Here is a 72,089-nt window from a genome sequence, read left to right as displayed (position 1 = left end):
TAAAAATATCCATATAATTTTCCAACCCAAATCTACCTTCCTTCAAATTTTTGTAGACTTATGATTCGATCCTGATATTCGAATAATATACCAAACTTTGTCCTTTAATAAACCTTTGTAAAAAATCCAAATCAAAATTATAAAACCCACTAAAATAATTTTCGTGGACTAAATTACTAATTTATAAATCCGAAATTTAACTTTTGAAAATTTACATTTTTAGTCTCTATACTTTTACAACTTTATATTTTATTCCCCAAACTTTTAAAATTTACATTCCAATCACTAGTCCAAAATTTGGGATATTATCATTCTTCCCCTTTTTGAAAATTCATCCTCAAATTTTCAGTGTTTACCAGGTCCAAACAAGTAAGGAAATTGCTTTCTCATATCCTCTTCACGTTCCCAAGTAGTTTCTTTTACTTTATGATTATGCCAAAGGACTTTAATTAGGGGAATCATCTTGTTCCTTAGTTCCTTAACTCTATGTTCCAAAATATTCACTAGTTCTTCTTCATATGTTAGATCCGATTGAATTTTAATTTCCTCCGATGTAATGACGTGTGAAAGATCCGTCGATACCTCTGAAGCATCGACAAATGAAAAACATAATGAATCTTATCTATTTCCGAAGACAAAACTAACTGATAAGCTACTAGACCCACTTTTTTACAATCTCGAATGGTCCAATAAATCTTAGACTTAATTTTCCCTTTCTGCCAAATTGTAGAATCTTCTTCCAAAACTTTATCGCCTACTTGATACTCGATTTCCTTTCTCTTCAAGTCTGCATAGGATTTTTGTTGCTCCAATTCTATCTTGAGGTTATCTTGAATAATATTCACTTTTTCTTCTGTTTTTTAATCAAATTTGGACCAATTATGTCTCTAGCCTTTAGCTCAAACCAGTTTAATGGTATTCTACATTTTCTTCCATATAATACTTCATAGGGCGCCATCTTAATACTCTCTTGATAGCTGTTATTATAAGAAAATTTAGATAAAGACAAATATTTCTCCCAAGATCCCTTGAACTCAATCACACACACCCTTAGCATATCTTCCAGAACCTGAATCGTCCATTCAGACTGACCATTTGTGTAAGGATGAAAACTATGCTAAAATTTAGTCGAGTACCTCCGATACAATCAAAACGGGTACTCCATGTAATCAAACTATCTCTCTAATGTATAGCTCAACAAACTTCTCTATCGAATAGTCAGTCCAAACAGGGATGAAATATGCTATGCTGGTCAATCTATCGAATATCACCAAAATTGAATCCTTTTTACTCAGTGTTAATGGTAGTCCTATTATGAAATCCATCATAACTCTTTTCCATTTCCACTGAGGAATTAAAATAGGCTACAGTAACCCCGATGGCACCTGATGTTCAACTTTTACTTATTAGCGTGTCAAACAATTTTCCATAAACTGTAATAGTTCTTTTCATACCAGGCCACCAATAACGAATTTTTAAGTCCTAATTCCCGCTTGGATGCATAGTTAATGGACTAAAATGTGCCTCGGAAAGAAGCACTTTCTTCAACTCATCATCATTTGGTATATAGATCCTACCTCTATAGTGTAAACACCCATCAGACTTTATTTCAAAGTCCTTGGTTTCCTCTTTTTTTTGTTTGCTCCAATCTCGATAAAAATTTCCAATATTTTCTTTGCAACTCTCTTATTTGCTCTAGTAAAGTATGCTTTAATCTTAATTCAACAACTATGGCACCATCTTCCTTTTAAGATAATTGGGCATTTAATGCACACAAAGCTAAAAAAATCTTCCAACTAAGTGCATCGGCAACCACATTTTCCTTTCCTGAATGGTAATATATGATCACCTAATAATCCTTGAGTAGTTTAATACATCTTCTCTGCCTCAAATTCAACTCCTTTTGAGTCAGTAAGTACTTTAAACTTTATGATCGGTGTACATATAATATTGTTATCCATATAAATAGTGGTGCCAAATTTTTAACGCAAATACCACCGCTACTAACTCAAGATCATATATCGGGTAATTACTCTCATGCGGCTTGAGTTGCCTAGAGGAATAAGCTACCACTTTTCCATCTTGCATTAGAACGCATCCTAAACCATTATGAGACGCGTCACTATACACTACATAGTCTTTGCCCTATTCTGGTTGAACAAGTACTGGAGCCTTTGTCAAAACCTTATTTAAAGTTTCAAAACTCTTCTGGCACTTTTCAGTCCCAATAAAAGGTATATCTTTCCTTAATAACTTCCTCAACGGATAGGTGATCATTGAAAAATCAATTAAGAATCTTAAATAATATCCAGCCAATCCCAAGAAATTTCGGACCTCGGATACATTATATTCCACTATAGCTTTAATCTTTTGAGGATCCACTCGAATCCCTTCTGCAGTCACTACATATCAAAGGAATGCGAACTATGACAGTCAAAGTTCACACTTTGATAACTTACCGTATAACTTTTTATCTCGAAGTGTCTGAAGAACAGTGCGTAGATGGGCATCATGCTCTTCCTTAGTCTTTGAATAAAATAGAATATCATCTATAAATACCACAACGAACTGATCTAAATATGGTTAGAATTCTCGGTTCATAAGATCTATGAATGTGGCTATAGCATTTGTTAACCCAAAAGGCATTACCACAAACTCGTAATGTCCGTACCCTAGTCCAAAATGTTATCTTTGAAATGTCCTCTTCTTTAATCTTCAGTTGATGGTACCCTGATTGAAGATCAATCTTCGAAAATATTGGCATGCATTTTAACTGATCAAACAAATCATCAATCCACGAAAAAGGATACTTGTTCTTCACTGTCACCTTGTTTCACTGTCGATAATTTATGCATAATCACATAGATTTATCCTTCTTCATTACAAATAATATTGGTGTTCTCCAGGGTAACACACTCGGTCTGATAAATCCTTTGTCCAATAAATCTTGTAATAATGCCTTAAATCCCTTGAGTTCTATTAGTGCCATCCTATATGGAGCCATCGATATCGGCGTAGTACCAGAGAATAATTCATATGGAAAAATATTGGGGTACTCTATAACAATAAGGATATCCTCCAACCTTGCTTCAGAAGTTTGAGTTTCTAACACGTTGGCTAAGAACACCTGACACCCTTGTAGTAGTAACTTCGTAATAGAGATAGTTGATACCATGTTAGATAAATGATTTATCATTTCCCCAACTACTATCACCTCTGAGCCTCCGGAGTCTTTTAATATAACTTGCTTTAAATGACAATATACTATGGCATGATAAGTGGATAACCAGTCAATGCTCAAAAATAATTTCAAACTCTTCGAAAGGTAGCTCCAATAAGTTCTCGAAAATTCAATTCCTTGAATTTCTATTAGACAACTTTTGCACCATCTAGTAACCCTCGCACTCTGACCCAGTGGATTTATTGTCATTATATTAGTAGAAGGTGGTTCCAAAGAAATTCCTCATTCACTAATCATTTTTGTACTAATATATCAAAGTGAAGAACTAGTGTCAATTAAAAACAAAAACAGGTGCACCATAAAGATTAAAAATACCTGCTATCACCTACGAGTCATCTCTTTCCTCAATGGTCTTGATATTATAAACTCTTGCTACAGTATACATCTTTGATTAGGAAGAAGAATATGAGGGTCCTCTACCTCAATCTCTACCTTGGTATGTCTGAGAAACAACGGCGGATCGCTCTATTTGGACGGGTCTTTCAATCGCCAACGGATAATCTTTTATAAAATGGCATGTTTCATCATAATGAAAACATGCCCCAGTAACCTGTCGGCATACTCATGAATGAGATTTACCACATATCTCGCAGTTTCGAAACTCCCTTTGAGCAGGTCTTCTAGCACCAGAAGCAACTGACTGTGACTGTCCACCATTACTAGAACTAGGTCCCTTAGGATTGAAAGAAGCACCCTCTGATCGACTCTAACATCTAAAACTGGAACCTCGATCCCTTTTTGACTGAGGGGTAGATGAAGATGACCTAGGTCTCTTGGATAGCTGGAACCTCTGCTCTGTAAACTTCTCATTCTATGCATGTTCTAGGGCTTTAGCTTGGTTTACTGTTTCTTGGAAGGTTGGCAACTGTAACACCAACATAAACTCTTTCAACCTTAGACGCAATCCCTCAATAAACCATTCAAATTTGTCCTTCTCGTTCGATATTAACTTTGGGGCAAACTGATTTAATTTGTTAAATTCAACCTCAAACTCGTAAACACTACAGTTGCCTTACTTCAGATTCAAAAAATATTTCTTCATTTCTCTGATGAAATGACTACCAATATACTTATTCTTGAATTCCTCTAAGTAAAATTGCCACGTCACATGTTCTGGAGGAATATGCATCGTGGTGTTCGTCGACCACATCTGAGTTGGGCCTCGTACTAAAGAAACCACTCCATCTAAAGTTTCTTGATCTAAGCAATGAAATCCATCCAGCATCACTTTCCCATCATACAACCACATATCGGCTACCACAATACCCTCATCAGCTTCTCCTTTAAACTCTGGTGCACCCAAACTCTTTAATTCTTTTACTATCGACATTCGAGAAGTTTGAGGAGTAAGAGGAGGAGCAGGCTGAAATTTTTGTAAAACAACTTCTTGCGCTTTCATAAATGTACCCTAATCGGGTGCATGTGCTCATTGGGGTGTTAGAGCTCCCTGTTGTTTCGACTGAGCAGGAGGTTCAGTACGTACTTCATTACTACAACTAGCCCCCTCTGAGACCTCTTGTTGCTTAGTTGCTCTTCTAGGCGTTTTTGATTAAGAAATTTCTACACATCAAAAATACTTAAATTAGTAATGAGTGACATCCACATATAAACACCAAATCAACAACTTTTGATATCCTAGTGGCATGTACAAACTTCAAATAATTTATCACTTTGGATTAGGCTGAGAATCGACTAAACATGTAGCTATGATTCCAATAAATGTAACACCCTCAACTCATATATGTCCCCGTAAATGAGTCAAAGATGTCACATCAGTCGAATGAAACATTTACAATTCAAAAATTGATAAATTTTTGTTTTCTTTAAATTCGACATTAAAAATATTTAACTACATTTAAATTTATAATGTAAAATATATAAAATTCTATTCATTCATCACATAATCAAAAAGAGTTCAAACACATTGAATCAGAGCCCTAAAATATAAATATGTACATGCCAACTAAGGAACATCAAAAACATCGAAAAGATGTCATACTAATTTTGGTTGTCTTAACTGGTCTTCAAAATATGTAAGATGTCATGCTTGGCTCCTTACTCGGCTGACTTCTCTTTATTTACGTGTGAACCAATCACATGCTAAGTTTTCCACTTAGTGAGGCAACATAAAAACATACTTAAAATAATTAACATATATAGTAAATCATTTCATATATAAACAACATCAAAATAAAACATATATATAGTTTACATCTAATCAAATATTCGAAATAAAACATTATTATAAAAATTCGATAAGTCATTATACTGAGTCATTCTAAATTGTACTTTTCTATTTCAGATCATATTATTTTCATATTTTATTCAAATCAAATCTTTTACTTTGGCCATTGTATTTTTCATGAGAATATATGGTATGCTAGTCAGATAATGAGTGAGCGTGCTATATACAAATTCATTGTCAGAACAAATTGCACCGAGTCACTCTACCTCATGTATCACTAAGATACGCTGAGTCAGAGAACTAGTGACTCATCTTGGTGCCACATCATATATGTATAGTGTCAAACAATTCCACCAAATCACTCCACCTTGTGCACCATTAAGGTATGCCGAGTCAGAGCACGAGTGATCCATTTGGTGCCAGATCTGAAACAAATATAGATTCACTCCACCTCATGGCATGCCATTGTACCACTAACCCTCATTATCATAAAATGGGATTCATTTAAATTCAATTACTAATTTTCATAAAAAAACAATTCAGATAATTGAATATAAAACCGTTCTCATAAAAACCAGATTTTTGGGTAGTATGTACCCAAAAATATTCATATATGAAATAAAATAAAAATAAAATGTATGTATTTAAAATATGATTTATAAATATTTTCTTTTCATATCGGTCGAGATTGACTTATTGCAAGTCATCCTCGAATTATTTTTTATAAAAAGTCAGTTACACTCAATTGCTGCCTCACTACACTTTAATTACTATCTTCCTTGCACCCTCGAACTTAATCCTTTTTTTTGTTTGATTTGTTTTTGTTTTCGATCACGATCTTCATATCATCAATTTCCCAACATAAACAATTTTGAATATGAATTAGTACTTTAACCAATAATGTAATATTCATTTATTTTCAAACAACTTTATAAAAAAAACAATCGACACATATTTGAAACTAATTTCTCTCCCTTAATCTTGTGGAACTTTCCACCTTAATCCAAATTCAATGTTCCCATATTTTAACTAAAATTTCCAACATTGCACCCAAATTTTCCAAAACTAGCATCTAAATCCTTTAAATTTCCTAAACTTTGTAAAATGTCCCTAACAACTTCACTAACTCACCACCAAATTTCCTTCAACTTATAATTAAGTTCCGAACTTGTAAACTCCCTAAAATCAGTCCAATTTGATATTCTAACATTAAATTTCAGCATAGGACCTCAATTTTTCCATAATTGCACATTAACCTTTTAAATTATCAAAGGTTGCGAAAATGTCCTCAAAGTGTAGCAAAGTTCCAAATTTGGTCCCAAACATCATTTCAAGCACCTAGAGTTATTCTTATATTCAATCTAAACCATTAGGAATTTTTCCAAAATCTTCCCTTTATTTCCTCCCTTAGGTCGAAACTTTGCAATAATTCACTTATTGGTCTTCATTTTGATTTCAAGCTTAAATCATTCTCCAACATTCATTTCTAATCAATCTCAACCATTTTAATATCAAACCCATCAAATTCAAACATAGTTCATAAAATCTCCATATGGTCGAATTCCCTATATAGTCCCTCCAATAATTTTTATTCAATGTCCATGCCTGATTCTAACTCCACAACACCACTAACATTTTAATCCAACCTTATTTCTTTGAACTTATATCTTTCCTTCATCCATCAAATTCAAAAGCTCCCCAAACCAAGCATGAAACCATGAAATTTTACTACCAAATGAAAGAGAATTTAATAGAGATTATTTTTATTTTTCACACTTTTGTCCAAATCATAATTAAAATGGACCAAAAATTGAAAAAACAAACAAACTCACCTTTGCTTACGGAGGTTCAACAGGTTGCATGAGATGGATCTCCCAAAATTTCTAAGTAAAAATCCCCCAATTTTGACTTTTAAAACCTATAAAATAATTTTTTATTCAATTTGGGCCAAAAACTCAAATTGTCATTAATGAATCCTCTAAATTACAACCATGCCACTCCATTATATCTAATTTAATATTATTAAATAGATGTAAAAATCTCAGCTCCCAAATTTTCTTTTTGACCCTCTAATTTTCTAAAATTTCATTTTAGTCTCTAAATTATACTATTTCACTTTATTGTGCAATTCTCACCAAATTCCACCCATCCAACTTAAATTTTACTAATTAAAAATATCCATATAATTTTCCAACCCAAATCTACATTCCTTCAAATTTTTGTAGACTTCTGATTCGATCCGGTTATCTGAATAATATACTGAACTTTGTCCTTTAATAAACACGTGTACAAACACCAAATCTAAATTCTAAAACCCACTAAAATAATTTTCTTGGATTAAATTACTAATTTACAAATCCAAAATTTAAATTTTGAAAATTTACATTTTTATGCCCTATAGTTTTACAATTTTATACTTTGGTCCCCAAACTTTTAGAATTTACATTCCAATCACTAATCTAAAATTTGAGATATTACATCATCCAAGTGTCTGACGTAACAAATGTTATCACTTTATGTGTTCGGACCGTAACGACCATTAAATACTATCGTTAAATGACACACGTTACGTTCTAGTAATTTTAAAAATTTTATTTAAAATAAAAAATAAAATTATATATTGTAAAAAACCCAAAAAAAAATCAAAAAAGTTTGAAAACTCTAATTTCAACTCGGCCATACCCCATTTGAACCTCCACCCTACAACAAGCCAAACCCGACCAGAAGCGACACTTCTCCGACGAAGGAAACGACAAAAGTGTGACCCAAAATCACGTCTTTAGTGAAATCAAACCCCAAATCTGTGACACCTAGACCATCCAACGACGCGCACGACAATAAGAGAGACAACGACCAAACAAGGAGAGGGCAAGAATAGCATCGGTGGCGATGGTTGTGACTGGCAATGGAGGTTAAAATTAGGGTTAGGGTTAAGGATTTAGAGTTTTTAGAGATTTGAGTTTTTTTGTAATTTTAGAAAAAATATGAGGTTTTTATAAATATAATATTTTTAATTTTTTTTTTTAAAATTTAAAATTACCAAATTATGACCCATATCATTTAATGGAATTTTTTAATGGTCGTTGTGTTTTGAGTACCTAAAATAATAACGCTTGTAATATCATGTAACTGGATGATTGAAAAAATCTAAACATCTATTTAAGAAAATTAATATAATTCGAACGATTATTTTATAATTAAGCCTTATATAAACATTAAAATTTGTTAGCAAAAGTTATAGTTTCTCGTTTGGTTTACATTAGATATTGGTGTGTACGATTGGACTGAGTGCAAAGATGCGAAAAAACAGAGGCTGTAGGCGGCACATTGTCCTTTCAAACCAGCCTCCTTTGTCACGTGGAGTGGTGGCCCAGTCCGTACCGTTTTCTCAGTTTTCGCCGGTGGAACCACCGTGTCTCCCACGTAAAACCTCCTCCCCCACCATCCTCCTCCTTTTCATTTACTTTCCCTGTCAAACTCATCAATATTGGAAGTTTGGAACCACAACTTTCTCATCGTAAACCCCCCTCCCCTTTTCTTCCTTTCTTAAGGAGCTTGATGTGTCTATTCGTTTATCACCATCGTTTTCTAAATTAAATGTTATTGTATATAATATAGTCATGGATAGATCAAGTAGAAGTACTGAAACAGTCGTATTTAAAAAAATAAATTTGTATATAGATTTGATATTTTTATATTTTATTAGTAATTAAAATTTTATATTTTGTATTTTTAAAATTTTAATATAATCTCTAAAAAGTTTACATTTTAACATAACATTTTACATATATGTATCGATATGTAATTATGCTAAAAAAAGTTATAATTAAATTAATAAACCAGGAGTAATTGTTTTTGTTTTTTCAAGTTATGGGCACGCGTGATGCAAGTGTACTGCATGAAACACGAAAATGAAGCTTTCGGGTTAACAATCAAATTCAATTCACTTGTTTCATACCTATTTGCAACTTCAAATAGAAAGTTTCAACAAATCACTTCTGACAATTCATACATACATGCTTATCAGATTTTTGTTAATTTTAGTTTAAACTTTTATATTTTTTATGAATTTCTAAATTATTAAATTAAACTAAACAAGAATCATTAAAACAAACTCTTTCATCTCATACATACATATATTAACCTTGCTTTTGTCTTTTATTAGTTTTAGATTAATTTGGTGGAAGCTAGAGCTTACTTATATTTCATTTGTTTTTATCAAAATGGTAATTTAAAGCTTAAGAAGTTACAAGTGTTCAAGTTTATTAATTTAAAAATAATAATAAAGTATTTAAAATTACTTCACTTTCTGTTATTATTAATTTTTTTAGAAGGAAAACAGTGTTAACAATAAATAGTTAGATGGAAAAGGGATTGAAAAGTTGAAAAGTCGTTGAAGGATGAAGTGGCTAAAATATGAAAGGCGTGGCACGTTACTGACTCTCAAAAGGCCAATCATCCTTTTATGGCGAACCGACTACATTTCTATCCAATCAGTGCGCCACTAACCATTTATAGCCAACCCTATTACTTAATTAGCTACTATGATATTTATTTCACATTTCCTTTTCATATCAATAAGATCTGATGGAGGCCACTAATGCCTCGTGCCATCTTCATTTTTTTAAATTTGTATAATAAGCAATTCAAATAAAAGTATGTCTAAGATTTTAATAATTTTATCTTGCGTTAGTTGTCTGGTTGGCCTTTAGTTATTGATGTTACAGCTTGATCATGATTACATTGGTCGTTACATGCAACGTGTGCAAGATCTGATCTCATGTCCCTTGTATAAGTTTTGTCCTAATTATTAAAGATTGGAATTCTCTTTTTTAAAATATGGAACGAAGGAAATATCAGCATTGTGGGAAGAGCATTTGTGCTAGGTGTCTTGGTCCTTTGATGCAGACACTAAACTCGCAATTTTATATTAAAAATCTCAAATAAATAATTATTTAAAGAAATAGGACACACCATACATTATTTAGAAGAATAACCCCTCAAATTGTCTACATCGGATGAACTCGAGGCCTGCAAACCGCATGTTAAATCTTAGCACTCTCCAACATGCGAGATACATCCGACGTAAGCGCACTTTCCAAGTAAGCCAATAAAACAATTGGATAAAATGACCTAGCGTATTGTGAAGCGCGAGCTAGCCTTTATGATCCAAAATATCGCGAGATTTATGAAGGAACTCGTGGCCTGCAAAGCGCGAGGACAATAGATTCCTTACCCTCCCTTCAATGTCCATAACCTTGTTTGGATATTATTTCCGGGTGAAAAACTGATTTGTTTTTTTAAATTTTAATTATAAACGCGTAGTGTTGTACTTTATCTTGAAGGTGACTATAATATTAACATATATAAGACATTTTAAGCGGGATAAAAATGACGTTGAAAATGGTTAGAAATCATGGTTTTGTGAAGGAAGAAGAAAAAATGATTTGATAGACATATTGGAGTGTTATTTTTGGCTTGTAAATATGAGTAATATGTGTTGTTAATTAAAAAAATAATGCAAAAAACCTACTTAATTGCTATTTGGGCCTGAGCGATTGGGACATTTGCTCTTCGTGTGTCCATGATTCCTACATATAGAGCATAATTTCAATTATCCAGTTCTTCCTTGATGTCTGACTAAATCCTCGTCACAAAAATTCTGGGTTGACCGTGGATGACCTTTTTTTCCTCATAGTGCATAATCTGGTCGTATTATAGGTCCATCATCAGCTTCATCTGAATCCATTCATTCCAGTGGGAGGGAACTCGTATTCATAAACCTTGAATATAGTTTCATGTAAGAAAACCCGATCAATGAATCTCATGTAGTGTATCCGAACAGAAGAAGAAGAAGCAATGGTGTGCATACACAGGTATTTGAAAGTTTGGAAGAATCCGCACTTGCATTTTTTTCTCGTAAATTAACCACGTATGTGTTGTATTGTATGCCTTCCAATGACCTCGCAAATTCTTATAGAAGAAATAATGATATTTTACGAGATAAGCATATGGCACTCATCACGTTGGAATAATGCTATAATGTTTGCAATTTTCTGAGGAGATCTGGGTGGATTTGGTGGCCACCTGCCATCCAGTCAGCTTCTTGTCTTCCCAAGGTTGCAAAAAGGGTTGTCAATCGATAATATGTTGCTTTGACAATAGGCGTGATAGGTAAATAGTGCACTCTCTTTAGTGATGAATTTATTGCCTCAACCAAGTTCGTTGTCATATGACCATATCGTTTACCCTCATCAAATGATCGAAGTCATTTCTCCTTTGGGATTCTAGCAAGGTAGTTGAAGCACTAGGAATTCACGTGTCTTAGTTTTTGCATCAGGTCCTCAAACTCACATATGGATTGTGTGTAACCTATCAATAAAATGTGAAATAATTAATTTGAAATATTTTTGTAAAGATATGGTAAACCGAAAAGGATGAAATATGTACCCATTTGAAGCACCATTAGACGCTCATATTGACTCTTGAACTTCTGCATATAATTTTTGGCAATATGTTGTAAATAGTACCAAATATAAATATTGAGGGGTTGGCAAGACGGGAACATACGATGGAGTGCATATTTGATACCAACGCCTTTGTCAGAAATAAGACAAATTCTATCATCTCTATCATGCATCACATGTGATAGAATATATGTTTGTAAGTTCGTAAGGAAGAATTCTCAAGAGTTAATACCTTCATTTTTGACAATTACGAAGGCGGTGGGAATAGTTTTTCTGTTGTCGTCTTGTGCAACCATCAATAACATTATATGAGTGTATCGACCATATAACCAAGTGTTGTCATTTTGAACAACCGACTTGCAGTGTCGGAATGCATTAATGCATTGCGAAAAAGTTCGAAAGAACCGGTATAATTGTAAACACCTTGTACAACACGATTATTTTTGTACGCTGAGACTATTTCCAATTTCACAATTGCTCCCGGAATGTGTTTCTGCTTCATTTTAAGCCATGGTTGCAATTCTTTGTATGATTCCTCCCATTGATCGAACAATTTTTGTTGGGCTCGATACCTTGCATATCATGCTTTATGGTAATAAACTATGTACCTATATTGCGATGTAACTGAAACAATACAAGTCGTAACCATAACACGTGGATTTGATTTGAGCTGTGAAATGAAGGCTTCAGAAAGCACGTGCACATCCAAGTTACGATGATATTGATTCAGGATGTTAGCGGTGCATGTATATGGTTGGACGTATTTTGTGAGTTTTCAAAGGTTGTTCATCATCTTCAACCGTGATACACGAACCCTCCAATTACATCCCTGCTTCTTATGGAGACATTCAGCGATGTACTTATTCGTATCATTTTTTCCACAATTGACGTGACGGAGCGACGTATATTGTAGTTCTTGATTGCAGCCACAACGTAGTAAGGCTTTCTTTCCTCGAAATTTTAGATGAGTGGTTGCTCGATAATATTGAATTATGGTTTTTTATTGTTCAAGAACCTCGCAGGTTGCAAGACGCGATTTTGAATAACGTGTGTTGCAGGGTGTGAGATCATGGTATCTCGTGTTTTGCTAGATGCATGGTTCTGCTAACGTACTTTAGATATGACATTATGCAGGGTGCGATTTTCATTTAAACATATTTTAAGAAAAATAACTCCCAAGATGAATCGACTAATGAAAAATAGTTCACATAACTAAAAATTATTCGATAAACTACAATTGCTCAATTAACTTAAAATAAAATAGTTTAGTAAAAAATAATAAAATAGTTCGCACAACATAAAATATTTTTATTAACTCAAAATAAAGTAGTTTAGTACAAATATTTCAGTTTTGAAGAACGAAATAAATAACAGTTAATAATGTCTATGTCCACCAGTTCCATATCGTGGTAGACGACGAGTCCGACGTGGACGTAATCGCGGTTCCTCTTTCTTTTCAGAAATATCATTATCATTAGGATCAATAGTTGTATATGGAATCGATCCACCACTAGCATTGGAACTGGGATCAATGTAGAATATGCTCTGCGACGGCATCTGCTCAACAATACCGTATCCAAAGTTAGCCGCCAATTGTGTCGGTGGTGAATTCAACAAGTCAAAGAAGTCGATGAGGAAACCTTCCAAGAACTTCCCCATTTGCTAAAATGCTGATTGAGTCAAGTGGGTGAAGACAGGGTCAGGGTGTGACAACGGTGTATGATGAGGTCCCTTTGTTGTTACCGATGAGGAGGATGCACCTTATTGTCTTCTTATTCTCTACCTTGACTCCCCCACGCTGCCTCCCCATCTATGGGTGACTCTATGGAGGAACATATAATTCTTGCGCTCTCTCCTCATCAGTCAATATATGTGGCATCTCATATTCTTGGTACGACCGTATATAATCATATGTCACGATGTGGTCGAAGATGGGTTAAGTTACAGGCGTCCTCTCGAATCTTCAGACTCACTCGTTCAGATACACTACATTATGGTTTGCCTAATTAATTCCTGTCTTCCCTTGTCGCATCAATCGATGCAACTCATCCAAGCAAGGTGGATGTGGCAAAATCGTTTAAATAATGTCCGGAGGGTCTATTTCTTTAAATAATTATTTATTTGGAGTTTTTTTTGGCATTTCTCTGGAAAATTTGCTTCCATCATATATTTTATATTTCACTCTAGATATCTTTTTGATAATATATAAACCTGAATACTGAATCTCTTACCAGCAGAATACAGTTTTTTGTTTTTACTTTTTCATTTCATTATACAACAACAACAACAACAACAAAACCCAATTCCCATATGTATGGGGTAAGGGGGAGGTAGGGTAGTAGGCTGCCCCCAACGCCAGGTTGGGAGTAGCTTCCGTGAAAGACCTCCGACAGTCAGAAAATTAAAAATATAGATAAAATGCAATGCATGTATAAATAAATACATAGCTAAACAGTATTCATATGCAGTCATTAAAATCATATGTGCGTTTGTAATGGGAATTAATCCCTGTAAAATAATCCCTGCGAAAGAATCTCTGCATATAGACAGAAACATAAGACCCAGCTAAATTTAAAAGAGGAAACATGAAGAGAATGATAAACAAACGTCAACGATATCAAGCCCAGTTCCAATCTTTCATAAATACCAATAACAGAAACGTATAAAAAGTAGAAGTCATGGAAATTACTACAAAGGCATTAAAAGAAGACAGAGATGATACACCCTATAGATGTGACCCACACTACTCGACTACCCTAGTTTTTAGCCTCCATATTTTCCTATGAGAGGTCATGTCTTCGGTAAGGGCTAACTCCATCAAATCAGATCTCAAGCAGTCTTCCCACTTCCTCCTTGGTCGTCCTTTCCTTCTGGCACCGTCGACTGTAAATAAATAGAATTTTTTTATCTTGTTCCGTATAAATCTTTTATTTTTATATTTTATCTTTAAAAACAGTTTTTCATCACTTCTCCAATTAAAGATTATTCAACTTTTTTAAACGTATCTATTACGTTGGATGCAATAGAATATTAACTCATTACCTTATTATTAAAATTTTAAAAGTTATAATATTGTACCATAAATAAAGTAGTTATTTAAAAAGGAAAATAGAATATAATGTAAAATTGCCAACCCTGGGTGATAGAGGCCAAGTGGCAAACTAAACGGGCATCAGCCGCATAGATTGTTCAAACCTGGGCCATGCCTCAGGAGGGGAGGCTTGATGGAAAGAATTCACCAAACAACTCCTTATTTTCATTATTTTTATTTTATTTTCTGTGCCAAAACAGCACTCTGCAACACACTTCGCATGTGTCATACGATTTTTCTTTATTCCGTTCATATTGATTAATATATAAAATTTCCGCATATCTAATCATCTGTATTTTAAATATAATTTATACGGATTGCTCCTTACCTATTCCAATTAATTGCTTATAAAGCATAAAAAATATTTCGAAAAATAACTTATAAGAATTAATTGTAGTTAGATTATTATTGTTGTAACATTTTAAAATTTTGAATTTAAATTTATTCAAAACCTAATGAATTTTTATTTGAAGATTGATAAATCTTAATTTAGTCATCAAAGGTGGTCCGATTTATGTTAGACTTGAATTTAAAAATAGAATCAGTTTAGTGAAATGAGCCATTAAATTTCTTAAATAAAGTCGAAGGTTTAAACTTTAGTATTCGTGAATGAAGTAAATTGAATTTTGAGGATCACCTCCATAATAAATCTATGTGAAAAGCATGGAGTGTGGAGGAATTATTATGGCGGGACAGCTCTTGTTCAATCCGATCACCATTTCATTTGATTTTTCTTTGGTTAAATTTCAAAGCAAAATCTAAAATTTAGTTAACACTATAATAATGGTAATTTGAAAAATATAAAAAATAATATTTATTTTAATTGCTTTTAAATTCATTCGGTTGACAATTAATACCCAATCACATTTATAGTTATTAATGCGTAAACCTGTAACCTCTAAAGTAATAATAATATTTATAGTCGTTAAAATAATTTGATTTGTAGAAAAATTAAAGTTTAATTATTAAAAGCAAAAATCATTATCAAACAAAATCTCATAAAAAAACCCCAAAAGATAATATAATGAAAAATGATCTAACGTTTTTAAATTTGTTTAAATAAAAGTATAATCTTTTAAAATATCGATCAAATAAGGATACCACACTTTAAAATATACTAAAAATTTAACATTTGACAATTTTTTTTACTTTATTAATCCCTCCATTCTATTAACATTGTTTTTTTATAATGTTTTTTACCATTGATGAAAATATGAAAAATATTTTGAAAACCTTTAATTTTGGAATATATATTTTTATAAAATTTAATTTTTAAGTATTTAAAAATAATTATGGTAAGATATTTAAAATCTTTTAAAAAGTCAACAAGAGACAAATTTAGGGTCAGTTTGATATAGCTTTTGAAAAGTGTTGTATAAACGAACTTTTAAAAGCGTTGTACAAAAGTGCAGTTTAAAATTTAATTGTTTGAGATTGCTTTTAAAAAACAATTTTGAAAAGATAAAATGTCTATTATAGATATTATGTTGTAAATTAAAAATATATCATTTAAATTATATTTACAGTTATATACAAATCATATCAATTTAAACTATGATAAATTCAAAATAAATTATTATTATATATGAATTATATATGTTTAAACTATAACAAAATATAAAAAATATATAATTATAATAAAATATATTTTATATAACTCGTTATTACTACAATAATAAATTATTTTTTTAAGGATGTTGATATTAAATCATTAAAATAAAATATAAATACATAATTGAGTAGATGTCATGCACTAGTAAGTGTAAAATTATAATTGTCTTCCAAAAGTAAAGTTGAAAATGAAAATGCCGAAAATACTAGTTTTTGCGGTTTGTTAGAAACTATCATTTTCATCGTATTTTTTTTTCCATTTTTTACCCGTTTGACATTGATTTTGCTGTCAAAATAAACTTTTTTTTAGCTGAAAGTGTTTTTAGAAAACTTTATCAAACGAACCCTAAATCATAAATCGAGAGATGTGAGATATTAAGTGACTCTTTGAATGAATTCAAGGATATTACATTAAAGGGCCTGAAAGATTAAATCTTTACTGAAATATCCCTAAAAATTAGATCTTTATGATAATCAACCTCTAATTATTTGAAACAAAGTTCTTAGGAAAAATCTCATCCATTAACCAGTGCTACCTACCTACCTACCTACCAAAACTGAATAATGGAACTGTAATGATTTGAAATAACGTTCTTAGGAGAATCTCCTCGATTAATCAATGCTACCTGATAAATTGAACGTATTTTTCATGAACTCAATGATTATAGGAATCAAGTTGGAAATAAAAAAAAATGAGTAAAAACGTGAAAATAGTGTTGTTTTATTTATTTGTTTATAGAAGCTATACGCATGACAAATAATACAAGTGTCTCTTCTTATTTGAAGTTGTGCACATTATTAGTTAGAAAGGGCTTGAGGAAGATGGCCAGTTTTATAATAACTAATTTCATTAAACCCCAATTAAGCTTATACCTTAATTTCCAATAAAATATATAAAAGTAATAATTGAAAAGGTAGAAAGAATTTGATAATCAAATCACTAAAATTTATAACTATTTTTTATTATTGTAATTTAATTATAAGATGAGCAAAGTATATTTTTAGCTGATCAGTCAAGCTTTTCATATTTGTTTTCTCATATTTTTTAGGCTATGAATTTTAGACCCGTTAGAAAAACTCATATTTTTTTTTCTTCGTTAAATCTCCTTTTCCCTCTCTCTAAATTAAAAGATTAGATTTAAAATCTATCAAAAAAATTATTACATTAAAATTTTTCTTCCTTGTCCACACTAAGTGGATTGAGGTTATTTCTTTTAAATGTTATAATAGTATTCATATGGTTTGAATTAAGACTTAATCAATAAAATTAAGTAATACAATTATTTGAAGAAAATAATATATAACATGATGGAGTTGAAGTAGTAATAAGATCCATTCCTTTATGTATAAAAAAAAATCCATTCCAACTTTGCTTCAAGGCTTCAACTTGTTAGATTCTTATTGGGTAGCTCTCACTTAATCCACTTTATGTTTCCACCAGTGTGAACAGGCCACATCAGCTGGACCTGGTTCCCCTCCTCCATTTATGCTATACAAAAATATAAATAAATAAACAAGTATTGGATGTTAAGGGTTTCATCCTACTTGGTCTTTTTGGGTCAAACTTAAATGTCTCAACTCTCCTTATGTTTCTCTAGTATCCTTCTATATAAAGCTCATCTATATCCCTCTTTATCTATATGTGTGTGTGTGTGTGTGCATGGGATATGGGAGCGATAGATATCAGTCGTTGTTTGTGGGTGTAGCATCATCAAGATTCACATGCAAATGCAAGGTGCCGATGATAATACCCTTCTTCCCTTTTCAAATTTTATTGCCAAACCCATTTGAAAGTGAGAATCTTGATGATGCTGCATCGGCAATAAATGGCTATACACAGCAAGAAAAAAAAGGGTCTTTATCTCAGTTGCAAATGCACAGTTTTGCACTTCTTAACAAAATCAAGTTGATTATTTCTTCTTCTTTCTGTTGTTTGACTTGTTGGCAGGTGGGGACTGGGGAGAGTAGTTTTTTTGTACCAATCTTAAGGGGTATCCCTATGAATGGATTTGGATGTTTTTATTATACTGTCGTTTCGTTTTGCACAGTGCAGGGGTGGATTAAGCACAACGAATAATGTTGACCTACCTAGGGTGTTTTAAGAAATTTCGACTTGGAAGCCTATGACTATTCTTCTGAATCAAATAAACTGCTACAGATGAGATGGGTAATTTTTTCATGGATAATCAACTGTGCCCTGCAAATAAAAAAGATAGAACCTCGACATGAGAAGCTCTTAAGTCAAATGAATCTGTCAAAAAAGGTGAACCTTCATCCATTAATCCGTTTCCTTTCCTCTCTTGCTCTGTTATCTTTGCTCGTTTACACTAAAACAAATTAGATCCATTCTTTTGATTTGCAGATCTTTGATTTTAATTATTTCATTGAAGATATTTGCAAGCGGGATTGCAGATGTGCAGGCAAAAGGAGATATAGATGAGCTTCGATGATGGCCAAACAAGCAAGGCAATGGCTGGCTCCAGGAGTGTTTAGAGAAGAAACTCGGGGGAAAAAAGGAGGTATATATATTAGATTTGTTTGTTTATGGGATTTGATGATATCAGCTAAATAGCTTACAGCAAAATTTTTTGCTTCTTCCCACCACCTTTGTCTTCACTAGGGAAAAGATTCAAAAGCGTGTTTGATTAAATACTTGATAAAAACAAAATTTGTCATTCTTCCAACTTCCAAGTGGATTTTATCAGTAGATGGTTGAAAATTGGAACTGCTGTTCGGACTTCAAATGTGGAAGAGAGATGGTGGTCGGAACATGTCAGATTATTGGTATTGCCATTGCCATTGATATAGCCTTTCGTAGTAATCATCCATCATCTCCTGTTGGTGTACCATCCACCAGAGACGCATCCTTGCAACTTGGACCCTCAAACAAGTTATCTCTCATCAATTTGAAGACTATCCAGTCCCACCTATTCCTCATCCCGTTCAATAATACACGTAACCCAGAAATTTTCATTATAGATGTGTCAAAATTTGCTTCTTCAGTCATTAAAATGATAATTCAAGTGTCTAAAAATTTATGAATATCTGTGTGCTTCCATCACTTTCCAACCTTTAGGTATTCGTATCGTATATATATTAATGGCATAATCCCATAGTTTCTTTCAGCTTACTTCTTTATTGCATTAATTCTTAAGCCCCACTGATTATCAAATATCACAATGATGAACAATATACCCTGGTTATCAGTTTGTAAAAGTTACTAATTTTGGAAAATCTTTAAGTCTGTTCTTCATTAAAGAGAAATAAAGCGTTAAGCGAAGAACAAAGCAGTACTGCGACCTCAACATGCGTATAGCAATAAACTTTTCTTTTTCTTGTTGTGGCTTCAATGTTTCAATCAGTTAGAAATGGGGTTCTTCTCTAGTTTTGGCTTGTAGGTCGAATTAAAACTCTTATAATTTATATATCACACTCACACACATCTTAGACAAGTTCTCTAGCTTTGTCTTATAGGTTTTATTAAGCTCTTGGAGTCAGTTTGATAGCAGAAAAATCTTTCAGTTTTCTTTTTGGGGGGTTCAAACTTTCATGGTTTTCTGGATAGATAGTCGTGTAGCAAGTATTATATGTGGAACCTTGTAACAAGTAGGTATTGTAACTTGAGCCTTTAGCTTTGTCTGCTTCTCCAATCTTTAGTCGGTTAAATTAAGCTCCCTTTACTTCTCCTCCGTGAGTATGTGACTACATCATCCGCTGCCTGTCACTTCTTGTTGTCTACTTAGGTCATGGGCACCATCTCTACAGTTTATATGGCAGTCCCTTGTTCAGTTTTTTAACATTATATACTTACAAATTTTGTTATTATTATACTAATATATGCTTTTTTAGGTTAATTTGGATCCTTATTTTTAATGAGTACGTCTTTAGAGTGATCATGCGTTTGTTCTTATTTTTACCCGCTTAGAATCAGATTTATATAGCTTTGATCTCGAGCACTACTTGGAGGTGTCAAGAAAAAGCTTTAACAGTGCCCCATTGGGTTGTTGGTCATATCATTAACTTAAAACGTTCAATATTCAATGTTGAGAAGTGTATTAACAGGCTAGCTTGCAGAATATACATTGTGGGAATTAAGGGTGGATCTTTTCAATTTGACTTTTGCGACACTATAGTTGAGTAGTTGTGAAAGAATGCTCTTACAAACTCAGTGATCAATAGCAAAACCAAATGAACTTCAGTCCTTAGTTCCTTGTTAATTAGAATGCTGCTTACAAAACTCGGTGTATAACTCTAAACCTAATAAACAAGTAATTCATGAAATTCCGGCTCTTCAATTTTGAGTGGCGTTCATATGAAATTATTCTTACCAGTTACCACACACACTGCTTTGAGTTAGTCAAGAGAAATGTTTCTTTCAGTTGTGTAATGTTTGACCATCATATGGTCTGAGATCATTTTGTCCAGTACTGTTTTCATTAGCTCAATAAAATCTCATTTTAGCTGAGAAAAAAATGTGTTTGGTAAATATTTCACCCTTTAATCTTAATGAACAACAGAATCACAGATGATCAGGGATTAATTAATTGGAGTTTCATGCTCATTATCAATCAATGGTGGTCCCCCGTTTAAATTTTCTGTGATACTCCAAAAGAAAGATAGACAAAGAATGCATAGATATCGTACAATGGCTGCAGCATATGCAGTTACAGGAGGCACTATGTAATGCAATTATTTATATTATTGTTATCTGCCACAGCAACAATGCACTGCAGCCTTGTTTATATAGAAAAGAGAACTGTTGGTTTTCACAGTACTTCATTGTAATCATAAGGATCTCTTCTGCATAGATTTTGTTGCGTTTTGTGTACACAGGCATTGGACTATGAGTTACTTGGTAGTGCCATCTTCGTCGGTGTTAATTGTGCATCATCTATGAGTTGGCATCCCAATCAATAAGCTGGATGAATCACATATATTTGAATATCTGAAGGGCAAAATACAAGAAAAACTACGAAAAATTTTCTGATATTTTTTTATTCTTCTTCTGTTGTATAAAGAACAGCAAAAGTTTCAGTACGTGGTAACATTAGAGTTGATGGGTTCCAACTCGGCATGGAAATGAGGTTGCTACATACCAAAAAAAAAAAAAACACACGGAACTGCACATATATGTATGTATTCCTTCGGCTTTTTCCTGTTAACGTGATGTTGGGATTTGTATATGTTTTCTACTTTAAGACTCAAGTTCATGCATGATGCATGAAAAATGGGATTAAACATTTAAAGCACGCTGTCGAAGCTTTACATCTGGTGATCTTTGTGAAAGAATGATCCAAAGCTTTTGTTGAAAAACCCCCAATGGTCCCGAAAATGTTATAAAAATGGTCCATGGCTCACGTGGCTGGCACCAGTAGCTGGGTCTCCCGAATGAGACCTTTCAGGTAACTTGCACTTAAGAAAAAGAAAGAAAGAGGGCAGCCATGTCCATAATCACCAAGTGAAGCTCAAAGGGTGCACTGTGCTTTGGCTAGACTATATTGGCTGATGAATTAATTAACAATGATGTACATGTCTAGTACATGAATCTAATCACACTGTGTTTATTGGAGCACTGGATGCATTTGTCCGCGCCTGTGAGTGCTTATAAATTACGAGAAAATATGTGCAAGTATACATAATCAAACAAGTAATTTAGAGTGAGTGAGTATCGTCTCCATAGGAATTGGAGGAGATTATTAGTTAAGTGAAAGCAACAAACTACTTTATCTAAGTATAGCTAATGGTATGCACAAATGGTTATGTTAAGGCAAAATGAAATGTGTATAGATGGGGTAGAAATGATAGTGTGAGTGGGTGACAAATGAGAATGTCGTGGCAAAAGTAATTGTTTAAAGTGCAGTCAAATGAAAATTCTAAGGTAAAACAGATTGATAACTTGGGAATTAAATAAGATGACTTGATAATCCTCGCACAACAAGCTATTAAGAGAATGAATGATGGGGTCACTTAAGAATCTCAAGCTTAATCTTTTAGGATGGTTTAAACTTCTATGCCTTACTTGCTCAACAGAGTTTACTATGAATATCCCTAAGATGTCTCTAGTCATGGGATCTGAAAAATGATAATGCCTCGACAAATCCTCTCGGCCCAATGCAACAACATATAACCTATCGATTCGGCACTACTCCTTTCAGTCGTTGAAATCCTAACCTCATCTTTGACGGTGGATTAGGCTCTAATTATATGCTAAAACCCATTACTTATGTCGATCTTTCTTTAGTTTCTCTCGAACACTAAAGATCATTAACTTAGTTTCTCTCGAACACTAAGTAGTATAATTAAGAAAAGGCTACTCTCATAGCTCATACAATCTTAAGTAATTAAAAACAATAAGCAAAACAAGTAATAAACATAGAAATATCAGCCATCCATTAAAGAAAATAACTTAATCATCCATAATAAACCCCGCCAAATAAAGTTAGTTCATTGTGGGGTTCGAATAATCCATGAGAATCATCCTTTCCTTACAACCCATAAAATATGAAGAAAAATAAAGCATAAGGGTGGAGGAAAAACTCTCAAGCTTTCCACTCCCTCAAGCTTGAAAATGGAGGAACATCACGAAAAGGTTGAGAAAAATAAAGAAAGTTGAAAGCTTTGTTACTGACTCCCTTTTCTTATTCAGCTCACTTTTCTCTCAAGAAGACGATCTCCTCCTTTTGTGATATCTTAATCTATTTATACTAAGGGAATATACTTAGGGTTTTGTGTCAAAAAGACAATGATACCATAAGGTACATCCCCTACACGTGAAATAGGAGTACAAATGTGGTAGTGATCCTCTCCTAGGTGGCAGGTAGTAGGAATCACGTGATGGTTGGACAGCTGACTCTTTTATAAAAACATCTTCAGCTATTTTTTATCTTTTTCTATACCTAGAAATGTCATCCTAGTTGTCGCAACATTTTCATTCTTCTTCAACATCTTAGTCTGCCACAACAATTCTCCTCGTACACCCCTTTTGCTTTATGATCTGCACATTATCAGCCATACACAACCTTTCCCGTAAAGCATCACTCAATATATCACAGCAAATTAAATCCACCACATGCAACTATATGATCATAAATGCATCTATATAGTCCTACATGTGCATTAAGGCAATCAATAACTTAAGTAGAAAAACCGTAAATATCGCATTTTTATGGAGTTATCACACTCCCAAACTTGCATTATTGCTTGTCCTTAAGCAATGGATAGTGGTTAGAAAAATAAGGATGTCATGGCAAAGCCTTAGTTCAAGATAGTGATGTAGGAAAAAATTTCAGCCCTTAGAAAATGTTGGCTTCAACATGTTAGACCAATTGAGAAGTCAAGTACTGCTCCCTAGGGCAAGATCCTTTTCTTGTGTGTGTGTGTGTGTGTGTGTGATTCTATACAATCAATCCTTAATGAAGTTAGAAAGTTTCTATTCAAGTACTCTTATTTTTCCGTAGCATTTTCATTTGACTCTAAGCATAACTTTTACTCCTATTTCCTTTCAACTTATTTTTTACGAGGGAAGTCAATCTATCACACCTACTTTCCTAGACTTGAAAATGAAGTAGATCAAATACCTTATTCCTTAGCCTATTAAGTAGATTCATCCCGTAACTACTTTTATTCACTCATATGTCACTACTGTCATTTATTTAAAGAAAGTATCCAGGCAATGTCATGGCAAATAGGAGTGTCCCTCTATAGTTATGCTGAAACATTTATTGGCAACTAAATATAGTTCAAAATTTATGGGGTCAATTTTCAGCCTTTAAGCTCATTGTCAAAATTCTATGATACAACATATAGAAGAGTTATTTTATAAAAAATGTTCAAGTTACTTAAGCATATAAAACATACTATCGTGTGTTACAAATCAAAAAGAATCGAGTCCTAGAGTTGGTTCCATCATTCACAATAGTCATATACATTCAACTCTAGCCATAAGAATATCATCATGGGGCATCATCAAATTGTTCCTACAAACTATCTTAACACTTACAAATACCATGGCAAATTAGTTCTGCTAACCCTATTAATGCAAAGTAAATGTCCTAATAAGGACATTACCTCCCCCAAACTTGAAAGAAACATTATCCTCAATGCAACAGGAAAAACTAAATGAAATACTAGACTAAATGCTATATGTAATGTAATGCAATACAAGTTACCGCGACTTGTTTATGGTGGTGATGATGAGGTGGTTGTGCTGAGCCTAGGGCACTTTTTCAACAGGGGAGGACTTGGCTGTTTGAAGTCCGATTCTGATTCACCGGGAATAGTACTAGCTCTATGACGCTTCTTGTCAGCTGGAGACACAACTCGTCTCACAGATTTCTTCAAGGGCTTTGTGGTCCTTCTCGGGTAGCTTGTTGTGGCATTGTCGAATGTTTGACCATTTTATCAGCAGATGTCGTAGCAACAGGGGAGGTCTCATATGATAGCTTGGGATTGGTTTGGGGATGGAGTTCTTGTTCTTGCTCATCTCCTTCAGGTATGTTGGTCGGTGGATTATTAGACTGTGGCTCGATTGGGGGATCGTGCAGAGCTGTATCTCACGATATCGTGATATTTCTCATTTAATGCAGTATGAAGTCAGGGAAAGTCGAGAGATCTTGGACCCACTGAGGAAGCAGAGCATTTTCTTGAAGTAGAACTCTATCACTACGTTTCGCTGCTTAATGTAAGCAAAGAATGTGCATAGATTGCCCGATAAAGTATCCACATGTTCCCTCATATGCTTAGAAGACTTAACAGCAATAGCAACTAATTCTGCCACAATATTTGCCTTTGCCCTAACTTCCACATTCTTCTCAGGTTATTTTTCATTGAAACCTAACAATATGGGAAGATTGGCCTTTGTGATGCCCTTCAATCCCTGTAAAAACTCATCGAAGTCGTCCTCAATGACCCCCTTTTATGACAAAGTGCAGTGATGAGATTTAGGAAGACCAAAGCTCTTGCTTATCCTTTCAAACATGTATGTGTTTTCTCCATAATGATATTGCCATCATCAATCAAGCAACCCACAAAGTATCATCATCTGGGGTAGCGATATCGTCGTGTTGTGGAATGTAGGTATCAACTTAGTTTTTATGAAATGATTCTACATCTTGGCCCTCGGTTGGAGTCAGTCTCGATCCACTGTGCGTCAACTAATTTACTTGCCATTACATTCGGTGTTTTGAAAGCATAGATCCATCAACATACCCTAGTATGCCTTATTTTTGGCCTCGTCAACAAACTTTGAATGATGATAAACAATATCCTGCATTTTAAAATAATGATTAATGGTAGGGGTAAAGTGAATAAGTTTACCCTTAACAAAAACAGAATGTTGCGTCGGTTCTGAAATATTTGTATAGAACTCTTTAACAATGGAGGCATTGACATTTCTCGGGTGTCTAGTCTAGCAACTACATCCAACATATCTGCCCCTAAATCTTTGTTGGCCTCATTGAAGACAAAGCCTTGTTTGTAGAAAACTTTTGATAACTCCGTAAAAATGTCATATTTTGGACCTTTTCACTTAAGTTATTGACTATCTAAGAGCCCATTTAGGATCATATAGATGCATTTATGAGCATATAGTTACATGTGGTGGAATTTTGTTTGTCGCAACATTTTATTTTGTAATCGGTGTTGTGTTATGAGGAATGTGTTTTGTTTGATGATGTGCAGGATTTGAGAGCAAGGATAAGCAAAAGGGAATTGCCATGACATGATGAAATTACTGAGCAAAATGCGATTGTTGCGACAAATCATACGACATTTCTGGGCAGAAAAAATCAAAGAAGATATTTTTAGTAAGAGCCAACTGTCATTGACTATACGTGATTTCTGCAATCAGCCATATAGGAGAGGCCCATTACCACCTATGCACCATATTTCACATAAAATGAATGAATTTTATTGTACTATGGTAATTTTAACACAGAACCCTAGGTTCATTCTCTCCTTATAAATAGAAGATGAAGCCACAATGAAAAAACACACTTTGAAACTTTTAGACAGCCGCCAAGAGCCTAAAGATTTGGATAAAAAGATCTCTCTTTTTTTCGTCAATCATTTTTGTCATGGCATTCCTCCGTTGACAAGCTAGATGGAGTGGCGAACTAGGTGTCCGAGAGGAGCTAGATCGCTGGGTCAGTTCGTGGTGGCCGAGAGAAGCTCCAGTAGTGCACGTTGAAGGCTTTTCCACCTTCTCTTTGCTCTTTGCTTTCATATTTTATCATTTGGGTTGTAAGGAACGTATTAACTTGCTTTGTGCTTGCTTATTTCGAACCCCACCACGAACTAATTTTATTTGGTGGGAGTTCCTTATGGGTATTTGATTTTGCTTTAATGAATGGTTTTTTTTTATGTTATAATCTGTTTTGTTTATGAAGTTTAATGCCTTAAGGTTGTAGGAGCTATGAGAACAACCATTCCTTAGGAGATTACTAAGTGTTCGAGAGAATGTCTAAGTATCACATCTTTAGTATTCGAGAGAAACTAGGGAGGAATCGCATAAGCAACGGGTTCTAGATAGTAACTAGGCTAAATCCACCTTAGAGATAAGGTTAGGATTTCATTCGACTAAAATGAGTTGTGCATGAGCGATATGTTAGATGTTAATGCTGCCGCAAAAAGGTATTGCCGAGACATATTATGTTATTTGGACCAATAGGATCCCTGCAGTAGCTAACGCCAACCGGTTTTACCAAGGCATATTTAATCTGTCGAGTCCCTTAACTAGAGATAGCATAGGGCACCCTTAGTAAACTCTGTCGGACATATAAGGCATAGAAGTAAGACCATTCTGAGAAGTAGACTTAAATTTCCTAAGTGACTCCTATCATTCATTCCCGTAGTAGCTTGTCGTGTGAGGAGTCTAAAGTCCTTATAAGCAAATCCATTATTTATAGTTTATTTTGCCTTTACATTTTCATTTGTTTGCACTCAGCACAATCCAATTTGCCACAACATTCTCATTCGTAAATAACATCACTAACTTTACTTAGGTGACAGAGTAAAGAGCTTTGATTGAACTTATCAATTTCCTCCAATCCCTGTGGAGACGATACTCACTCATCACTGTATTACTTGTTCGATTGTGTATACTTGCACATAATTCTGCATCCATATATAATAGTCACAACAAGTGGACAACTTTTCAGTTCTTTAAGCGTTGGAACCGTTCCTTTATTGCGTCGTTGGTAAACTGCGTTGAATATAAGACTCCAAGTTGTTGTGAGTGACGAGGGAAACACAAGCTTTGAAACTTTCAGGGTCGATTCTGTAATTTAAGCTTAGGGCTTTGGGGATTAATTCCCCAGTCCTGAAAATTCCTTGTTTCTTCATTTTCTAAAATTTGAAAATAATTTTCTAGGAAAACACCCAAAACGTCATTTTTATGTTTTCAGATTTCTACTATTTTTTTCATTTTCTATAAATCATTTTTTATTTTTATGACCAAACACATTTTATGAATTTTTTTACTTTTTAAGAAAATGAAAATACCCTTAATTTCTTAAAACCAAACATGCCCTTAGTTTTTTTTTCCATCAATTGAAGCAAGTCTTTAGCCCAAAAAAATCTACATTTTCCAACTTAGGTTATATATTTTGTATTTTAAATCAGTAAATTCTTAATATTTATCTAAACTTAAATTTAATTATTAAATTAAATTCACAAGTTAATTTTCAAAAAATATAAATTATTTTCATTGTAATTTAAAAATATATTTTATTTTATCTTTAACTTAAAATTATATATTATTCTTATTTTAAGTTAAAAAATATATATTTCAGTCTTAAGTAACTTAAATAATATATTTGTTTTTATCTTAAATTATTAACTATATTTTATTCTTATCTTAACTTTAACAAATATATGTTATTTTTATTTTTTTTTTAAATATTTTTTTTTATCTTAATTTAGAAGTATCCAAAAAAATATTATATATTTTCTTAAATTAAATATTTATATTTTTTTAGTTTATAAAAAATTGGTTATAACCTTTATTAACATATGTTGTAAAGCAATATTAATTGTTGGTTTTGGCTTGATGGTAAACCTGCTTGAGAACCTCTCTTTGAGCGGGTTCAATTCCTAGTAGCAGCAATAACACTTGTTCAACTCATTTTGTTACCAATTAAAGAGGTTGATTGGAGTGTAAATATATTGGTTTAATTTAAAATTATGATTAAATTGATATAATGTATAAATATTAAGGATTAAATGTATAATTATATTAATTTTATTAACAATCACGTCATCACTTCTGTCAAATATTAACAACAAGTGGTTTAATTGGATACAATTAAATAACTATGTGATCTGATTGACAAAATTAAAAAATTAATAGTAAAAGGGCTAAATAGTTTAGTGGTCATTCATATAGTTTACCCTATAAAATATTATGAATTTAAATATTTATAAACTAAGATACACATTATATACATCATGTTGTCTATTTTAAATCAAACATTGAATTTGATTGAATTGTTGGGTACAAGTTTGATTCTAATAAGTGACGCGAGTTTGAATCTCTTTTACTTTAATTTGCTTTACTTTGTTTTTTTTCAATCAAAGGGTGACATGTGTCACCCTATGATTACTGAAAAATAAATATATTAAATTGAAATAAAATTAGTTTTCTAAATGAATGGTAACACATTACATCATTTAATTGGATGATTAAATTTATTTTAATTTATTAAAAGTAACACTAAATTAAAAAAATATATAAATAACATAGACAAAATGTTTAATTTAACCATAATATTTAACAGCCGTGGTGATCATATATTATGTTTTTTAAAATCAACGGGAAAAAATGAACAAAACACAAACATAAGTAATTAATCATGTAATTGACCTAAATTAAAGGATCCAGTAAATTACAAGCCACGAAATGATTAGTTAGAAAAACATCAAATCCATGAACAAAACCGCTGGGGGTCCCCAGAAAATATTGGATCACTGACTATGGATCCATTATTCCCCAAGGATGGAATGCTGCGGGAGCCTTTCTACATTTGAACATTGATCCCATCTCATTCTTCTCCATAAGCACTGCAGGTTAATAACAGAGTGGCCCAGAAAACTGCTTTCCTCTGCTTTCAAGGAAGAGATCCAAATTCCTGTTGTGTTGATCCCCTCTTGTATGGATTGCTTGGTCCCCTGAAAATGGCATTACCATATGACGCTCACTATCGGGGCAGTAGGCGTTCTCCTGTCCGTCCTGCATTGCAAGGTCATCATACTCTTCATCTGACATTGTTGAGCCTTCATCAACAGAACCTACCTATACAACAGAAATTTAGTAAACCCCACGCAGAATCTTTTAAAGCAGTATATAAGACCTTATTTCATCCTGAAGACCTACGAACAAAACTCTATACCGACTGGACAGCAGAACCTAACGTCATTTTGATCATGCAACTTTCCAAAAATGTATCAGTTAAACAAGCTTAAGATGTTGATAAACAACATTTATAATGAACTAATAACAACTACTCCAGGCATAGCAGTTTGCAATACCTTTGCAAATATTCTCTAAAATCAATGAGTTCATACCTCTTCATGGACCTGTTTGTCACCTTCATCACTAACATCCTCATCACTGTCCACCTCAGGTGGATCATCAACTTCTTCATCGCTGCCATACACCGAATTTTCCTCCTTTAGCTGTAAGATAAAATAATAAATCAGTAGACCGAGCCTAGTATAAGAGCAATGATAACTTGAGATTAGTAGCCATAAAAGTGACTTCTGTTTTTTATTTCATCTAATTTGACATATGCAAATCAAAGATCACTGCAAGCATTGGTGTAAGATACTACCTCCTTTGAAGGACAATCAGACATCCTCGGCGAGCTGCAGCAGGAAGATTGATATCTACTGCCATTATCAGTCCCATCAAATCTCGACTCATCTACACTTCCAGCATGACTTGTTCCACCATCACTAGGCCATGTACTAATACCATAGGGACCAAACTGAAGATAAACGGGTTCGGCCTTGCCAATTGTTAAAGGTCCATACAAGGGAATGCCATTACTTTCAAGGGATTCGACTGACCAAGCCTTTGCCACAGATCCATCGATGTTCAGAAGAGCCATTAGTCGCCTAGAAGAACCATTTTTCTGGATCAACTGAAACATACCCTCAGAGCTCAGTGAATTGGCAGCACACTGATTCCGGTATTCCTCATCAACAACAGCAACTGTATTTGTTATGGGATCATACAGTGTTTCCCCAGCTTCACGCCTCCGGAGGCAACTGAAAACTGTTGCATGTATGGCCGCCACACTTTTGTCAACATTTGTGTTGTTTATTTTGGGGACATAATGCTTGTCTGCACGATTACATAGATAATCTTGTATTGTCCTGATATTCCTTATATATTTCACGTACTTATTTTTAGCAGGATCCAATGTCATGTACTTTGCACGAACTGCAAATCTTTCCAAGTGTTTGTCTTCATTTGTAATGTAAATCATGAACGGTATGATTGAGGGGTGTTTCTTCATAAGCCCCATCTGCACATGTAGATAAAATAAATGAATTTAAAAATAAAAGGAGAGGAGAATGAGCACATTTGATGGCAGGGAATCAACCAAATGTCTACTCACAACAAAATTAAGGCTTAAGTGAACACCCTCAACCACTACAGACTCTTTCCTCTCTTCCCATGAAGTAATTAGTCTGTCTAGACTGTCAATAACCATTTCACTTTGTGCCTTGAATCCTTCAACTGCCATCTGTCTGAGGCCAATCAATTCGGTACTAGTAGAACTACTCTCCACTGGTCGGGGATCAGACTTTCTGGCTGAAGAATGGTCAGTTAGCTCACTGTTAGAAAGTGACCGAGAATTGCCAGCCAACTTTTTGGCTCTTTTTTTATCCTTAGCTTCTGCAACCGCCACAGGATCTAAACACTCCCCAGCATGGTAGGTTGAAGCCCAGAGTAAAGGATTTTCCTTCTCATCTACAAAACTCCTCATCATGTGGCGAATAGAGTCTGTTGAAATCACAGTTGTAATTCCCAACCTGCTACCCTGCGTGCCATGATCAAAAGCACTAAGATCATATGAGGATGTAGTCAGGGCAGCTACTGCCTCCCAACATTAACGTGCAAAACAAGCTTACCAGCAAAGCAGACAAAGTAGATTTGCCACAACCGCTAGTGCCACACAACAACACGGTAACAGATTCCTTCTTCTCTCGGATTCTGCAGTGAAGACCAAATAGAGTTACAAGGGGGACAACACATGCTCCATTTAAAAAATATGGAATACTTGTGATAATGGAGAAAATCATGATGGAGTATTCTATCTACTGAAATATATTCTACAAACATTTTTTCATGTCAATTAAAATAGAACAATAAAGTGTGAACTACCCATATCCAGGCTACCATAATCAACTTCAGAAATTTCCAAGAAAAGATGAAATTTTGAAGAATAGATGGATATGCCCATGCAATAAATTAATGTGGCATGCATTATTGCAATTTCTTTTGTTAAGTATGATATGTAACACAATACCTGCAAGCCAAAACCAGGTCAGCCCTCTGGTTTGGACCAACATACTTGTATTCAGCCAGAGCATCACAGACAACATCTAAGAAAGTTTCTCTTTTAACAATTAACGATGTACGTCTTTTGTATAGCTCAAATGGTATATGCTTATTTCTATCGCCTTTGATTGAAGCTAAACTGTTGCCTTCCTCTGCTCTACGAAATCCATCAAAGGTAGGACATGCATCTTCCTTATCAGAGTATCCTTTCAAACTATCAGAATTCAACATCACACGTTCCTTTTGAAGCAGTGAATTGTAAGAAGGTTCCCTTCTTATCAATTCAAAAACCCTCTTGCTAATCTGGTAAGAAATACAAGTGTATTCAGCAAAAGAAGCCACTTTCCATAACAGCTAAGGAACAAAAGAGAAAACCACTAATGTGAAACTAGAAAATTAAATATGAAATGACATATCACAACAACCCAGAATAAAATAAAAGCAGACAAGGATTCAGATAGACGAAATGACAAGCCACAAACTCAATGTGACAATGTGAATACTTATATGAAGCAATTGATTCAAGTCTCAGACTCTCACTGAACATTATAATCAAGATTTCTATCTCCCGACAGGAAGCTTAATGTAATTATGAACTAAAATAAAACAAATAACATGCATATCACCAGGCAAGCAAATCAGTCAAGGTAAAGGGACCACAAGGTAGACCAAGATCCAGAACACGGATATGACCACAAAAATGGAAACAAATCAGAAGTGATTCATGTTAATTGATTTTGATCATTTGCGAAAGTGTGAAAACTTTTCCGGAAATAAATAGGAACCTAAGAGCTAATTCATTCAAGCGTCTCGTTTTAGAGGTATAATGAGAAGCTATAATCAGTAAAAAATCTATGACGACGGCAGAATGCTTATTCTTTGACAAACTGAAACAAACAAAAAATGCTACTGTGAGATTGTTAAATTTAGCATAGATTGACTCGACATTATAACTTAAAAGCAACTAAAAATAGGGGAAATGTATAGAACAAATTATAAGAAAGCCAGATCTATGAACTCATCATCCGCATTTTTACTTTATTATTTCATAACTATAATTTATCAATCAATCAAACCAAATAGAAAAGAAGAAACTAAAAAGGTACATCAAACGGGAAAAAAACAATTCAGTGAAATCAACGAAATTGTGAGAAGTAAAAAGAGAATAAAATGAAAACCTTGAAGGCATGACGAGCTTTGCAGCCCATAAGTTGGAGAGTGCTTTGAAGAACCGGACGCGTGTATCGGAACGACGATGCCTCCTCCTTCGTCTCACCTTCGTCGACCGCCAGTATGTACAATACCTTCGCCAACTCTCCCATCTTCTGTATCTCAGTTCAACAATAAAAACAAAATCAAATAAAAACATCGAAGTTTAGAAATAACGCAATGTAGGAGAATCGATGAAGAGCAGCTGAGAAATCCAACCTGGAATTATATACAGAGAAATCAGCCGAACGGACGAGAGAGAGGATGAACTCTTAAGGTTTATTTTGTCTAGAAATCATGAAATGCAAGAAAATCCTGTTTGAAGTAGAGAAGAAGAAAAGCAGAGGGAAATCATTGACAACGATTTGTTGATCGAGTCATCACACGAGCAAACAAGAGTCGTTTGTTTCTTTACGCAAACACCGATCGGAGGAACGATTGCAGGGGAACAAAAAAGACTGATATCACCTTCTGTCGGAGAAAGAATTACGTTTGTTTTCGAGGGAAGCAGGAATCGGGAAGAAGGGTATTTATATTTGTAAACTGAATTGGGGTTGAGTGTGGAGCCCTTCTACTGGCACGTATAACGAGGAGTGGCAATTGAAGTAAATCCAAAGTAGAATAGGATATAAATATGGAAAATCCACATTCTTATTATTTATTTTTTTTAAGTTGATGGATCCAACTGCCGGAAAATTATATATTCTGAAACCGCGTAGCCTACGCGGGTAGCTCATACATTTATAAAATAGAAGGCAATTAGAAATACTTAATTTGATTTACAAAATTACATAATTGATTTACAAGCCATGATCAAGGAGATAATTTTACTTCCCTTTTCTCTTCTTATTTTTATCTTTTTCACGTTTAAACCAGAGTTAAACTAGTAAAATATTATCTTTATAAAAAAATTATAAAAATTTGCATTCTAATTCTTTTTTAAAAAAAATAGATGTTACAATAAACACCAAAGTATTCATCGTTAGAGTCGGTATTGGCACAGTAATTGATAACTGTCAACAATTTTTTTTACATTCTATACCGATTATCAATCTATTAATATTGTAGACTCATTTTTATCCGTGTCTTTTTGTTTTTATTATTATTAGTTATTTTTATTATTAATTACATTATTTTGTTCAGGTCCCAACTTGAAGCCCAACTCAATTATAACAGAACCCACATACAAATCCATCAACCCACTCGGGTGACACGGTTCCAAGCCCAACACTCAACCCAACCCGAAGGGAACCGATCCAGGCCAGTACTCAGCAACACATATTTGAGTTAGGGTTTCTAAACCCTAATGTATCTCAGAAGCCAGTCACCACCGTCGAACCCTTCAGCTTCCTCATCGACGCTTTAGGCTTCATTGTCCATCACTCCAGTCGCATGAGTTGCTACTGCAAGTTCCCGAGCCACCATCTTCATCAAGCCGTACCTAAAGTGACCGAAAATCTATCAAACAGTGACCAAGAAAGAAGTCAATCAAAAAATCTCATCAAATCCAAGAAACTATTGAAATCTGAAAAACCTAAGCCTAAGGAAATCATCCCCATACGCAGAGATTGTCATATCTACTCGAAAACATTAGAAAAAGAAAAAGGAAATCAAATCTTAAGAAAGGGAGAAAATATAGAGAGAGGGGAGCCAAAAAACCCCGAAGAAGAAAAAAAAAAGATATCCGAAAAAACAAAGGAGAGAAGTCGAGAGATCTAGAACCCAAAAAAACAACAAAGAAAAGAAAAACATAAAAAAGGAGGGCATACCTTTATTCTTGATTGGATCTGTGGTCTCCATCGAGACAAAGCTCTCGATTTTAGAAGGTAACCTCTAGTCTTTTTTAGATCTAGGACAAAGGGTTGTGTTTTAGGGGGTTTAGACTTGATTTTCGAGTTAAGGGTGAGAGGAGAAAGCTTTTGGGGTTGTTTGGCTCTTTCCGACGACCGTAAACCACCGTGAGCTGTCGTTAACCATCGCCAGAGGCGGTGTCCCTCTCTCTCTACGAGAGGAGTTTGAGAGAATCTCTCTTTTTCTCTCTCTCCTCTTGTTTAAATGAAAGTGGACAAATGGGGAAGGGCTTTCTGCGCGTTTTCTGGTTAGGGGATAATAGCTTGTTTAGTCCATGTTTTTTGTAAATCTCACCCATGATTTTATTTCTTTGGGGATATTTATAGTGTAGACCCCCTTCTTTTGTAATTTCATTTTTCAGTCACTTAATGAATTTTTACCTTATTTTATTTCGAGCGGTTATGTTTTAGTATTTATGTTTTAGTCCCGTTATTATATATTATATTATTCTTGTTAATGTTTGATTTTGGTAATGATATTTGTAAATCTTTTATTTTAGTCACTGCTATACATTTGATTTAATTATTATTTGGCCTTTTTTCTGGTTTATTTTATTTTAGTCCCAAATGTTATTTATGGTTTATTTTCATTTCCATTTCCATTACCTATAATGTGTAATGTTTTCAATCTTGACTCTGGTTTGTTTTTTATTATTGTTCGATCCTTTTGTATTTTGGTCCTTGGAATTACCAAATACTTTCATTTTGACCATTGTATTTTGGTTTGTAATATTCATTTGTTTTTATTTCAGTCCCTTATGCATGTAAACATTTTACATGTTATGTAGCCATTTATATCATATGTAAATAAATATGTTTAACTCTATTTATTGTAAATATTTTATTTCACATGTTTCCAATCGCATTTGTTTCTATTGTATTTCCTTAACTATTAATATTATTCAAATATTTTCAAGAACTGCATTTGTAGAACGGACGTGGAAAGTATCACTTAATCGGAGTGTTGCAATCTGATACGACGTTAGAATAAAATGAGAGCTTGAAATGAATCAAAGCTATTTTAGTTCTAATTAATCAGTTTTAATTCAAATGATGTAATGCATGTTTTAAATAGCAATTTTTGTTATTTTACGCAAATGTCAATTTTCAGTTTATATATTCGATACGCATTTTTATCGGGGAGGGAATATTATTTACATATAAGAAATAGGCGAATAGCTTTCCCGATGGAGGATTGCTAATCTCGAGATTTCTTTTCAATTTAAAGAATTTTATCTAATTAGTTAATTCAAATCAAATTAATTAAACTTTAATATATGCATCATATTCTAACCTTATATTCGATTTATATTTTCTACCATTTACGACTATGTGTAAAAGATTTAATACCAATTTTTTGGCGCTGCGGGGATGCTTATCCTTCCCCACACGTAACTGACTTCTGGACCTGTTAAATCGATTTTTTGGTAAACGCAGACTAATTTTTGTCTTAAAAATGATTTTTTAAAAAAAATATTTTATAAGACATTTTTATGTATTCGACCTACCTAACCCTAAAGGTTGATGGCGACTCTCTTTTAGTTTAATTCAAATTAATTCAAAATCTCCAATTTTTCAAATTAAAGTCATAATTGTTTTTCAAAAAAATGGTTATTTCAGATATCATTATATTTATATCCTTCTGTTAATATTATTTTTGTTCATTGGTCTTGAAATTTTTGAAAATTAAACTTGAGACTTTCTAAAGAAATAACTTGCTTTTGAATGTTTTGCGAATTCTCTTAAAAGATCGGCGTTTTTCCCGAAAAATCACTGGTGACTGGTATATTTACCGATCTAACACCGGTCAGACTATATTTCCCGATCTAACACCCTTTGTAATAAAGCGTGCCCCCTGCACCGCGCTATATGTTGATTTGGCGCCACGTGGGGTAAGGCGTGCCTCCTGAACCGCGCTATATGCTGACATGGAATACACGTGGGTATAGCGTGGCCCCCGGAGCGCGCCTTACGCCACATAGGGTATAGCGCGGGTTAGGGGCCACGCCTTACCTTTAATTCTCTGATATAATTATATATAGCACGGGACAGGGGCCGCGCCATACCTTTAACGGATATAATTATAAAAGGCACGGTGCATGTATCGCGCCTTGTATAATTATAACAACTTTTCTCGGCTATAAATACCCTTTTCCCCCGGTTAAGTTCCTCACATCTCTCCTCTCAACTTATAAATTAATACAACAATTCCGTCAACGAGTCAATAATTCTGACAATTGTCTCATATTTAATTCAGAAGTTCGTGCGATTTTTTGTTATAAGGTAATTTTGTGATAAATTTTTTTATTATACTTATTGTTTATTATGATTATTTGAAAAAATATTACACTAATTGTTGTCAATTAATTTCTGTGTTTGTAAAATTAGAAAGCGGGAATATACGTCGAAATAGTTTTGCGGTACATGTAATAATATAAAATTATATTATTTAAATTATTTACGTTTATGTGTAAAAAATTTATTATGTTATATTTTTGTTCATATATTATTTATTTAATCAGCATTGTTTCAGTTATTTTTTTTTTTGCAGATATAATGTGTAATGTTTTCAATCTTGACTCTGGTTTGTTTTTTATTATTGTTCGATCCTTTTGTATTTTGGTCCTTGGAATTACCAAATACTTTCATTTTGACCATTGTATTTTGGTTTGTAATATTCATTTGTTTTTATTTCAGTCCCTTATGCATGTAAACATTTTACATGTTATGTAGCCATTTATATCATATGTAAATAAATATGTTTAACTCTATTTATTGTAAATATTTTATTTCACATGTTTCCAATCGCATTTGTTTCTATTGTATTTCCTTAACTATTAATATTATTCAAATATTTTCAAGAACTGCATTTGTAGAACGGACGTGGAAAGTATCACTTAATCGGAGTGTTGCAATCTGATACGACGTTAGAATAAAATGAGAGCTTGAAATGAATCAAAGCTATTTTAGTTCTAATTAATCAGTTTTAATTCAAATGATGTAATGCATGTTTTAAATAGCAATTTTTGTTATTTTACGCAAATGTCAATTTTCAGTTTATATATTCGATACACATTTTTATCGAGGAGGGAATATTATTTACATATAAGAAATAGGCGAATAGCTTTCCCGATGGAGGATTGCTAATCTCGAGATTTCTTTTCAATTTAAAGAATTTTATCTAATTAGTTAATTCAAATCAAATTAATTAAACTTTAATATATGCATCATATTCTAACCTTATATTCGATTTATATTTTCTACAATTTACGACTATGTGTAAAAGATTTAATACCAATTTTTTGGCGCTGCGGGGATGCTTATCCTTCCCCACACGTAACTGACTTCTGGACCTGTTAAATCGATTTTTTGGTAAACGCAGACTAATTTTTGTCTTAAAAATGATTTTTTAAAAAAAATATTTTATAAGACATTTTTATGTATTCGACCTACCTAACCCTAAAGGTTGATGGCGACTCTCTTTTAGTTTAATTCAAATTAATTCAAAATCTCCAATTTTTCAAATTAAAGTCATAATTGTTTTTCAAAAAAATGGTTATTTCAGATATTATTATATTTATATCCTTCTGTTAATATTATTTTTGTTCATTGGTCTTGAAATTTTTGAAAATTAAACTCGAGACTTTCTAAAGAAATAACTTGCTTTTGAATGTTTTGCGAATTCTCTTAAAAGATCGGCGTTTTTTCCGAAAAATCACTGGTGACTGGTATATTTACTGATCTAACACCGGTCAGACTATATTTCCCGATCTAACACCCTTTGTAATAAAGCGTGCCCCCTGCACCGCGCTATATGTTGATTTGGCGCCACGTGGGGTAAGGCGTGCCTCCTGAACCGCGCTATATGCTGACATGGAATACACGTGGGTATAGCGTGGCCCCCGGAGCGCGCCTTACGCCACATAGGGTATAGCGCGGGTTAGGGGCCACGCCTTACCTTTAATTCTCTGATATAATTATATATAGCACGGGACAGGGGCCGCGCCATACCTTTAACGGATATAATTATAAAAGGCACGGTGCATGTATCGCGCCTTGTATAATTATAACAACTTTTCTCGGCTATAAATACCCTTTTCCCCCGGTTAAGTTCCTGACATCTCTCCTCTCAACTTATAAATTAATACAACAATTCCGTCAACGAGTCAATAATTCTGACAATTGTCTCATATTTGATTCAGAAGTTCGTGCGATTTTTTGTTATAAGGTAATTTTGTAATAAATTTTTTTATTATACTTATTGTTTATTATGATTATTTGAAAAAATATTATACTAATTGTTGTCAATTAATTTCTGTGTTTGTAAAATTAGAAAGCGGGAATATACGTCGAAATAGTTTTGCGGTACATGTAATAATATAAAATTATATTATTTAAATTATTTACGTTTATGTGTAAAAAATTTATTCTGTTATATTTTTGTTCATATATTATTTATTTAATCAGCATTGTTTCAGTTATTTTTTTTTGCAGATATAATATTGCCGCACTTTTAAACTCAAAGAATGACGCGACTTTCAGCTATTGTTTATTATGATGGTGAAATTCGAGAAGATGAAACCGGTGTTGTTTTCGTATCAATTGAGCGTGTTAAAATATCATTGAAGAGAAACATAACTCTTGATGAGCTGATAACGAAGATTTCGAGGAAGATTCATGTTGGAAGTAGTAGAAGAATGTCGTCGTTGCAGAACAGATTTCCAACATCATTGTTGCCATTAACTTATACACCATTCGAACTTTTGAACAATGATGATGTTGAAATGATGATTGAAGCTCAAAGTAATTATTCAGACGCCGATATTGAGTTGTATGCAAATTTTATTCAAGTGTCGAGATATATGATTTTCATCCAAGCGAAGTAGACCGTCTTCCATTATATATCTGCAAAAAAATTATATAAGTAAAATATTAAATAAATTAAAATACTTAAATAAATTAAATATAAAATATTAAAAATATAATAAAATATACATTAAACAGAGAATATAAGAGTATTTGAGAGAATTTGAGAGAAATTGAGAGAATTTTGTGTGATGAAAGTGATTGAGGATGGGGTATTTATAGAGAGGATTAGGGTGTGAAGCGTTGGGGTAAGAGTGTAATTAAACATATAGTGCGGGGCAGGGGCGCGCCTTTTTGACGCGTGGCAAATACACAGGTAAGGCGCGGCCCCTGATCCGCGCTATACCCACGTGTATCCCATGTTATCATATAGCGCGGTGCAGAGGGCGCTCCTTACCCCACGTGGCGCCAAATCAGCATATAACGCGGTTCAGGGGACGAGCTTTACTGCTAAGGGTGTTAGATCGGGAAATATAGTCTGACCGGTGTTAGATCGGTAAATATACCAGTCAACGATGATTTTTCGGGAAAAACGCCTAAAAGATCACAGGTTCATATTTTATGATTTTAAAAATAAGTTAATTTGTTAATCAATAATATTAACGTCACATTATTGGAATGATAGAAATAGAGTGATATTAATAGTTTAAGGATTGATATATAATATTTTAAACTTTGGGAACCAACTAATAGATCACCCTGTAGAGATTAATATATAATATTTTAAAATTCAAGGAGAAACTTAAACACAAGTCATAATTTGAAAGCCTATGTGCAATTATCTCTTTTAACCCTTTGAGCTTTTAAATTTTAATAAGATTCTAGTCTTAACCGCGTGATTATATATGAAGTGACAGAGAAGTAACATTAACTAATCTTTTAAAATTTAATAAGATTCTAGTCTTAACCGCGTTGTATGGCAAAATGATGTACAAGTACAATTTTCTTTTTAAAGATTGGAAACTGTATTTCATTCATAATGAAATAAATTAGAATTATAATATATTAAAATATAGAAAGAAATTTAAGGATAATAGTTAGTAAAATATTCATACAAAAATAAAATATTAAACTTAAATATATGAAAAAAAATAAAATATTTCGTTCAAAATGACGACCACAATCAAAAGAACTTAATAACCTTCCTAAAAATTATTTGTCTCTGTCAAATGAGATAATTTACAAAGTGATAAAGGAGTGGTGAGCAAACCAAACAATCTGATAGGTTGTTTCACTACAAAATTCTGATTATATCGACAAACAATCTTTTACGAGAGAGGGTATCTGACTATACGTGGCCACTGACAAACCAATCAGAAAATAAATGTCGTGGTGGTTTTTGTGGAGCACCAAAACGACCACATGTATGCGAAAAACGTACTCAAAATTCATAAGGATCGTGTCACATGAACAGAGAAAATATGTACCACAAGAACAGAGAAAAACATGTCATAATGATAGAGATTCTTATTTAAAATTAAAGACAAGAAAAAAAGACATAGTATAAAAATATAAGATAACTATTAATCACTGACGGTCGATAATCAATACTAAGATTGATGCCACCATCATTTAAACAAAAATCAAAAAGAAAGAAAAAGAAAAAGACACATAAAAATATGTGGTATCATCGAAGATCCACCATTTTCAATCATCTTCAGGGCATCCTTGCTATCAGATTCTACTACGACTTGATGTAAGTCCAAATTCGAAGCTAAAGAAAGACCTTCATAGACGCCCCATAGTTCCACATCACGAACCGAACATCTTCCAATTGCTTTCGTAAATCCGTCGATCCATTTTCTGACATGGTTCCTCAAGACACCACCACAAGCAGTCGCTCCACACTCTAAATGGCCACCACCATCAACATTAAGTTTGTACCACCCAATAAGGGGAGGGAGCCAATTAGTAATCCGAGGAGCTTGTTCTTTACTGTTATGCATCGACGAGGCAGCATGAGAGGCTTCATGTTGAAGACGTTTGCTTTGATGAAGGATGCTGCCATCTGCTATGAATCCCGGGTCAAATTAAATATGGTTTCTTCTTGTCTAAAGGCACCGAATAGCCGATCCGAACAAAAGATCCCAATCAGTCCCAACCTTGGGAAAGTAGCATGGGTCATGGAGGTTTTTATCAATCCATAAGTACATATCCATGCTGTTGAATTCGTCAGGGCCAGAAGATTTGATCAAATCTCTCCAAACAGCATTGGCACCCCTACACTCATAGATGTAAAATCATAGATGGATTGATGGGTGTTAGAAAATTTAGATTTTTATTTATTTTTTAAATGTTTTATCCTTATATTATATATATATATTTAAAATATTTACTTGGTAAAAGTAAAATCATGTTTGTGTCTCTTCTTATCATCATGCTTCAATGCACTTGCTAGAATTTCAAAGCTACATCCTTGCCCTTGGCTTTTACCTTAGCGACTTGATCTAATCCCATCTTATTTAAAACAATTTACGTTATGGACTGCCCATGCACATGATCTGCCTAAAAGTTAAAGTCCACTTGAAACAGTTTGACCAGAGTTTTTAAATTTTAAAATGTTACTTAGCATTTCGCCGTCTGTCTCTGCAGATGATTCGATAGGGCCGTTTAGTTTATTGACTTTGTAATTGTAGCCTTCTGTTATGCAGCTCCCATGTTTTCTATTAGCTTGGGAGTATCATCAATTTCCTATGGGATAACTTGTACACGATTATTTTCTTTATATATATAATATTATACTGTTTGGATGAAGTTTACATATTACATATATAAATAATTTTATTTATTTAACATAAAATAAATAAATAAATATAGTTTTTAATGGTAAAATTTAAAATTTTTATATGATTACTCGAATTACAATCAAATATATATAATTATAAAAAAAATTTAGATAAAACTTAATAGTTATCTTATTTTCTAAAAATGAATCTTTGCCTTTATATGTACCATAAATCGTGAATAACCTTTCGTTTTATATGTGCGTGTAAAAGAACCGAACGTTAAGGATGAACATTGGGTGAGAAGGACTGGATTTTTGGCCGTTGGTATCCGACCCGACCCGACCCGAAAATATAAATATTATATATGATCTTGTTCCTTCTCAATAAATTTTAGTTTTTTCCCATTTCAAATTTGTTTCGATTTTTAGAATAAAATTTCGAACCGACCCTATTTGATTATATTAATATTTTAAAATAATATATTTATAATTATTTATTATATTTTAAATGATTAAAATAATACATTTATAATATTTTATTTTTTAAATAATTAAGAAATATATTTTAATAAAATAAAAAAAATCTAAAATATTAAATATAATATAAATTAATTGGGTGGGGTAGATGATTTTTCACCTTAAAGTCAGCCTCAACCCGCCTTGAAATTATAAACTATATAGGCCGCCCGCCCCAAAATTCCAAAAAAACAAAGCATGCCCCTATAAGGTCAGGTCAGGTCGAGAACCATCAGGCTCAGGTATTTTAACCGTCCCCACCAAACATTTAGCGAATCTTTCGACAAGATGTTCGCTTATGTTCGTTTATTTAATAAATAAATGAATATGAACAAGGTTTTATGTTCATTCAAATGAACACGAATAAAGGACTCGTTCGTTCATTAACATTCGTTAACGTTCGATAATCCGTTCATTTATGACCGTTCATGTTCGTTCGTTTATATTCAACTCTATCTCCTGATCCATTTAAAATATTAATAACTAATAAATTTAAATTTAAATCCCATTAATATTTATAAACTCCATTACAGTTAAACCCAAATAAAAAAATATTCAAATCAATTAAAAAATATAAATCCTAAAATAATTTGGAATGATAAAAACTTTTCTCACATCTCAAAGATAAATCTAATAAATTATACGCCGTTTACATTTGTTCGTTTGTGTTTGGTTATCATTTAAAAGAACGAGCATAAACGAACACGAATAAGCTACATTTCTTAATGAACATAAGCAAAAAGTTTCATTCGTTTAGTTGTTCATATTCATTCATTTGTCTAGTTAAAATTAAATGAACGAACATGAACATACCCTCGTTCTGTTCGTTTGCATGCCTAATTTTATTAAATTTAATAATTTTCTTATCAAAATTTTATTGACGATTGGTTGTTATGATGATAGTCTAAAGTTTGAGAGATTAACAGAAAATTTGTGGATATCCTCTTGTTTTGTTTGAATTTAATTTTCTCCTCTATCAACATATTTGATTTTTTTTTTCTAACGACTTAAAATATAAGAAAATAAATTTTATTTATATAAAAAAACCTATTTATGTTAATTGTAACAAAATTACTTTTTAACATATTAGAAATATTTTTAATTTATTATATCATATTTAAATTGAAACAAAATTACTTTTTAACATATTATAAATATTTTATTCTATTTATGTTAAAGTTGTTTGTTTTTCACTAGTTCAAATGAAAATGTTATGCTAAAGTTTTCATTTTTTATTAAGTTTGTTGGATTATTTTTTATATGATTCTTTTTATGAATTGATTTTTTTGTTTTTAAAATAATATATATATATTAATTTTAAATTTATATATTAATGAAAAATAGACAATACGATATATGTAACTACATTTAAAGAAATTATAATGTTTAAATTGGAACTGTATTTATAAAAAAAAAATGGTAGTGTAGCAAAACTGATTACAGTTTTGAAGAATATTTCCGCTTGAAAGAAAAATTGACGTCGTCAATTGGACAGGAGTCGACATTGTAACAAGGAAAATTTATTTGTGAACTGATAGCATCCATGGCCATGGGTGTAATTTTATAACTCCAACCCGAGTTTCAAAAGGCCAATATAAACAGGCTTTAGAATTAGTCGTGTCTAAGTTTTCGAATCAGAAAAAGCAAAGGTCATTATTTGGAGCTGCTGGACAACAATTTTTATATTTTATTTTATTGGGCATCAATAATATTATGTTATATCATTTAACCGAAAATATTACCAAGTACAATAACATATTAAGTACCGTTTATATAATGTAATAGGTAGCGCTTATATAATAAAATAAGTTAATTACTGGAAACATTATCAAGCACAATAATATATTAGGTACCGCTTATATAATGTAATAGGTATCACTTATATAATAAAATAGATTAATTACTGGAAACATTATCAAACACAATAACATATTAGGTAACGCTTATATAATGTAATAGGTAGCGCTTATATAATAAAATAGGTAGCGCTTATATAATAAAATAGGTTAATTACTGGAAACATTATTAAGCACAATAACATATTAGGTACCACTTATATAATGTAATAGGTAACACTTATATAATAAAATAGGTTAATTACTGGAAATATTATTAAACACAATAACATATTAGGTAACGCTTATATAACGTAATAGGTAGCGCTTATATAATAAAATAGGTTAATTACTTAATTTGTTATTACAACATATTAGATAAACACTTAAAATGTTATCAATGATAACATAACTGGTTAATTATTATTTTGTTATTTTAAAATAACTTGTATATTTATTATAATTTAATAACATTATTTTGTTATTACTTAACTTGTACGTTATAAAAAAAAGCTACGTTAATTGATTATAATATTTTTTTATATTCATTTATTAACGAAAAAAATAAGAGAAAATAACCTCATTGACCAAAAATGCCTTATAATATACGATTTTAACCAATTTTTTTGGATTTGTCAAAATGACCAACTAAATCGCAATGCGATCGATAATTCGCAACGCGATCTCCGGTATCGCAAATCAGTTTCCAGATTCGATTATCGCAATGCGAACTTGGAACTATCGCAATGCGAATATGTAAATCGCAATGCGATAGTCGAAGTTCGCGTTGCGATTTATTCCAAATTCGCAACGACTGGTGGTATTGCATTTGTTTCTTAAGAATTTTCTTTAAAAAGATAGTATTCGCGCGGACGTGTCGAAGACACGTATTACCACGACCACGACCACGACCACGACCACGACCACGACCACGACCACGACCACGACCACGACACGACACGACACGACCCGAGACGAGACGGGACGGCGGCGGCGGCGCGCGAGAGTCTCCCTTGTTCTCTATCACTCAACAAGGAAGTGAGAAAGCCAAGCCTTAAATACCATTCCCAGTAGTGTTTCCAATACTATGTGGGATTGAGCATTACCAACACTTGTTTCCAATATAATATGATTATTCAGGAAACAATTAACAATCATGCACCTTAAAACAACTAAATCAGCAACCAATTGTATTAGTATTATACGATTAAATATGTCATAATTAAAAGTCAATCTACAATCAATCGCGATTATTGCAATTTTAAGCAAAACATTCAAAAATAATATCACTATTTAAGGCTCAATCCCACATAGTATTGGGAACAAGTGTTGGTAATGTTCAATCCCACATAGTATTGGAAACACTATTGGAAATTGTATTTAAGGCTTGGCTTTCCCACTTCCTTGTTGAGTGATAGAGAACAAGGGGGACTCTCGCGTGCCGCCGCCGCCCTTCGACTATCGCATTGTGATTTACATATTCGCATTGCGATAGTCTAAGTTCGCATTGCGATAGTCGAAGTTCGCGTTGCGAATCTGGAAACTGATTTGCGATACCGGAGATCGCGTTGCGAATTATCGATCGCATTGCGATTTAGTTGGTCATTTTGGCAAATCCAAAAAAAGTTGGTTAAAATCGTATATTATAAGGCATTTTTGATCAATGAGGTTATTTTCTCAAAAAATAATTGCATCTTATAATTAAGTTTACAATGTAATATAATAAAAATATTATTTAAAAATAAATTATTTGTGAATTATAAAAAAATATTTATTATCTAATTATTACATACATATTAACGTAATTTGTAAAGGACTTGCAAAGATTATTTATTTATTATAAGGATTCTTTTGTTTTTAATGACGTAAAAACTCATTAATATTTTTTATAACGTACAAGTTAAGTAATAATCGCTTATATGACATTATTTTGTTAATTACTTAATTTATTATTATAATATATTAGGTAAACGCTTAAAATGTTACCAAGAATAATAATAAAATAATATTATTTATTAACAAAATAATAATATTATTTTTAAAATAAACATTACAAATTTATCTATTACATTATAATTATCGGTTTCGATATTTTTGGGATCTATAAAATTTTAAATGTATCAACACTTTATGCGTGCACCTCGTTGGGCATTTATTATGGAAAAAAAGTATCGACACAAACTTAAAATGTATCGATACATTATGTAGACCTATTTTCTCATAAAACCGGTATATTTATACCTAGTATATTGTAAATTTACGTATTACATTGTAATTATCGGTTTCGATGTTTTTGGGATCGATACTTTTAATAAATGTATCGACACTTTATGTGTGCACCTCGTTTGACATTCATTCTGGACAAAATGTATCGACATTTTTTAAATTTGTGTTGATACATTATGTTAACCTATTCTTTCATAAAATCAGTATATTTATACCGGTTATATTAAAAAGTTATCTATTACATTATAATTATCGATTTCGATGTAACATATGTGTATATACTTTTTGAAAATGTATCGACACATATGTTTCAATATTCTCTCATTATAATATAATTAATGATATATTATTCTTATTATAATAAATAATAAATATAATTTATAATAATTTTATTTTAATAAAATATAATAATCATAATTTTTTATTTATAAAATTATAGATATAATATTTTAATAGTAATATTGAAATAAATAATATTAAATAAATTATTCTAATATTTTAAAAAATAATATTATTATTTTGTTAATAAATAATATTATTTTATTATATTTGATTTTTATAATAAAGAATTTTTTTTAAAATTGTATAATTTGTGTTTACTAATTTTATCATTAAAAAAATTTATTTTTACCGGTTTTGTTATTGTTGGTTAATAAAACCGGTAAAAATTACCTAAAACATTATTATTTCTACCTAAAACATCAATGTTTTTTAACATTTTCGGTAAAATGCCCAACAATAACAAAACCGGTAAAAAAATAATAAAACCAATAGCGCTTTACCTGTTTTGTTAAAATAATGATATTTTCGGTAATTTTTACCGATTTTGTTATGCACAACAATAACAAAACCGACATATTTTTCCCGGTAAAATATCAAATAATAACAAAACCGGTAGAAATAATGATATTTTTTTATATTTTTTACCGATTTTATTATGCACAATAATAATAAAATCAATACCGCCTTTTTTTAACTTATAACAAAATCGATACTACTTTTTTTAACAATATATTAAGTGTCTCACGTGAGCATTCCCCGTTTACGACGTGTGAACAACAATAGTACCCCATCTGTCAAAGCGCACATCCCAATTCATTTGTGAAGGAAACCAATCAAATCAGAACAAACAAAAAGGTGTCCGTCGATATGGTTTTTGTTCTTTAATGTGAACCTCAGTGGAGTAATGTGCACCCACCAAACCTGCTTGTCGTGATGGAAAATTGTGCAAACAAGGAATCTTGAAATGGGCCAGCGAGCATGTCATGCATAATATATTCCTACCTCACCATGTTGACTTGGATGGGGGTGATTTTACACCAACGATGGAAAAAATAACCTATTTCACAATCGATACACTATGCATAATTATCAACAAGTGTAAATCTTGAGACATGTTATCTTCAGTGGTTATCATATGCCATCAATCGACGTTTGGAGAAAAGTTTGACGTGTACTTATCAATTACTAATAATTGAGTTGGAGACATTGTAACTGAACGCCATCCCAATTCAATGCTCTCAATTCCAGCAACAACAGTCCAGAAAATTTTCCGTCTAGGAGCCCAACAAAATGGAGTGCTCCAGCACTGGCCCTAGCTCAAAATAATACCTTTCAACTCTCCTCTTTATTACTCCGTAAGCCAATCTTTTACTCTACCACCAGCTCAGGTGAAGGCAGAGATGGATCAAGAGAACGGATAAATACAACCGTCCCCTACACATTTAAAATTATTATATATTTTAAATTTTTTCTGTATTTTACGTTGAAAATATGTTTTCATCTCTTCCTAATTCCTAAAATTTTAATAGTTTCTCTCTCAAAATAAAATTATGCATCCATCGTCCCTAAGTGAATGTCCAGCCATAAGTGGCCCCTGAATTTTATATAATTCCTCTCTCTTACCCTCGAGTTCTTCCTGAGATATCACATAAACAGCTTTTATTAAGTCCTCCCGGTAGAGCACGTATTGGATGCAAAACTTTAATCGAAGACGAGTGGTTTTATTTTCTTATTGCCATTCTTTACAACTTCATTTTAGGGTGTGAGGTTTTAATGTTCTCGTATTTGGATCCTTCATAATTGTGGCAAACAATTTTGATCATACGACAAACATTCGATGTTCTTTCTCCCCTTCTCTTGGCTCCTCCATTTGTTGATGGTGTAAGAAAAGAAAATGTAAAAATTGGTTTCTCCTTGTACTAAGCTTGCCTATGATTTCTCTAATGCCAATTTAGTTACAAACCACAAACTGCAGGACGCAATGAATCATGCAATCTGAACCACTCTACATGCTAAGCAGTTGAAAATAAAGCCTAACCGCAAAAAACAGGATTCACTTTACATTGCTCTCTTACATTTATTTACTCTAAATTTGGTTGAAAAGCCGATATGATGCAATCTGAACCACCCTATATGTAAAACCTAAATACATGGGCGGCTAGCTAAAAGCTCCCCTTGCATCCTTATTTACACTTTGAAGTCTACCAAGCACTCTCAATGACCGAACACATACAATACACAATACACGTCTTAAATTAGTTTATTTTTTCTACGCACATGGTTCACCTGAGAGATTGTTCTTTATCTTACATTTTGAAAGACCCTGTTGTTCAGAGAATAACATCCTATAGGTTTAGTTCATCTTTCCCATAAATGCGCTGAAGCTCACGAGTTGCTGCTTGAAATGATTCTGGGAAGACGGGAAGTTATAAAGAGAATTAGTTAGACCACTGGTTCTATATGTAAAACCTAAATACATGGGCGGCTAGATAAAAGCTCCCCTTGCATCCTTATTTACACTTTGAAGTCTACCAAGCACTCTCAATGACCGAACACATACAATACACGTCTTAAATTAGTTTATTTTTTCTACGCACATGGTTCACCTGAGAGATTGTGCTTTATCTTACATTTTGAAAGACCCTGTTGTTCAGAGAATAACATCCTATAGGTTTAGTACATCTTTCCCATAAATGCGCTGAAGCTCACGAGTTGCTGCTTGAAATGATTCTGGGAAGACGGGAAGTTATAAAGAGAATTAGTTAGACCACTGGTTCTATGGCAGCAATAATACAGGGTCTTTCATGCTCCTACGAGCATAATCTGAAGAAGTAGAAAGCAACGAGGCAGCTTTGCGGCTAAACCAAATTTAATTTACCTTTCCAAATGCGAAAAGACTTCTGATTAATTGGTGCACCAAACACGGTTTGAATTGTATCGAACAGCAAGCTCTCGGGCGTGCTCTTCAATTCTTGTACTATCTGATAGATAGTCTTTCCATTCTCAAAGTAAATGTGATTGTTCGGATGCTTTGTTTTGCAACCAGCATGGTGCTCAAACTTATACGCATTTAGCACCTAACACACAATCATATAGAACTCAGTGATGCACAATCAAAAAAGCTTCGCGGGCAAATTTTGATGCTACTGCATGGCGTACCTTAGAGAAGTTACATGATTGACACCCACAGAGATATCCAGAACCTTTTACAACTCCAGGAAGCTCCTTATTACAGACGGTCATACAGGGATAAAACCATTAGGTAGAAAGTAAATACAAAGAAAAAGAGGCCAAGAAAAGAACTATTCCGTTACCTCCCGCGACAAGGAAATGTACTTCACATGTACACCATCAAGCATACCAGTCGATATCAAGCTTCTAACATTTGAAGGGAAGCTGTTCGGAGCTTCTTTCTTTGATGATTTGAACTCTGGTTTAGTCCTTGAAGTAGAATTAGGTCTTAATTTAGCAGTCGGAGTTGCAGTTGCAACTGAACCAGTAATAGGCATGTCCAAATGTTTTCCGGAAGCATCTTCCAATGTTGGATTGGAAGATTGACAGTATGATGGATCAAAGCTATCAAGAGGCCTGCCCACTGGGATAATTTCATGCTCTTCATGAAAGCCACCGAAAGAAAGAATATCAGCATCTTCTTTAACATAAGTGTTGGCCATCGATATTGGAATTTCATTATCCTTATTGTAGGCAGGGGTAGCTGTTGCGTTATGCAAATCATCCCTGTTATAGGTATGACTCATTGCTGCAACATTATCACACTGCTTATCATAGTCATGCCCCATTGAAATGAAACTACTTATATTTTCCCTGTTATACAACTCAATTGTAGGCATGTCACTGTTATTTCCCCTACTAAAACTATGTTTTGGATCATGCATACCATTATCAAAATCCTTAACTTGATTGACCTTAACTTTTCTAATTCCACCATAATTAAAGCATGATTCAGAATCTTCAATGGAGGGTGATATCGACAAACCAACAGATACATCTTCACTGAAATGATCTTCAATGCCTTTTCTTCTAATGTCATCTGCTGCTTCTATGGGAGATATGTTCCTGTCACTGAAATTGACAGACCTTTCAGATTCGGAACCAAACAACCGGTCAATAAATTGACTAGGAACGGACTGAAAAGTGGAAACATCTTCCCAAGGGGGAACATTTGAACTAGAAAATTCAGAACTTGATTTGTTGTTTGCAGCTTGTATAGCTTGCTTCTTGTTGGGGAACAGCTGTGACTCAGCATCAACAAACCAATTATGCGGCCGCTTGGGTTCGATCCTAGATGTATTATCAAATGCTGCATCTCCATCAGACACATGCGCAGGACCCTTCGCCATCCAAAAACCTTTATTCTGAAAACCCTGCGAAAAACAATCACTCAGAAGCTGCTTGTTTGTAATACTTCAGTGTTAGATGATCCAAAAGACAACACTATATTTTTCGCGGTAACAAAAAAGTTGCATCTCGCTCAGTCTAATACAAAAGCAAGCCTTTTTTTTCATATACAAATCCAGTGTTCACCCTCAAAGTATGGTTTTTTTTAAAAGAAAGCTTATTTATATATCTTTACAGATAATTAGAAAAGAAACAGTTCCCTAAAAATGCATATTTCATCAAGTAAATAAACAAAATCAAATGATTAAGAAACTTAACCAATAATAAATAACTACCAGCCATTTTATTGTCCTAAAAGAAGTACCATTTCTTTCCAGTTTCCCACTTCTTCGATGCTTCAACCGAAGATGACACACTTCCCTCTTTCTTCTTCTTCTTCTTCTCTAATTACCGATCGAAGCATATAACCTCTTCTTACATCACCCAAATTCAAAGCTTACCCTGTAAATTTTCGTTGAAAAATTATCGTTCATAAAATTTACCTGAAAACCCCGATAATGGAATGGATAAATAGAAAAACCCTAAAAACAATTTCAAAGAGAGTTTTTAATTTCCTTCAATTTTTGAAGATACTTACCATGCTTTACCACCAGAAAATCCGAGGAGCCGTTCGATCGTCCCTTAGTTCATGATGAATTTGCCGGCGAACAGATCGAGAGAGAGTTAATTTTGATTTTATGAGTGAGGAGCACCGGATCTTTCCTCGTGAAAACAAGAATTGTTAGGCTACAACTGCTTTATCACACATCTCATCTGTAAATTTCAAGTCCGCTGCATGTGATGGATCTTGCCCGTCAATTATTTTGTATAACTTCATCTGATGGTGGATGTCGTTCAAGGAAAGAGAGTCTTGGGATTATAAAATAGTTTACACGTGTCAGTTACATAATGGTATAAATAGAGAAAATCGCCTCAGTGACCAAAAAAAGTTATAATATACGATTTTAACCAATTTTTTTTGGATTTGCCAAAATGACCAACAAAATCGCAACGCGAAATAAAAATCGCAACGCGATCCCCAGAATCGCAAATCAGTTTCCAAAATCGCAACGCGATTCTTGAAAATCGCAATGCGATAGTACAAATTCGCATTGCGATTTTCCAAAATCGCAACGCGAATATGAAAATCGCAACGCGAACACATAAATCGCAACGCGTATCCGTAAATCGCAACGTGTATCCGTAAATCGCAACGCGTATGGGTAAATCGCAATGCGTATCCGTATATCGCAACGCGTATCCGTAAATCGCAACGATAATCCGTAAATCGCAACGAGAATCTGTAAATCGCAACGATAATCCGTAAATCGCAACGAGAATCTGTAAATCACAACACTGAAATTTTGGGTATATAACACTGAAATCATAAACTAAATCCCTAAATCGCAACTCATTCCATCTCCATCTATCACTCTCTCCGGCGACATCCGTTCCTATATCCAACGACATCCTTCCCAATCCGGCAACAGGTTTTAGTTTCGCAGCTCGTCTGTTTAGTAAATTAATTTACAACCATGAAATCATCTAATGTTGATCATGTTTGGATAGATTTGTGTTTTGGAGGGTCATGGGATAATGTTCATGGTGTTTTACAATATATGCCTTTACCCATGAATCTTCAACTAAAATTGTCTTTACAAAAGTTAACTTATGAAACTCTAATGCTACGTGTTTCAAATAAATTGAATTTAGAGCCCCTAAGTGGATTTAGGCTATCTTATCAGAGAAATGGTAAAGTTTATTTGTTAACCGACAATGAAGATGTTGAACGATTCATTGCTTACATTAGTGTTTCACAAGATGATGTTACATTGTATGTTGTTGAACCTAGAAGTAGTATTGTTGGGTCAGTAGCGGGTAGTAATCAACTAAGTTTTTCTCAAAACCCACAACCTTTCTCTAATCCAAATCCCAATCAATTTTCAGCACCAAATTCCGGTTTTCGTATTGACCAGTTAGACGATGATGAGCCAACAGAAAAAATTGTGAGTACTAGTCAGTATTCGAAATTTGGTCTTGGTCAATATCCGGACTTTGATATTGGTCAATACACGGATTTTGATGATGTTTCAGAAGAAGAAACAGACCCTGCGTGTAATGATTTTGATATTGGTCAATACCCGAATTTTGATGATGAAACAGCCGTTGCCGAAGAATGTATTGTTGATGATAATGAGGAGGAAGTTACGACTGTGAATGAACATGTTGAACATCCATTCTGTAATTCATATAATCCTGAAGATGAAAAAGAAGAAGAAAAAGTCCCCGAAGAAAAGAAAATGCCACGGGCGTATAACTGGAATATGCCAGAATTACTTCAAATACCGGAAGAAGAGTTGGTAAAGAAAGCAGTTGATTGTTACACAAAAGTTATTCGTATCAAGAAAGATGATTGTTTTGATACAAAGGAAGACTTGAAGATAGCTTTGTATACGAAATGTGTGGAAGATGGCTATCAACTAAAAGTTAACAAATCAAGCAAAGATCGTTTCGAAACAAGGTGTATGATTGACAAAAACTGTACGTGGCGTATGATTGCAAAGAGAATAAAAGATTGCGAAATGTTTCAAGTTAGGACTTTTATTGATAAACATACATGTTCAAGAACCCAAGTTTTTCCTCACCATAGACAGGCAAACAAAAAGGTGTTGGGTGGTTTTTTGGCTGAGTTAATGTTTTTGAATGGCAGGGTATATCGGGGACATGAAATTATGACTGACATGAATGCTCGGTTCAAGATTAGTATATCATATTCTCAAGCTTGGAGAGCCAAATGTTATGCCTTGGAATTGTTGAGGGGGTCGCCAGAAGCATCGTTTGCCCAACTGCCGGCTTATTGTCACAATTTAAAGCTGAAAAATCCTGGGTCGGTAACTCATATCAAAACAGATAGAGATGGACGCTTTGAGTTGCTGTTTATCGCCATTGGTGCTACGGTTAGTAAATCAATATAATTTTGTTGACTCATTTTTGTTAGTTACATGCATTTCACATTTAAATGATTATATTTCTTGTGTATATTATTTTGTAGATTCGTTCGTTTATTACTTGCATGCGCCAGTTATTATAGTTGACGGAGCACATTTGAAAGGTCGATACCTTGGAGTAAACTTATTAGCAGTAGCCATGGATGCTAACAATGAGATATTGCCAATAACTTACGGGGTTGGCAAATCTGAAACCTCTGATTCATGGACATGGTTTATGGGGCATCTTAGGGATTGCATAGGTCCTATTAGCAATCTGACAATCATATCCGATAGGGCAAACTCAATTGACAACGCTGTTAGAAGGTGTTTCCCAGATGCTTTTCATGGACTTTGTGGTGTTCATTTGTATAGAAATCTAAAATCAAGGTCTGCTGGTATAAAAAAGCACAAATGGACATACTGGAAGGCTGTAAAAGCTTATCGGGAAGTGGATTTCAATAAGCATATAAATTGTTTAAGACGTGTTTTGCCTCAGTGTGCTCAAACACTAGAAGATGTCGGGTTTGAAAGATGGTCAAGAGTACATCAACTTGGAGCAAGATATGGTTTCATGACGTCTAATAGTGCAGAATCAATCAACGCTCTAAGTCGTCATTCCCGGAAATTACCCATTACTATGTTAATGGAGTTTTTTCGAGCCTCTATTCAACAGTGGTACTACAAGAAAAGAAACCATGCAGGTATTATTTCTTTGAATTCGTAACTTATCATATTTATATATTTTACTAAGTATTGTTTATTTAAATTTACAGGAACATTGGAACATCGTGTTACACCATGGACTGAAAAAAAGATAACGAAACGTGTTGTGAAGTCAACGTCATGGAGAGTTGAACCATGTTCAAACACTTTGTTTCAAGTACTGGATAATAACTTAAATGGGCTAGTCGATCTAAATGCAAAGACGTGTAGTTGTATGAAATGGCAAACATCTGGTTATCCGTGTGGCCATGTTATAAAAGTTGCTCTTCATTTAAACCAAGATGATTCAAGCGCATACGCTATGGATTGCTACACTACAGAAGTTTATCGACAGACTTATGCCGAGATTGTCTACCCTATTCCACATTCTTCTGAGTGGGACATACCAGATGACTTACAAACAGTTTTGCCACCAGCCATGGACAGAAGGCTACCTGGCCGACCAAAAAGTCACGATCGTATACCGTCTAAGGGTGAAGAGAAGAAGAGATCGACATGTAGTCGGTGCAAGGAAAGTGGTCATACAAGGTTGACATGTGGATCACCAGTGCCATCAAAATCATCTTTTCCTCTACCAAAATATGGATCCTCATCAAAATCCAAAGCTCATATGGTGTCAAGCAAAAGGCAATCATCTTTAAAATCCCAATCACAATTGGCTTCACCTTTTGGGACTGTTAACTTAGGTGATTTTTAAATGCAAACGTTGTATTATGTGGATTTTATGTGTGAACTTTTAACATTTTCAGTTGAATTAATGACTCAGGCCAACCATTTTGACTTAACCAACTATTGTTATTCAGTTGTTATCACTATTAGGCATGCATTTGACTATCGCAACACGGAAATTAAAATCGCAACGAGAGAATCGCAATGCGAAATGAAAATCCCAACATGAAAATCGCAATGCGGAAATGAAAATCGCAACGAGAGAATCGCAATGCGAAATGAAAATCGCAATGCGAAATGAAAATCGCAACGATAGAATCGCAATGCGAAATGAAAATCGCAATGCGAAATGAAAATCGCAACGAGAGAATCGCAATGCGAAATGAAAATCGCAATGCGAAATGAAAATCGCAACGAGAGAATCGCAATGCGAAATTATAAACGCATTGCGATTCTCTCGTTGCGATTTTCATTTCCGCATTGCGATTTTCATTTCGCATTGCGATTCTCTCGTTGCGATTTTCATTTCGCATTGCGATTTTCATTTCGCATTGCGATAGTCATTTTTGCCTTCAACATAATGCAGATTGAAATCAACAAAATCAACCATTACATTTCAATCAATTAAACAAGCACAAATAAGAATTATGTTCGCATCAATTACACAAATCAACTTTTACAAATCATCTTTTACAAATCAATTAAACAATCAAAAAATAAGCAATAATTCTTATTTACGATCATCTACTATTGAATCAACTTTTACAAATCAATTAAACAATCAAAAACAATCAATTAAACTATTGAATCAACTTTTGCAGCCATACATCATTTTCACGCAGTTCACTTCTGAGATTAACCTGCAGAAACCAAACATTTGCTCAAACAACACTTTCTACACATCTAAAACCTACAAACAGCAAATTATTGAATTCTAGGTACTTAACCAAACATTTTCAAACCAAAAGTATATAAACTTACCAATTGTTTATGGACATTTTTATAACGCGGATGCAGGTAGGCAGCGTCTCGTATATATCGATTTAGCCATATAATGCCGAAACCACAAGCCTACTGCAGCTCTATCTCTATCGGTGGGAGGTAGATACTTGATGCTTCCGTCGTCAAACGCTCCAACGCCAAGCATACGAGAGGACCACAATCTCCTCTGGCTCCGCTCGTTTGTTGTGGCGCGGTCTCATCTTTAATAACTGTAATATTGAGCTTCTTTGGCTTCTTGTTTCCAGAACGAGTCCAATAATTGATCGCATCCAAGAATTTAGCCAAATGAGAGCTCCATCCCTTAATAACATCTCTTAAATCAGCCAATGATATGTAATTTATCATGCTGTCATACACTATTGTCTTAAGGGATGGGAGCTGAAGCTCGACGAGAATCCAATGTTTACGTTCCAAAACAGGGATAAACACCTGCAATCATAAGTAATAATTCATTCATTTGCGCACTTATTTCATAAACCTTTAAACTCAATCTAAAATAAATACTAACCTTATCGACCTCCCACCATGTAGGATAAAGTTTAGCTTGTCCATTGCCCAAATCAAATGATTCATCTCGTGCATTCTTCAAGTGAACGGCGTGAAAAGACGTCGGCATAATTGTATATCGTATATTTTTATTTTTCTTAAGTTTTCTTATTATTAGAAGACGTTTCACCCACGCATCGATATGCTGTTTTACAAAAAAAGACATATATTAGTGACTTACATAAATTTAAAAAAAAAATTAATCAAATTGAAATATAAGAAAAATATAAGACTTACCCCCCCATCGAAATAGCCATTGTCTTCGACCCCTAATAATACGCCCCACCAAGACCGATCAAGCAACAAATAGATATCATCGGTGAGCTTGCATATGTCAGTGAAACACCCCTGGCTCCGCTCATGTAGATAAAAATCAACAGCGGTCTTAGCCCAAAGGGTGTTATCCAGAATTGTGTCCGGTAGTTGTTCCCTCTCCTCTTCAGATACCGGTATGGTACTGGCCGATAACTCATACGAGAGCCAACTTGAATCCATCATGTCCGGCACGTCAGAGGGTTTCTCAAGAAGCCTACATATGACGCCATGTGAATCGGGCTCTTGAATGGTGGGAGGGACCTCTTCAATGATGACAGTGGCCTCTTGAACGGTGGGAGGGGACTCTCGAGGAATGATAGGGGGGCCTCTTCAACGATAGGAGTGGACTCTTGAGGGATGACAGGCGAGTCGGGCTTCTTCTTGCGGTGTCTTCGCACTATTGGGGTGTACGGAGACTTAATAGCACGTGCACGCTGTCTGATGCGTGAACTCCGTCGTGCAAGCATAACCCGACGTAAAGCATCCACTCTATCGGGCCGCTAAATAATTAAATACAAAAATCAGTAAATAAACAGACATGATATTTAAACAGTGAAAACAAAGACAAATATGTTTCAAACTTGCATTGTATTCACCCAAGTCATTATTCTATCATAGTTCACAAAATGCATCAGATAACAAAGAAAAATATGTTTCAAACTAATACCCTGAAGTTAGTATTTGTCTTTGTTTTGTCTATTGGTTGAAGTAATGCAATCCATTCAAGTTTCAATTTGCAGAAGAAGAAATAGTTTACTTTCGCAACACGAAACTTAAAATCGCAACGCGAAACCAAAATCGCAACGAGAAATGAAAATCGCAACGACAGAATCGCAATGCGAAAAGAAAATCGCAACGAAAGAATCGCAACGCGAAATGAAAATCGCAATGCGATTTGGTTTCGCGTTGCGATCTTGTCGTTGCGATTTTGGTTTCGCGTTGCGATTCTGTCGTTGCGATTTTCATTTCGCGTTGCGATTTTGGTTTCGCGTTGCGATTTTAAGTTTCGTGTTGCGAAAGTAAACTATTTCTTCTTCTGCAAATTGAAACTTGAATGGATTGCATTACTTCAACCAAAAGACAAAACAAAGACAAATACTATTTCACAGTGTTAAAGAATACACAGTTTAGCAGAATTGGCAGCAACGAACAAATTTACTTTCAACCAAAAGACAAAACAAAGACAAATACTATTTCACAGTGTTAAAGAATACACAGTTTAGCAGAATTGGCAGCAACCGAACAAATTTACTTTCAACCAAAAGACAAAACAAAGACAAATACTATTTCACAGTGTTAAAGAATACACAGTTTAGCAGAATTGGAAGCAACCGAACAAATTTACTTTCAACCAAAAGACAAAACAAAGACAAATACTATTTCACAGTGTTAAAGAATACACAGTTTAGCAGAATTGGCAGCAACCGAATAAATTTACTAAGCAATCTAAGTGAAATGGCTAATCTAAGTGAAATTACGAGTAAATTTATCATTAAGTTAAATATGGAAAATCTTAAACTTACCTCGTTGCGTAGAGTATGAACCTCATTCTGCAACGATACTATCATCTCACGTAGAGCGGCAACCTCACCACGTAAAGTTGACACCTCCACACGCCATGCACCATCGTTATCGCGTAGAGTACCGATCTCCTCACGCAAGGCATTGACCTCATCACGTAACTCCCTTGACTCATCCCGTGGAGGTGGAGAACAGGGAGATAGGAGTCGTGGCATCTTTGCCGGTCGCCTATCATGAGGTGATGGTGGAGAAGAGGCTCGATGATGTGACGGGATAGGTGATGGCTCTCGTTCTAGAGGTGTATAGTCGGGTCGATCGGGTGATGGCTCTAGGTGAGGTGATGGCTCTCGAATTGGAGGAAGTGGATGTTGCTCATCATCCGTGCCATCAAAAAAACTCTGACTAGCTTGCCACCAATCAGTGGCAAGCTCTTCCTCCGTGGGTGTCAGTCTTTGTAATGGAATGTTGGCCTCCTAAAATATAAAAACTCAAACAAAGTTAAACGTCTACTATTAATAACTTGTTTATATATTATATGAAAGTATTTGTGTTAACTTACATTATTTATTGTCGCATATGGTATTAAGTCTTCCCAATCCAACAGAGTTTTCCTCTTCCAGGAAATAGCCCTGGGAATATCATTTGACGTTTTTATTGCATATGTACGCATGCTGGGGAAAGCCTCGAATATCCAAATCTACAAACAATATAATAACAAAATTAGTAATTGTTAAATAATTAATTATAATTTTAGAAACATTATATAGAAATTCTTACCTTAAAGGCCCAAACAAAGCCTGACAAAGTGTATTTGGACCCATCGCCCGCAAACTTTGCGGTCATCAAAGGCAGACGACAACTTAGTCCAGGTAGCTTTCCATATATACGAACCCCACGGAAACAGATTCCATGCATTCAGGTCCTCTACCAATATTATTAGCTCCCGATGAATAGGTTGTCTGGCCTCTCTGCCTAAAAAGCCGGCATACACAAGTAGTAGAAGGCATACTCGGACAACATCGACGTCATCCATCCGAGTGAAACCAGCTTTCTTATTAAACAATTTCTTCAGGTCGTCGACATGTAGGTTCGGCTTCTCCATTGACTCATCCGGAAAAACCCGGGATAACCATGATGGGCGGGCGATATGACGAGTGTATCGGCCTACATCATCGTGTCCGAATCGTAGACCAGTGATTAAGCAGAACTCCTTCCGCCCAAAACAAGTATACGCTGGTGGAAAATGAAACCATATCTCTTCCTCACCACGTTGTATACTGTCGGGTAGATTTGATGTCATGGTCTGAAGCCACAAATGGGTCAAATTAGCATCTCCACCCGGATGCTGTACTCTCAGCCATGGCCCGAAGCAGGTTTCCTCAAACAATTGTCTTTGAGCAGGTGAAAGCTTCGAAGCAATTGTAGTGGCCAGGCTGACTTTATTTCTCAAGGTCAATTGAGCCGAAAAAAATTTCTACAAAAACAATAAACATACCAAGTTAGATATACCAAAAACTACACTGTGAAGATATACCAAAAACAATAAACATAAAAAGTAGTAGTTTATTCTTGAAACTAAAATTTGCAACACTGTTTTGTCTTTTGGTTGAAATGAAAATCGCAACGAGAGAATCGCAACGTGAAATGACAATCGCAACGAGAGAATCGCAACGCGAAATGAAAATCGCAACGAGAGAATCGCAACGCGAAATGAAAATCGCAATGCGATTTTGGTTTCGCGTTGCGATTCTCTCGTTGCGATTTTCATTTCTCTCGTTGCGACAGTCATTCTCTCGTTGCGATTTTCATTTATCTCGTTGCGACTCTTCTGCAAATTGAAACTTGAATGGATTGCATTACTTCAACCAAAAGACAGAACAAAGACAAAGACAAATACTAACTTGAAAATCGCAACGAGAGAATAGCAACGCGAAATGAAAATCGCAACGACAGAATCGTAACGCGAAATGAAATCTAAGTGAAATGGTTAATCTATTATTGAAATGACCAGTAAACTTATCATCAGTTTCAATATGAAAAACCTACAATAATGCAAACATTTCAAAATAAAAATAATTAAAAAAACTAACCCTCGGAGGTTGATTTTCCATTTCTGAATATTGTGAGGGATTTCTGACCGTGAATGGTTGTGAGGGATTTCGCCGGAGATGGGGACGGAAAACTTCGGAGATGGGGACGGATTTCTTCGCCGTAGAGAGTGAGAGATGGAGATGGGACTGAGTTGTGATTTTAGGTTTTAGGTTATGAGTTGCGATTACGGGATTTTGTCTTAATATTCGTTTTTGTAATTTGAAAATAAAATACGCGTAGCGATTATAATGGCGCTTTAAATATCGCGTTGCGATTTACGGATACGCGTTGCGATTTTATGTATTATCGTTGCGATTTACGGATACGCGTTGCGATATACGGATACGCATTGCGATTTACCCATACGCGTTGCGATTTACGGATACACGTTGCGATTTACGGATACGCGTTGCGATTTACCCATACGCGTTGCGATTTACGGATACACGTTGCGATTTACGGATACACGTTGCGATTTATGTGTTCGCGTTGCGATTTTCATATTCGCGTTGCGATTTTAGAAAATCGCAATGCGAATTTGTACTATCGCATTGCGATTTTCAAGAATCGCGTTGCGATTTTGGAAACTGATTTGCGATTCTGGGGATCGCGTTGCGATTTTTATTTCGCGTTGCGATTTTGTTGGTCATTTTGGCAAATCCAAAAAAAATTGGTTAAAATCGTATATTATAAGGCATTTTTGGTCACTGAGGCGATTTTCTCGTATAAATAAGGTAAAGACCAGCGCAGATGGTAATGGGATGGTGACAGTTGTTATGCAGATTTTAGATATCATTGGTTGAGAATCCAGTGGAGAGGATTTGTAATCTAGTGTAATAGTATTCACAGTAAGGATGGACTTGTTTTTAGATTTCTTTTTCATTTTTAAAAATAATTTCTATTTCTTCAAAATTTGAAATTTTCTTTGGTAAATAAATAGATTTAATTTTTTTTCAATAAAAAAGATTAAAATAATTTTTATGTTAAATATAAAAATAAAACAATTCCTACAATTAAATAGATTCTTTTTCTTTTTATTATATAGATTCAAATTAGAGTTTGATGATTTCAAAAAAATAATAGCTTGAAATTTAATATTTAAAAATTATTTTTATATATTTATATGGATTCGATTGAACTAATGCTAATTCATTAACTTAAAATACGAGAATAAATTTTATTCGAATATTTTCAAATTCCAAAATTATTTTAATTTTCTTAACTAAATATATTTCATTAAGTTTTTTTTATTTTCTAAAAAATGAGAATGAATATAACAATTGTTTCTTGAAACAAACAAGGCCTGACTATTTATTTCTTAATTTAATTAGTTTTTTGGTTTTTATCTCTAGAGGTTTTGAAATTCAACATCAACAACTGTAAGATATTTAAGCAATAGTTATCAAATGATTAAGACTCTCTAAAATAGATATTACCACTTATAATTATCCTAAATTAATAAATGGCAGCGACCAATACTCTCGGAGCTTAGGCGAGTTCCTTTTCACTGCGGCGCCACCGAAGTTAGAAGCCATTGTTGCCCAAGAAGCTTTGTTGGCTGCTGAATAACCTTTGGTATCTGTTTAAACAAAAAAAAAATATGAATAATATCATTATTATAATGGTATTAATGATGCTCATCTTAACAATCTCTTTATAATTTGAGGAGCATGCTTGAAAAATGCACTGATATTATGTTGTGTTAACTTGTACAATTTTAAATCAAACAAACAAAAGAAATCCAACTACAATGAAATGATCGTCTGCCAAATATCCTATTGTAATCCTTTTCTATGCCAAGAATCAGAAATTAAGGTTACATTTTCCCGGTCAAGTAGAGAGAGAGTTTTTCTCTCAGGTGGACACCATCAACATCAAAAGATCCGCAAATGCGCTGTCGGTAACCCGGATCATGGTCATAAGACAAAGGCATTTCGTCCTGCCATTCATCATCTTCCAAGTCAACAACTATGTTGTGAAGCAAGCAGCAAACCAGGATGATCCTTGGCAACTTATGTTTGTCAGGTCTCCACATCACCCCTTGGATGATCTTCCACATTTCTTTCAGCCTTGCCAATGCCCTGCTCGCGACCAGCCGAGTCGCCGAATGCCTTTTATTGAACTGCACACTAATTTCTGGTAGTTCTTTCCCCTTGTAAGGTATAACAAGATACGGTAACAAAGGGTAGCCTAAGTCTCCAATTATGTATTCCCTTATTTCTGATCCTTTAGAAACCTCAAACTTTTCCCCATTCAATCTCTCTCCTTTGACACACAGTTTATTGAAATTCGAACTCTGAAACATCAACCAGTCATCGATTTTACCTGGCCAACCGGTGACGATGTCCCTGAACCTCATTTCAGGGTCCACAATCGCCTGCAGGACCATGCTGTGATTCTTCTCATGATCGAGCCACACCTTACTCGCAGGGTCCGCAGAAGGCAAACACATCGTAACATGTGTAGTTTCTATGACACCGCAGCAGTTAGGAAGTCCTTGAATCTTTTCGAATTTGGACTTTATCTCCGTCATTTCGGCATTGGTGGAAGGCCATTGTAGGTGATGAAGACCCCTTTCTTCCATGGCCTCAACAAAGCGCCATGTCAACTGCGAGACGGTAGAGCGATGTAGCCCGAACGAATCACCAACTGTCACTAGTGATTCACCAGAACTTAGCCTTCTCAGAGCTACAGCTACTTGATCCTCGAAAGACAAAGGTTTTCCATTTGAAAATGTGAAACTTCCTGGCTTAGCCATCATGTCTTCCTTCACAAGCGAACATATATAGATGAAAGTTTTCCTGGAAATTCTGAAAACTGATTTAAACTTATCAAGACCTTTAGATGGAGATTGAAGGCCTGCAAAGAAAACGAGTCAATAATAAGAAAGCAGTGTTTACGGCTCCATGTATGAAACATTATTTTTTCAGGATTAGTGAATCAATGAAAAAATACAACTTTTTTAGTCCAAGTTCTAGAACAATATATAACCATATGAATGGAAAATATTGATTAGACATGCATAAATAATTGTATTTGTAATTGAAACATTAAACAATAAAATAATGCACTCAAGTTGGAGAATGACAGCATCCATTGAGTCTGATTTGTGACAAGTACAGTTAGGGCTGGTAGAAACCAAGAGGTTTCAGAAAATAGATTTTGTTGACGTATGAACAGCATAACATTCTTGACGGACGTATGCATGGTTTTCAGCTGCTATTATTAACCCAGAAGCTTTGATTAAACAAGATTAATACATTCTGCTATTAGTTATCATTTGTAAAGACAATTCAGATGGGCCCGAGAAAAGAAGGCTCATGGAAAAAGGGCAATGAACATGATGAATTTGATTCGAGAACTCTATCATATAGGTTAGAGAATAACACATTAGCTTAATTTGCAATTAATTTGCAATCAAAGAATACTTTTATTTTGACTTGCCTCAAGCCCTTAACTATTTTATCACATGTTTTCTTTCTTAATCTCTCCTAATTGACAAACCCTATGGTTTCTTAAGTGATACTAGTCCATATAATCTATGGAATTGTGAACTGTAGCCAAAAGCAATCAAAAGATATCATCCTGCATATAGCTTGAAGATGGAAGAAATAACAAATTCCAATCAATCAAACATGCTGATAACAGAAACATAAGGCTGTCAGGTATTCTTTTAACATATTCTAAGTAATTATCGGTCATTTTCTTTACATATTCGAAGTAACTACCACAGAGGTGCCCTTGAATGTTGCACTGAATTTCAATGTGATACATGAAGAGTCACAAGATATTAAGCAACTCAATACAAGATAAAGCAAGCAATAGATGTTAGCAGCAAGTCAAAGAAAGCAAGGGAAACAGATACAAGAATAGTAATACGGTAGCACTCTAACAATGGATTGGAAATTAACGACCTAACCTAATGGCTATGGGAAATCATCCTATTTCTTAAAACCAAGGATCTTGGTCCGCTGCCACCCATAATAATTAATCGTAAATTTCATTGATAACATTTTACTTAAGATAATTCAATATAATGAATGCCAAAATCATAGGCTCACAGCAGCAGTATTTTCAAGAAGAAACACATTTATCAGAACTGTTAAGCATTAGTTTAGACCAGTTGAAACCGTTGTTGTTTTGGAGGATAACCAGTTTGATCTTATCAAAAACTTTTCATGTTCATGAGATCATGACTCCAGCTTACCTTTTTCTGTATCATTTTCAATCAAAACCAATAATGAATGTAGAAATAAGAACTACATGCATGTGAAAGATAATGTGTTCCAAGGAAACAGAAACACCTTTCATTTCGCCGAGGGCATGTTTCTGGCAGAACGGGAACAATATTCAAAAGATCTATTGTACATTGGTTAATACTCTCAACTTATAAATGCATACTCAAATTAGCTACAATCACTTTCACAGAGTAGAAGTTATCTAGAACAAAGCAACAAGGCCCTTTTATTTACAACTACATCTCTCACTAGCAGGGTCCCCCATCAATTTTACACACAAACCTTTGCTCGAAGTAAATTCAATCACTACAAATGTAAGAATAGAATCAGTTTTTCAACTGCATTAGCTATCTATTAACAACTAAAACAATCCGAAGTTCAAATGATTATCATATTCAATACTGAAAAGGCCGGAGTAAAAACAAACAGCATTGTCTAAACATATCATTTCCTTGAATTCTACTAAATGCCACAATTTCCAATTTTAAATGTATCCTGACATTAAGAAAAAGGAGAATCTTGTCCTCTTCCTCCATTCAAATAACATAAAGAAAAAGAGTGTTAGGTTAACAGAACTGCTTTAGGGGTCCTGCATATATGGTCCCAAATGCACTTTCTCTATGTATTCATATCTAACTCGAACATGATATGAATTGTAGAGCCAGTCAAATTTTCTAAACCTGGAACCCAGGCATGAACTGAAAATCTATCAAATGTTAAGTTTACATATCTGCAGGCCATGAATTGTCAGCTACAGCAAATACCAATACACCACGACGAAAAAAGAAGAGTTCAAAACAAAGTTAACAAAAACGGAACAAATGTTCCAGAATCTGATATAGTAAAACTGTTGAAGAAAACTTACCATTCATCCTCCTGGAAAGACCATCCCACCAATCAACAGACCCTTCCATCTCTGAAGAGGCAGAAGCATTTTCGTCAGGTTTCTTCTCCGTCTTTCTTTTCTTCTTTGACCCTCTTACAGGACCCATCAGCTCAGAAAAGGCACCCAATTGAATCCAAAAACAAAACCCACTAACTACAAAAAACAAGAATTACAATAACTATCCTTGAATTCATTAAGAAGAACAAAACCCATTAATCGCAACACCATATCATATATCATAAACCATAAGAGAAACAGAAATAATAGGATCATGAAAGGAGCAGTGACAAGTAATAAGCAAATAACTATAGAAGAAGGACACCGAGCAGCCTTTTGTTCAATGGTGACTTTGACGAAATAATAGGAAAAGAAACGAGGAGGTAGACAGTTTTCCATGCTTTACCTGATGAGAAAATGAAAAATCCACAGGGAAGTAAACAACTTTGAAAGTGGTTTTGTTGTAAGACAATGTGCCAACACAAGCAAACGAAATGGATATTCGAATGGAGACAAGTAGACAACCTTCTCTTCTTTATAAAACCTACAAAAACATGTTCAGATTTTCCCTGGGAAGCGAAAAGAGGGTTTTGTACACAGCTTTTGGAGAGTTCTCTTAAAAATTGTGTATATATATATATAACATGCCTTGGTCTTCTACGTATACGGGACCGTAAATGAATTGGAAGGCCAATTTGCTATTAAATGACTAAAACGCCACCTGGTCTAAGGTTCATGAAGTAATGAGGTGAAACTCAGTTATAAATGGTTAGAATCCGAAGGTAGTTTTCGTCGTTAGTTTGGTCATTATGTATATGCTTTAACAAAACAAATTTTATTTGACACGCAATGCAACAAAGTTTATTTGCTTACTGCTACCAATCATCCAAATCTAACAAGTTTAAATGATAAAATATGTTTTTAGTTGATACTAGCTCTAAGATCACATTCCTCATATTAAAACAATGTTGCTCTTTTGCTTGCAAAGCATCCAGATTCTGTGCACAACAGAGACTCAGGAAAGTAGTACCATTTTAGTTTGTGTGTCTGGTCCATCATTATGTCTTGCCTTTCCTGGGATTTCATAATGTAACTACAGTTTGGGACTTGACACATTGGTCAAAAATATCGTACATCACTACGGCCCGACTAAGTATGTTGATTTGGGCCCAACATTTCATTTTGGGTTTAGCTACCAATGACTTGTTGCTAGCCTTTACCCTTGCGCTAATCATTTGGTATAAACTACACATTTTATGTTCATAATTTGATTTCAGTTTTTTTTTCCTTTTGATTTTTATAAATTAATTTTGGTTCTTTTATCATTGAATGGAGCTTGAGTCGTTAAACAAATCAAATTCAAATCCTCAGTTCAATCTCGATGTTGCATAAATAATGAAGTCAAGGACGAGAAAATAAATGAGTTTAGTCAAATCTTATTGAGTTTTAGTACTTTATTTTTTTTTTAAATCTCAAATTGAGGTCCTATTTTAAAAACGGAGCTCAATTGACTTTGAACCTAACCCGGAATCGTTAATTTCTTGAACCTTTATCTATGCTCACCTCAATTACAAGACACCCTAGCAAGCACCGTGAACACCAGATTTTTAGTAAAAACGTGCAAAGCAAATGTAGCAACAATGGCATCAAAGCCCGAAGCAGATGATAACGATTAACATGTAGGATGAAATTTCATTTCAATATCAAACTAAATTAGAGTCGGAAATGGCCTAAAACTACTATATGTTAATGCCAATGCACCGAAACTAAGGAAAACATGAACCCACTTAGCCACCACCAAAAGCTCCAAACTGAAAGTAGACAATTTAAACCCTTAAAAAAAGGTCGTTTCCAAGATTCTCAATCGCCCAACCCTACTGCTCCTCTCATTGCGAGGGCTCATCTGCCGATGCTTCACTTGCAACGCGTTTGTCGCAAAGATTGCGCTCGTCATTCGGTTCTCACTGTTTGGTACGAAACTATAAACTACTACAATTCGCGTAACTAATTTACCAAGAGCTAATTTTGATCTACACATTCTCTTCTGCTTATTGCTTGATTATAGCTGCTACTTGCACTGATGTCGTCCGTGTCAGTGTTGTCTTCTTTCTTTGATTATGAAGTTTTAGGCTTCCTTGGTATGCACTTTGCACGCACTCCATCCATCTCCTTTCCGGCCAACTGCAACTGCGCGCTCCTGCTGATTAAAAAGTTCCCAAATTAATCCAATTGAAAAAAAAGCAACAAACAAAGCCAAATCTTCAGCACATCAAACATCTAATAAAAACTAGAGGTTTGGAGGGTTGCTTATGTTATAAGCTTGAAAATGTTGACAGAATTTGTGCTTTTCGCTTGGTCCCTGCTTCAATCCTAGTACTGAAACAGTAAAACCCAACAGCAAGTTTTGAATTCCACCAGGATTTGAATACGGATCATTAATGCCAACGGCTAGCATAAATCAGGAGGCCGAGATGCATGAATCCTTAGTTATATACGTGCATCAAAAGCTGGACTTCTGGGTTAACCCGTACGAATCTTACATTCAATACACAGAACAGGCCTGCAGGATCACATATTGCATCGATTCTTTGACAATACTATAAAATTTGTTAAGATTTGAAATGCGGGTAAGATAATGAAGGAAAACTTGATAGGTAATTCATAATCATGCTTAAAATGCGTAACCAATAACTTTTGTGCATTAGTTATAGTAATTACCTGTCAGCATTGTAAGAAGAAGATCTCTTCAAGTTAGGGATCTGCTCTTTCTGGGTCTCAAGCAAGCTCCCACTAAAATATTCCTTATCTTCCAATGTTACCCTTGAGAAACTCCCAAGTTCCCTCTCGATCCCTGCTTCTTTTCCCACCTGGCTACAATTCCCCGCTCCGCGTGGTAGTCTCGATTTATAGTGTCCAATCAATGAGAACCCTTGGTCCTCCTCCTCTGTGCTGGCTCCACAGTCCCTAAACGAAATCGAACCGCACGATACCAACTGCATCAAAACGGACGACGCCTTAATCCTCCCACTCGGGCAACTCTCAGCCCTACGATTCAAGCTATCTTCGTTCCCATCACCGTTGCCCAATCTCAACCGTCCATCGGCTTTCATTAAGGTTTCCAATGTCTCCGGACTTGAATCCGACGGTGGAGGTGAAATCTCTTCCCTACTCAGCTCCGTCGTATGGTTCTGCTCCAACTCCTGACTTCGACTTTGACTTTCAGTACTTTGCATCTCTTCGATTTCCGAGTCCTTGACCACCGGTTTTCTTCTTCTCCTCTTATCATCAGTCTGAGTCGACGAATCAGCAGCAGCGAGTCTTCGGGCTGACTCGGAGCTCGATTCAGCCTTATAAACTTTGTACTCATGGAGATCAATGGAACTCCAAGACTGATTTCTACGCCGTCTCGTTGACATAAACTCACGCTCACTCCCTGACTTTTGAGACTCCGAAGGTTTCGGTAATCGAAAAGACGACGACGTTAGGTCGAGTGCTTGAGAGTTGATACTGTGGTCGACAATCTCCGATCCTTTGAGAATGTATTCTTCGCCGTGAGATGGGTTAATGAAATCATTTTCTGCTAAGTCGTGCCAAACGAATCCGTTTTTGTAACTACTGAGGTTCAACAATCGAAACTCAAGTATTAGTATCAGACAGTGAAGGGAGATGGTATTCTGATCAAAAGGTCGAGAATGAGTGAGAGTATTACCGTTTGGAGGACCAAGAGTACAGACTAGCCATGCCTTTGCCTCGAAGTAGGTTTAGCCGGTTGATTACATCTGAGAAGATAGAAACAGCCAAATTGTATTAGAATACTAAATTAGTAATGCAATAATCGCGCTGAAAAAATGCAAGGAATATAAGGCAAATCAATACTTTTCTCGGCATCCAAACAAAAGAATAAGAGGAAAGATTTTGAAAACATAAACTTATTCTTTTACTTTTCCTTCCCCGTTAAAATATCACTTTTTATTTTAAATTTTTTTACAGTTTTCTTCTTTACGAGAAACCATAAAGTTCGCCTTTTTTTTTGTCAGCAGCAGCTGCAAGGTATAACGATTTCGCAAATGGCATTTTTTGGTAACGTGAAAATAAATCCAAAATTTTGAACTCCTCTTAGTTTCCTAAAAAACTAAACAACAGATACGGAAAAAGTTTAGGAAAAAATTGCTTCTGCTGTTTCTTCTCCATGAGAAAAAACCCAGAGCGAAAAGTGCAATTGTGAGGGTTTAATTGTTTTACCTTTGAGATAAAGTCCATCATTAGAAGAGCGAGGAACTTTCATAAAATGAGGTTGTTCAAGCTGACCATTTCTAGACAAATAGTAAACAACAGCAACTTTTCTTTCAGAAATGGAAGACTTGTTGTTGTGAGGCTTGGGTTTAATCCTGACTTTGTTTCTTTCTGGGCTTATTTTCCTGTCATTCCACTTCCTTGGAACAATCCCCCCGAACTCTGTCATTTTCCCTCTAGAACTGACCGCCATTGCACTTTCTTCTTCCTCTTCCTTTTTCTATCTGAAAAAAAAAACAACGGAAACAACAAAAGAAAGAGGATAAGATACTATAATGGGGAGGAAGCTTACAGAGTTTGGGGGAAGAAAGCGACTTTACCTGGTGGAGAAGGTCGTAAGTGAAGAGAGAAGAAATGGGTAGGTTTCGATTTTATAGGAAATGGATCGGGGGGTGTGAAATGGAAGAGAGTTTCAAAATGGGGATGCGGCAGACAACAGCTACCAAACAAATTAGGCCTGTTTTTGTTTCACTTCTTGAATGCATTGACAGTCAAATTCCTACTTTATTTTATCTCGTACTATCAAGATTAAAATGGCAAAGTCAAACGGTGCCGTTCGTCACACTTTTTCTTAACAACAATAATTGCAATTAACCCTACTCGGGGTAGATTTTTTTTATAGCGACATGTGTTCGCTTTATTGTTCAATTAATATTAATTATGTACTATAGAAATGAATACAATAATTTTATTTTATTTATAAATAATATAACTTACCTCTTAATTTTAATTAAGATATTTAATATTTTAT

General features: G+C 34.2%; 4 protein-coding genes across 12 annotated transcripts; all 4 read right to left on the bottom strand.

Moving 5' to 3' along the window:
* Positions 1-29,430: 29,430 nt before the first annotated feature.
* Positions 29,431-33,872, bottom strand: LOC120191521 (P-loop NTPase domain-containing protein LPA1 homolog 2-like). 3 transcript variants are annotated; one of them, XM_039194460.1, is made up of 9 exons: positions 33,589-33,872; positions 33,339-33,493; positions 32,129-32,463; positions 31,731-31,812; positions 31,456-31,639; positions 31,214-31,404; positions 30,422-31,120; positions 30,156-30,266; positions 29,431-29,883 (listed from the first exon to the last, which is right to left on the bottom strand). In XM_039194460.1, the coding sequence occupies exons 2-9, from the start codon at positions 33,480-33,482 to the stop codon at positions 29,659-29,661; spliced, it is 1,971 nt and encodes a 656-aa protein (XP_039050391.1). In that variant the 5' UTR covers positions 33,483-33,493; positions 33,589-33,872; the 3' UTR covers positions 29,431-29,658. The 3 variants fall into 3 exon arrangements, with proteins under 3 accessions (XP_039050391.1, XP_039050392.1, XP_039050390.1); XM_039194461.1 differs by having other exon boundaries at positions 31,214-31,639; positions 32,129-32,317; positions 32,405-32,463; positions 33,589-33,871; XM_039194459.1 differs by having other exon boundaries at positions 31,214-31,639.
* Positions 33,873-49,950: 16,078 nt separating this feature from the next.
* On the bottom strand, positions 49,951-52,811 carry LOC120191511. 3 transcript variants are annotated; one of them, XM_039194452.1, is made up of 7 exons: positions 52,666-52,811; positions 52,393-52,529; positions 50,984-52,054; positions 50,829-50,894; positions 50,548-50,746; positions 50,300-50,399; positions 49,951-50,079 (listed from the first exon to the last, which is right to left on the bottom strand). In XM_039194452.1, exons 2-6 carry the CDS (start codon positions 52,393-52,395, stop codon positions 50,335-50,337), a joined length of 1,404 nt encoding a protein of 467 aa, XP_039050383.1. In that variant the 5' UTR covers positions 52,396-52,529; positions 52,666-52,811; the 3' UTR covers positions 49,951-50,079; positions 50,300-50,334. The 3 variants fall into 3 exon arrangements, with proteins under 3 accessions (XP_039050383.1, XP_039050384.1, XP_039050382.1); XM_039194453.1 differs by having other exon boundaries at positions 49,951-50,399; positions 52,393-52,570; XM_039194451.1 differs by having other exon boundaries at positions 49,951-50,399.
* Positions 52,812-63,576: 10,765 nt separating this feature from the next.
* On the bottom strand, positions 63,577-67,605 carry LOC120191542 (protein ALP1-like). 2 transcript variants are annotated; one of them, XM_039194483.1, is made up of 3 exons: positions 67,452-67,605; positions 67,028-67,201; positions 63,577-64,783 (listed from the first exon to the last, which is right to left on the bottom strand). In XM_039194483.1, the coding sequence occupies exons 2-3, from the start codon at positions 67,152-67,154 to the stop codon at positions 63,741-63,743; spliced, it is 1,170 nt and encodes a 389-aa protein (XP_039050414.1). In that variant the 5' UTR covers positions 67,155-67,201; positions 67,452-67,605; the 3' UTR covers positions 63,577-63,740. The 2 variants fall into 2 exon arrangements, with proteins under 2 accessions (XP_039050414.1, XP_039050415.1); XM_039194484.1 differs by having other exon boundaries at positions 67,028-67,197; positions 67,452-67,458.
* A 1,106-nt stretch (positions 67,606-68,711) lies between these two features.
* On the bottom strand, positions 68,712-71,786 carry LOC120191509 (protein UPSTREAM OF FLC-like). Of its 4 annotated transcripts, XM_039194447.1 has the most exons (5): positions 71,659-71,786; positions 71,288-71,562; positions 70,755-70,824; positions 69,764-70,660; positions 68,712-69,245 (listed from the first exon to the last, which is right to left on the bottom strand). In XM_039194447.1, the coding sequence occupies exons 2-5, from the start codon at positions 71,529-71,531 to the stop codon at positions 69,161-69,163; spliced, it is 1,296 nt and encodes a 431-aa protein (XP_039050378.1). In that variant the 5' UTR covers positions 71,532-71,562; positions 71,659-71,786; the 3' UTR covers positions 68,712-69,160. The 4 variants fall into 4 exon arrangements, with proteins under 4 accessions (XP_039050378.1, XP_039050377.1, XP_039050379.1 ...); XM_039194446.1 differs by lacking the exon at positions 71,659-71,786 and having other exon boundaries at positions 71,288-71,621; XM_039194448.1 differs by lacking the exon at positions 71,659-71,786 and having other exon boundaries at positions 68,712-69,242; positions 71,288-71,621.
* Between the last annotated feature and the right edge of the window lie 303 nt (positions 71,787-72,089).

This window comes from Hibiscus syriacus, unplaced genomic scaffold (assembly GCF_006381635.1).
Source record: "Hibiscus syriacus cultivar Baekdansim isolate YM2019G1 unplaced genomic scaffold, ASM638163v2 tig00116970_pilon, whole genome shotgun sequence".
NCBI lineage: Eukaryota > Viridiplantae > Streptophyta > Magnoliopsida > Malvales > Malvaceae > Hibiscus > Hibiscus syriacus.
The sequence above is the reverse complement of the archived record's forward strand: the minus strand, read 5'-3'. Positions and strand labels throughout refer to the sequence as shown.

Excerpts from the sequence above, each read along its gene's own strand:
- LOC120191521 (XM_039194459.1), bottom strand. The coding sequence starts at position 33,482 with ATGGGAGAGTTGGCGAAGGTATTGTACATACTGGCGGTCGACGAAGGT. Across the intron at positions 32,464-33,338 it reads AAGCTCGTCATGCCTTCAAG|ATTAGCAAGAGGGTTTTTGA; the intron begins GTTTTCATTTTA and ends ATTTCTTACCAG. Across the intron at positions 31,813-32,128 it reads GACCTGGTTTTGGCTTGCAG|AATCCGAGAGAAGAAGGAAT; the intron begins GTATTGTGTTAC and ends TCTTCACTGCAG.
- LOC120191511 (XM_039194453.1), bottom strand. Across the intron at positions 50,747-50,828 it reads AATCATGTAACTTCTCTAAG|GTGCTAAATGCGTATAAGTT; the intron begins GTACGCCATGCA and ends ATTGTGTGTTAG. Across the intron at positions 50,400-50,547 it reads GTCTTTTCGCATTTGGAAAG|AATCATTTCAAGCAGCAACT; the intron begins GTAAATTAAATT and ends CCGTCTTCCCAG.
- LOC120191542 (XM_039194483.1), bottom strand. The coding sequence starts at position 67,154 with ATGGGTCCTGTAAGAGGGTCAAAGAAGAAAAGAAAGACGGAGAAGAAA. Across the intron at positions 64,784-67,027 it reads TCTTTCCAGGAGGATGAATG|GCCTTCAATCTCCATCTAAA; the intron begins GTAAGTTTTCTT and ends TTTTCTTTGCAG.
- LOC120191509 (XM_039194447.1), bottom strand. The coding sequence starts at position 71,531 with ATGGCGGTCAGTTCTAGAGGGAAAATGACAGAGTTCGGGGGGATTGTT. Across the intron at positions 70,825-71,287 it reads TGATGGACTTTATCTCAAAG|ATGTAATCAACCGGCTAAAC; the intron begins GTAAAACAATTA and ends CTATCTTCTCAG. Across the intron at positions 70,661-70,754 it reads TACTCTTGGTCCTCCAAACG|TAGTTACAAAAACGGATTCG; the intron begins GTAATACTCTCA and ends GTTGAACCTCAG.